Genomic DNA, 72,089 nt, shown 5'->3' on the forward strand with positions numbered 1-72,089 from the left:
AGTGTCAGAGAGTGTCAGAGAGTTTCAGAGAGTGTCAGAGAGTGTCAGAGAGTTTCAGAGAGTGTCAGAGAGTTTCAGAGAGTCTCAGATAGTGTCAGAGAGTGTCAGAGAGTTTCAGAGCGTGTCAGAGAGTGTCAGAGAGTTTCAGAGAGTGTCAGAGAGTTTCAGAGAGTCTCAGATAGTGTCAGAGAGTGTCAGAGAGTGTCTGAGAGTGTCTGTGTGTTTCAGAGAGTGTCAGAGAGTTACAAAGAGTTTCAGAGAGTTTCAGAGAGTGTCAGAAAGTTTCAGATAGTTTCTGAGTGCGTTGAAGTGTGTCTGCGGGAGTCAGAGATTATCTGAGTGTGTCACAGAGTGTCAGAGAGTGTCAGAAATTTTCAGAAAGTTTCAGAGATGTTCAGAGAGTGTCGGAGAGTGTCAGAAAGTTTCAGAGAGTTTCAGAGAGTGTCAGGGAGTTTCAGAGAGTTACAGAGTGTCACATAGTGTCAGAGAGTTTCAGAGAGATTCAGAGAGTGTCAGAGAGTGTCACAGAGTGACACAGAGTTGCAGAGTGTGTCAGAGAGTGTCCGAGAGTTTCAGAAAGTGTCAGATACTGTCAGAGAGTTTCAGAAAGTGTCAGAGAGTGTCAGAGAGTGTCTGAGAATGTCAGAGAGTGTCAGAGTGTTTCAGAGAGTTTCACAGAGTTTCAGAGAGTGTCAGAGATTTTCAGAGAGTTTCAGAGATCTTCAGAGATTGTCAGAGAGTGCGAGAAAGTATCAGAGAGTGTGACAGAGTGTCGGAGAGTTTCAGAGAGATTCAGAGAGTGTCCGAGAGATTCAGAAAGTGTCAGATAGTGTCAGAGAGTTTCAGAGATCTTCAGAGAGTGTCTGAGAGTGTCTGAGAGTGCCAGAGATTGTCAGAGAGTTTCAGAGAGTGTCAGAGAGTGTCAGAGAGTTTCAGAGAGTTTCAGAGAGTGTCAGAGAGTGTCAGAGAGTTTCAGAGAGTTTCAGAGAGCTTCAGAGAGTTTCAGAGTGTGTCAGAAAGTTTCAGAGAGTGTCAGAGAGTTTCAGAGAGTGTCACAGAGTGTCAGAGAGATTCAGAGAGATTCAGAGAGTGTCAGAGATTGTCAGAGAGTTTCAGACAGTTTCAGAGAGTTTCAGAGAGTGTCAGAGAGTTTCAGAGAGAGTCAGTGAGTGTCAGAGAGTTTCAGAGAGTTTCTGAGAGTGTCAGAGAGTGCCAGAGAGTTTCTGAGAGTTTCTGAGTGTGTCGAAGTGTGTCTGCGGGAGTCAGAGAGTATCTGAGAGTGTCACAGAGTGTCAGAGAGTGTCAGAGATTTTCAGAAGGTTTCAGAGATGTTCAGAGATTGTCAGAGAGTGTCAGGGACTTTCAGAGAGTTACAGAGTGTCACAAAGTGTCAGAGAGTTTCAGAGAGATTCAGAGAATGTCAGAGAGTGTCAGAGAGTGTCACAGAGTGTCATAGAGTTGCAGAGCGTGTCAGAGAGTGTCCGAGAGTTTCAGAAAGTGACAGATACTGTCAGAGTGTTTCAGAGAGTCTCAGAGAGTGTCAGAGAGTGTCAGAGAGTGTCAGAGAGTTTCACAGCGTTTCTGAGTGTTTCTGAGAGATTCAGAGAGTGTCAGAATGTTTCAGAGAGTGTCACAGAGTTTCAGAGAGTGTCACAGAGTGTCAGAGTGATTCAGAGAGATTCAGAGAGAGTCAGAGATTGTCAGAGAGTGTCAGACAGTTTCAGAGAGTTTCAGAGAGTCAGTGAGTGTCAGAGAGTGTCAAAGAGTGTCACAGATTTTCAGAGAGTGTCAGAGAGCGTCAGAGAGTGTCAGAGAGTTTCAGAGAGTGTCAGAGTGTTTCAGAGACTTCATGAGAGTGGCAGAGAGTTCCAGAGAGTTTCTGAGAGTTTCTGAGTGTGTCGGAGTGTGTCTGAGAGAGTCAGAGAGTATCTGAGAGTGTCACAGAGTGTCAGAGATTGTCAGAGATTTTCAGAGAGTTTCAGAAATGTTCAAAGAGTGTCAGAGAGTTTCAGAAAGTTTCAGAGAGAGTCAGAGAGTGTCAGTGAGTTTCAGAGAGTTTCAGAGATTGTCACAGAGTGTCAGATCTTTTCAGAAAGATTCAGAGAGTGTCATAGAGTTGCAGAGTGTGTCAGAGAGTGTCCGAGAGTTTCAGGAAGAATCAGATAGTGTCAGAGAGTTTCAGAAAGTGTCAGAGATCTTCAGAGAGTGTCAGAGAGTGCCAGAAAGTTTCAGAGAGTGTCACAGAGTGTCGGAGATTTTCAGAGAGATTCAGTGAGTGTCCGAGAGATTCAGAAAGTGTCAGATAGTGTCAGAGAGTTTCAGAAAGTGTCACAGAGTGTCAGAGAGTGTCTGAGAGTGTCAGAGAGTGTCAGAGAGTTTCAGAGAGTGTCAGAGAATGTCAGAGACTTTCAGAGAGTGTCAGAGAGTTTCAGACAGTTTCAGAGAGTGTCAGAAAGTGTCAGAGAGTTTCAGCGAGTCTCAGATAGTGTCAGAGAGTGTCAGAAAGTTTCAGAGATTGTCAGAGAGTTTCAGAGAGTGTCACAGAGTTTCAGAGAGTATCAGAGAGCGTCAGAGAGTGTCAGAGAGTTTCAGAGAGTGTCAGAGTGTTTCAGAGACTTCATGAGAGTGGCAGAGAGTTCCAGAGAGTTTCTGAGAGTTTCTGAGTGTGTCGGAGTGTGTCTGAGAGAGTCAGAGAGTATCTGAGAGTGTCACAGAGTGTCAGAGATTGTCAGAGATTTTCAGAGAGTTTCAGAAATGTTCAAAGAGTGTCAGAGAGTTTCAGAAAGTTTCAGAGAGAGTCAGAGAGTGTCAGTGAGTTTCAGAGAGTTTCAGAGATTGTCACAGAGTGTCAGATCTTTTCAGAAAGATTCAGAGAGTGTCAGAGAGTGTCACAGAGTGTCATAGAGTTGCAGAGTGTGTCAGAGAGTGTCCGAGAGTTTCAGGAAGAATCAGATAGTGTCAGAGAGTTTCAGAAAGTGTCAGAGATCTTCAGAGAGTGTCAGAGAGTGCCAGAAAGTTTCAGAGAGTGTCACAGAGTGTCGGAGAGTTTCAGAGAGATTCAGTGAGTGTCCGAGAGATTCAGAAAGTGTCAGATAGTGTCAGAGAGTTTCAGAAAGTGTCACAGAGTGTCAGAGAGTGTCTGAGAGTGTCAGAGAGTGTCAGAGAGTGTCAGAGAGTGTCAGAGACTTTCAGAGAGTGTCAGAGAGTTTCAGACAGTATCAGAGAGTGTCAGAAAGTGTCAGAGAGTTTCAGCGAGTCTCAGATAGTGTCAGAGAGTGTCAGAAAGTTTCAGAGATTGTCAGAGAGTTTCAGAGAGTGTCACAGAGTGTCAGATTGATTCAGAGAGATACAGAGAGTGTCAGAGATAGTCAGAGAGTGTCAGACAGTTTCAGAGAGTGTCAGAGAGTGCCAGAGAGTTTCAGAGAACTTCTGAGAGTTTCTGAGAGTGTCAGAGAGTTACAAAGAGTTTCAGAGAGTTTCAGATAATGTCAGAGAGTTTCAGAGTGTTTCATGGAGTTTCACAGAGTTTCAGAGAGTGTCAGAGATTTTCAGAGAGTTTCAGAGATCTTCAGAGAGTGTCAGAGAGTGCGAGAAAGTTTCAGAGAGTGTCACAGAGTGTCGGAGAGTTTCAGAGAGATTCAGAGAGTGTCCGAGAGATTCAGAAAGTGTCAGAGATTGTCAGAGAGTTTCAGAGAGTTTCAGAGAGTGTCAGAATTTTTCAGAGAGTTTCAGAGAGTGTCAGAGAGTTTCAGAGAATCTCCGAGAGTGACAGAGAGTCTCAGAGAGTGTCAGGGAGTTTCTGAGTGTTTCTGAGAGAGTCAGAGAGTTTCAGAGAGTTTCAGAGAGCTTCAGAGAGTTTCAGAGAGTGTCAGAAAGTTTCAGAGATTGTCAGAGAGTTTCAGAGAGTGTCAGAGAGTGTCAGAGTGATTCAGAGAGATACAGAGAGTGTCAGAGATTGTCAGAGAGTGTCAGAAAGTTTCAGAGAGTTTCAGAGAGTGTCAGAGAGTTTCAGAGAGATTCAGTGAGTGTCAGAGAGTGTCAAAGAGTTTCACAGAGTTTCAGAGAGTGTCAGAGAGTTTCAGAGAGTTTCAGAGAGTTTCAGAGACTTTCTGAGAGAGTCAGAGAGTTTCTGAGAGATTCTGAGTGTGTCGGAGTGTGTCGGAGTGTGTCTGAGAGAGTCAGAGAGTATCTGAGAGTGTCAGAGAATGTCAGAGATTTTCAGAGAGTTTCAGAGATGTTCAGAGAGTGTCAGAGAGTGTCAGAAAGTTTCAGAGAGTGTCAGAGAGTGTCAGGGAGTTTCAGAGAGTTTCTGAGATTGTCACAGAGTGTCAGAGCTTTTCAGAGAGATTCAGAGAGTGTCAGAGAGTGTCACAGAGTGTCATTAGAATTAGAATTAGAATATTACAGCGCAGTACAGGCCCTTCGGCCCTCGATGTTGCGCCGATCATCTGACCTACACTATTCCATTTACATCCATATGTCTATCCAATGACCACTTAAATGCCCTTAAAGTTGGCGAGTTTCAGAGAGAGTTTCAGGGAGTTTCTGAGTGTTTCTGAGAGAGTCAGAGAGTTTCAGAGAGTTTCAGAGAGCTTCAGAGAGTTTCAGAGAGTGTCAGAGTGATTCAGAGAGATACAGAGAGTGTCAGAGATTGTCAGAGAGTGTCAGAAAGTTTCAGAGAGTTTCAGAGAGTGTCAGAGAGTTTCAGAGAGATTCAGTGAGTGTCAGAGAGTGTCAAAGAATTTCACAGAGTTTCAGAGAGTGTCAGAGAGCGTCAGAGAGTGTCAGAGAGTTTCAGAGAGTTTCAGAGACTTTCAGAGACTTTCTGAGAGAGTCAGAGAGTTCCAGAGATTTTCTGAGAGATTCTGAGTGTGTCGGAGTGTGTCTGAGAGAGTCAGAGAGTATCTGAGAGTGTCACAGAGTGTCAGAGAGTGTCAGAGATTTTCAGAGAGTTTCAGAGATGTTCAGAGAGTGTCAGAGAGTGTCAGAAAGTTTCAGAGTGTGTCAGAGAGTGTCAGGGAGTTTCAGAGAGTTTCTGAGATTGTCACAGAGTGTCAGAGAGTTTCAGAGAGATTCAGAGAGTGTCAGAGAGTGTCACAGAGTGTCATAGAGTTGCAGAGTGTGTCAGAGAGTGTCCGAGAGTTTCAGAAAGAGTCAGATAGTGTCAGAGAGTTTCAGAAAGTGTCAGAGAGTGTCAGAGAGTGTCAGAGTCTTTCAGAGAGTGTCACAGAGTTTCAGAGAGTGTCAGAGATTTTCAGAGAGCGCCAGAGATCTTCAGAGAGTGTCAGAGAGTGCCAGAAAGTTTCAGAGAGTGTCACAGAGTGTCGGAGAGTTTCAGAGAGATTCAGAGAGTGTCCGAGAGATTCAGAAAGTGTCAGATTGTGTCAGAGAATTTCAGAAAATGTCACAGAGTGTCAGAGAGTGTCAGAGAGTGTCAGAGAGTGTCAGAGAATTTCAGAGAGTGTCAGAGAGTGTCAGAGAGCGTCAGAGAGTTTCAGAGAGTCTCAGATAGTGTCAGAGAGTGGCAGAGAGTTTCTGACAGTGTCAGAGAGTTTCAGAGAGCTTCTGAGAGTTTTTGAGAGTGTCAGAGAGTTACAAGGAGTTTCAGAGGGTTTCAGAGAGTGTCAGAAAGTTTCAGAGAGTGTCCGAGAGTTTCAGAGAGTTTCAGAGGGTGTCACAGAGTGTCAGAGAGTTTCAGAAAGCTTCAGAGAGTGTCAGGGAGTGTCAGAGAGTGTCAGAGAGTTTCAGAGAGTTTCAGAGAGAGTCAGACAGTGTCTGAGAGTGTCAAAGAGTGTCAAAGAGTTTCAGAGAGTGTCAGACGGTTTCAGAGTGTGTCAGAGAGTTTCAGAGACTTTCTGAGAGTTTCAGAGAGTGCCTGAGAGTTTCTGACAGTTTCTGAGTGTGCCGGAGAGTGTCAGAGAGTTTCAGAGAGTGTCACAGAGTTTCAGAGAGTGTCAGAGATTTTCAGAGAGTTTCAGAGATCTTCAGAGAGTGTCCGTGAGTGCCACAGAGTGTCAGTGAGTGTCAGAGTGTTTCAGAGATTGTCAGACAGTGTCAGATAGTGTCAGTGTTTGTCAGAGAGTATCAGAGAGTGTCTGCGAGATTCAGAGAGAGTCATCGAGTGTCCGAGAGTGTCAGAGAGTTTCAGAGATTGTCACAGAGTGTCAGAGAGTTTCAGAGAGTTTCATAGAGTTTCAGAGAGTTTCTGAGATTTTCTGAGATTGTCAGAGAGTTTCAGAGAGTTTCTGAGAGCTTCAGAGTGTTTCAGAGTGTTTCAGAGAGTGTCGGAAAGTTTCAAGAGAGTGTCAGAGAGTGTCATAGACTTTTAGAGAATTTCAGAGAGTGTCACAGAATGTCAGAGAGTATCAGAGAGCTTCAGAGTGTGTCAGAGAGTGTCAGAGATAGTAGAGAGTTTCAGAGAGAGTCAGAAAGTGTCTGAGAGTATCAGAGAGTTTCAGAGAGTGTCAGAGAGTTTCAGAGACATTCTGATAGTGTCAGAGAGTTTCAGAGACATTCTGATAGTGTCAGAGAGTGCCTGAGAGTTTCTGACAGTTTCGGAGTGTGTCGGAGAGACTCAGAGAGTGTCAGAGAGCTTCAGACAGTGTCAGGGAGTGTCAGAGAGTGTCAGAGAGTTTCAGATAGAGTCAGACAGTGCCTGAGATTGTCAAAGAGTGTCAAAGAGTTTCAGAGAGTGTCAGAGAGTGTCAGAGAGCTTCAGAGAGTGTCACAGAGTTTCAGAGAGAGTCACAGAGTTTCAGAGAGAGTCAGACAGTGTCTGAGAGTGTCAAAGAGTGTCAACGTGTTTCAGAGGGTGTCAGGGAGTGTCAGAGAGTGTCAGAGAGTTTCAGATAGAGTCAGACAGTGCCTGAGATTGTCAAAGAGTGTCAAAGAGTTTCAGAGAGTGTCAGAGAGTGTCAGAGAGCTTCAGAGAGTGTCACAGAGTTTCAGAGAGAGTCACAGAGTTTCAGAGAGAGTCAGACAGTGTCTGAGAGTGTCAAAGAGTGTCAACGTGTTTCAGAGGGTGTCAGAGAGTGTCAGAGAGTGTCAGAGAGTTTCAGAGAGTGTCAAAGAGTTTCAGAGAGGTTCTGAGAGTCTCAGAGAGTGCCAGGAGTTTCTGAGAGTTTCTGAGTGTGTTGAAGTGTGTGTGTGGGAGTCAGAGAGTATCTGAGAGTGTCACAGAGTGTCAGAGAGTGTCAGAGATTTTCAGAGAGTTTCAGAGATGTTCAGAGAGTGTCAGAGAGTGTCAGGGAGTTTCAGAGAGTTACAGAGTGTCACAGAGTGTCAGAGAGTTTCAGAGAGATTCAGAGAGTGTCAGAGAGTGTCAGAGAGTGTCACAGAGTGACACAGAGTTGCAGAGTGTGTCAGAGAGTGTCCGAGAGTTTCCGAAAGTGTCAGATACTGTCAGAGAGTTTCAGTAAGTGTCAGAGAGTGTCAGAGAGTGTCTGAGAATGTCAGAGAGTGTCAGAGTGTTTCAGAGAGTTTCACAGAGTTTCAGAGAGTGTCAGAGATTTTCAGAGAGTTTCAGAGATCTTCAGAGAATGTCAGAGAGTGCGAGAAAGTTTCAGAGAGTGTCACAGAGTGTCGGAGAGTTTCAGAGAGATTCAGAGAGTGTCCGAGAGATTCAGAAAGTGTCAGATAGTGTCAGAGAGTTTCAGAGATCTTCAGAGAGTGTCTGAGAGTGTCTGAGAGTGCCAGAGATTGTCAGAGAGTTTCAGAGAGTGTAAGAGAGTTTCAGAGAGTTTCAGAGAGTGTCAGAGAGTGTCAGAGAGTTTCAGAGAGTTTCAGAGAGCTTCAGAGAGTTTCAGAGAGTGTCAGAAAGTTTCAGAGAGTGTCAGAGAGTTTCAGAGAGTTTCACAGAGTGTCAGAGTGATTCAGAGAGATTCAGAGAGTGTCAGAGATTGTCAGAGAGTGTCAGACAGTTTCAGAGAGTTTCAGAGAGTGTCAGAGAGTTTCAGAGAGAGTCAGTGAGTGTCAGAGAGTGTCACAGAGTTTCAGAGAGAGTCAGACAGTGTCTGAGAGTGTCAAAGAGTGTCAACGTGTTTCAGAGGGTGTCAGAGAGTGTCAGAGAGTGTCAGAGAGTTTCAGAGAGTGTCAAAGAGTTTCAGAGAGGTTCTGAGAGTCTCAGAGAGTGCCAGGAGTTTCTGAGAGTTTCTGAGTGTGTTGAAGTGTGTGTGTGGGAGTCAGAGAGTATCTGAGAGTGTCACAGAGTGTCAGAGAGTGTCAGAGATTTTCAGAGAGCGCCAGAGATCTTCAGAGAGTGTCAGAGAGTGCCAGAAAGTTTCAGAGAGTGTCACAGAGTGTCGGAGAGTTTCAGAGAGATTCAGAGAGTGTCCGAGAGATTCAGAAAGTGTCAGATTGTGTCAGAGAATTTCAGAAAATGTCACAGAGTGTCAGAGAGTGTCTGAGAGTGTCAGAGAGTGTCAGAGAATTTCAGAGAGTGTCAGAGAGTGTCAGAGAGCGTCAGAGAGTTTCAGAGAGTCTCAGATAGTGTCAGAGAGTGGCAGAGAGTTTCTGACAGTGTCAGAGAGTTTCAGAGAGCTTCTGAGAGTTTTTGAGAGTGTCAGAGAGTTACAAGGAGTTTCAGAGGGTTTCAGAGAGTGTCAGAAAGTTTCAGAGAGTGTCCGAGAGTTTCAGAGAGTTTCAGAGGGTGTCACAGAGTGTCAGAGAGTTTCAGAAAGCTTCAGAGAGTGTCAGGGAGTGTCAGAGAGTGTCAGAGAGTTTCAGAGAGTTTCAGAGAGAGTCAGACAGTGTCTGAGAGTGTCAAAGAGTGTCAAAGAGTTTCAGAGAGTGTCAGACGGTTTCAGAGTGTGTCAGAGAGTTTCAGAGACTTTCTGAGAGTTTCAGAGAGTGTCAGAGAGTTTCAGAGAGAGTCAGTGAGTGTCAGAGAGTGTCACAGAGTTTCAGAGAGAGTCAGACAGTGTCTGAGAGTGTCAAAGAGTGTCAACGTGTTTCAGAGGGTGTCAGAGAGTGCCAGGAGTTTCTGAGAGTTTCTGAGTGTGTTGAAGTGTGTGTGTGGGAGTCAGAGAGTATCTGAGAGTGTCACAGAGTGTCAGAGAGTGTCAGAGATTTTCAGAGAGTTTCAGAGATGTTCAGAGAGTGTCAGAGAGTGTCAGGGAGTTTCAGAGAGTTACAGAGTGTCACAGAGTGTCAGAGAGTTTCAGAGAGATTCAGAGAGTGTCAGAGAGTGTCAGAGAGTGTCACAGAGTGACACAGAGTTGCAGAGTGTGTCAGAGAGTGTCCGAGAGTGTCACAGAGTGACACAGAGTTGCAGAGTGTGTCAGAGAGTGTCCGAGAGTTTCCGAAAGTGTCAGATACTGTCAGAGAGTTTCAGTAAGTGTCAGAGAGTGTCAGAGAGTGTCTGAGAATGTCAGAGAGTGTCAGAGTGTTTCAGAGAGTTTCACAGAGTTTCAGAGAGTGTCAGAGATTTTCAGAGAGTTTCAGAGATCTTCAGAGAATGTCAGAGAGTGCGAGAAAGTTTCAGAGAGTGTCACAGAGTGACGGAGAGTTTCAGAGAGATTCAGAGAGTGTCCGAGAGATTCGGAAAGTGTCAGATAGTGTCAGAGAGTTTCAGAGATCTTCAGAGAGTGTCTGAGAGTGTCTGAGAGTGCCAGAGATTGTCAGAGAGTTTCAGAGAGTGTCAGAGAGTTTCAGAGAGTTTCAGAGAGTGTCAGAGAGTGTCAGAGAGTTTCAGAGAGTTTCAGAGAGCTTCAGAGAGTTTCAGAGAGTGTCAGAAAGTTTCAGAGAGTGTCAGAGAGTTTCAGAGAGTTTCACAGAGTGTCAGAGTGATTCAGAGAGATTCAGAGAGTGTCAGAGATTGTCAGAGAGTGTCAGACAGTTTCAGAGAGTTTCAGAGAGTGTCAGAGAGTTTCAGAGAGAGTCAGTGAGTGTCAGAGAGTGTCACAGAGTTTCAGAGAGAGTCAGACAGTGTCTGAGAGTGTCAAAGAGTGTCAACGTGTTTCAGAGGGTGTCAGAGAGTGTCAGAGAGTGTCAGAGAGTTTCAGAGAGTGTCAAAGAGTTTCAGAGAGGTTCTGAGAGTCTCAGAGAGTGCCAGGAGTTTCTGAGAGTTTCTGAGTGTGTTGAAGTGTGTGTGTGGGAGTCAGAGAGTATCTGAGAGTGTCACAGAGTGTCAGAGAGTGTCAGAGATTTTCAGAGAGCGCCAGAGATCTTCAGAGAGTGTCAGAGAGTGCCAGAAAGTTTCAGAGAGTGTCACAGAGTGTCGGAGAGTTTCAGAGAGATTCAGAGAGTGTCCGAGAGATTCAGAAAGTGTCAGATTGTGTCAGAGAATTTCAGAAAATGTCACAGAGTGTCAGAGAGTGTCTGAGAGTGTCAGAGAGTGTCAGAGAATTTCAGAGAGTGTCAGAGAGTGTCAGAGAGCGTCAGAGAGTTTCAGAGAGTCTCAGATAGTGTCAGAGAGTGGCAGAGAGTTTCTGACAGTGTCAGAGAGTTTCAGAGAGCTTCTGAGAGTTTTTGAGAGTGTCAGAGAGTTACAAGGAGTTTCAGAGGGTTTCAGAGAGTGTCAGAAAGTTTCAGAGAGTGTCCGAGAGTTTCAGAGAGTTTCAGAGGGTGTCACAGAGTGTCAGAGAGTTTCAGAAAGCTTCAGAGAGTGTCAGGGAGTGTCAGAGAGTGTCAGAGAGTTTCAGAGAGTTTCAGAGAGAGTCAGACAGTGTCTGAGAGTGTCAAAGAGTGTCAAAGAGTTTCAGAGAGTGTCAGACGGTTTCAGAGTGTGTCAGAGAGTTTCAGAGACTTTCTGAGAGTTTCAGAGAGTGCCTGAGAGTTTCTGACAGTTTCTGAGTGTGCCGGAGAGTGTCAGAGAGTTTCAGAGAGTGTCACAGAGTTTCAGAGAGTGTCAGAGATTTTCAGAGAGTTTCAGAGATCTTCAGAGAGTGTCCGTGAGTGCCACAGAGTGTCAGTGAGTGTCAGAGTGTTTCAGAGATTGTCAGACAGTGTCAGATAGTGTCAGTGTTTGTCAGAGAGTATCAGAGAGTGTCTGCGAGATTCAGAGAGAGTCATCGAGTGTCCGAGAGTGTCAGAGAGTTTCAGAGATTGTCACAGAGTGTCAGAGAGTTTCAGAGAGTTTCATAGAGTTTCAGAGAGTTTCTGAGATTTTCTGAGATTGTCAGAGAGTTTCAGAGAGTTTCTGAGAGCTTCAGAGTGTTTCAGAGTGTTTCAGAGAGTGTCGGAAAGTTTCAAGAGAGTGTCAGAGAGTGTCATAGACTTTTAGAGAATTTCAGAGAGTGTCACAGAATGTCAGAGAGTATCAGAGAGCTTCAGAGTGTGTCAGAGAGTGTCAGAGATAGTAGAGAGTTTCAGAGAGAGTCAGAAAGTGTCTGAGAGTATCAGAGAGTTTCAGAGAGTGTCAGAGAGTTTCAGAGACATTCTGATAGTGTCAGAGAGTTTCAGAGACATTCTGATAGTGTCAGAGAGTGCCTGAGAGTTTCTGACAGTTTCGGAGTGTGTCGGAGAGACTCAGAGAGTGTCAGAGAGCTTCAGACAGTGTCAGGGAGTGTCAGAGAGTGTCAGAGAGTTTCAGATAGAGTCAGACAGTGCCTGAGATTGTCAAAGAGTGTCAAAGAGTTTCAGAGAGTGTCAGAGAGTGTCAGAGAGCTTCAGAGAGTGTCACAGAGTTTCAGAGAGAGTCACAGAGTTTCAGAGAGAGTCAGACAGTGTCTGAGAGTGTCAAAGAGTGTCAACGTGTTTCAGAGGGTGTCAGAGAGTGTCAGAGAGTGTCAGAGAGTTTCAGAGAGTGTCAAAGAGTTTCAGAGAGGTTCTGAGAGTCTCAGAGAGTGCCAGGAGTTTCTGAGAGTTTCTGAGTGTGTTGAAGTGTGTGTGTGGGAGTCAGAGAGTATCTGAGAGTGTCACAGAGTGTCAGAGAGTGTCAGAGATTTTCAGAGAGTTTCAGAGATGTTCAGAGAGTGTCAGAGAGTGTCAGGGAGTTTCAGAGAGTTACAGAGTGTCACAGAGTGTCAGAGAGTTTCAGAGAGATTCAGAGAGTGTCAGAGAGTGTCAGAGAGTGTCACAGAGTGACACAGAGTTGCAGAGTGTGTCAGAGAGTGTCCGAGAGTTTCCGAAAGTGTCAGATACTGTCAGAGAGTTTCAGTAAGTGTCAGAGAGTGTCAGAGAGTGTCTGAGAATGTCAGAGAGTGTCAGAGTGTTTCAGAGAGTTTCACAGAGTTTCAGAGAGTGTCAGAGATTTTCAGAGAGTTTCAGAGATCTTCAGAGAATGTCAGAGAGTGCGAGAAAGTTTCAGAGAGTGTCACAGAGTGTCGGAGAGTTTCAGAGAGATTCAGAGAGTGTCCGAGAGATTCGGAAAGTGTCAGATAGTGTCAGAGAGTTTCAGAGATCTTCAGAGAGTGTCTGAGAGTGTCTGAGAGTGCCAGAGATTGTCAGAGAGTTTCAGAGAGTGTCAGAGAGTTTCAGAGAGTTTCAGAGAGTGTCAGAGAGTGTCAGAGAGTTTCAGAGAGTTTCAGAGAGCTTCAGAGAGTTTCAGAGAGTGTCAGAAAGTTTCAGAGAGTGTCAGAGAGTTTCAGAGAGTTTCACAGAGTGTCAGAGTGATTCAGAGAGATTCAGAGAGTGTCAGAGATTGTCAGAGAGTGTCAGACAGTTTCAGAGAGTTTCAGAGAGTGTCAGAGAGTTTCAGAGAGAGTCAGTGAGTGTCAGAGAGTGTCACAGAGTTTCAGAGAGAGTCAGACAGTGTCTGAGAGTGTCAAAGAGTGTCAACGTGTTTCAGAGGGTGTCAGAGAGTGTCAGAGAGTGTCAGAGAGTTTCAGAGAGTGTCAAAGAGTTTCAGAGAGGTTCTGAGAGTCTCAGAGAGTGCCAGGAGTTTCTGAGAGTTTCTGAGTGTGTTGAAGTGTGTGTGTGGGAGTCAGAGAGTATCTGAGAGTGTCACAGAGTGTCAGAGAGTGTCAGAGATTTTCAGAGAGTTTCAGAGATGTTCAGAGAGTGTCAGGGAGTTTCAGAGAGTTACAGAGTGTCACAGAGTGTCAGAGAGTTTCAGAGAGATTCAGAGAGTGTCACAGAGTGACACAGAGTTGCAGAGTGTGTCAGAGAGTGTCCGAGAGTTTCCGAAAGTGTCAGATACTGTCAGAGAGTTTCAGTAAGTGTCAGAGAGTGTCAGAGAGTGTCTGAGAATGGCAGAGAGTGTCAGAGTGTTACAGAGAGTTTCACAGAGTTTCAGAGAGTGTCAGAGATTTTCAGAGAGTTTCAGAGATCTTCAGAGAATGTCAGAGAGTGCGAGAAAGTTTCAGAGAGTGTCACAGAGTGTCGGAGAGTTTCAGAGAGATTCAGAGAGTGTCCGAGAGATTCAGAAAGTGTCAGATAGTGTCAGAGAGTTTCAGAGATCTTCAGAGAGTGTCTGAGCGTGTCTGAGAGTGCCAGAGATTGTCAGAGAGTTTCAGAGAGTGTCAGAGAGTTTCAGAGAGTTTCAGAGAGTGTCAGAGAGTGTCAGAGAGTTTCAAAGAGTTTCAGAGAGCTTCAGAGAGTTTCAGAGAGTGTCAGAAAGTTTCAGAGAGTGTCAGAGAGTTTCAGAGAGTTTCACAGAGTGTCAGAGTGATTCAGAGAGATTCAGAGAGTGTCAGAGATTGTCAGAGAGTGTCAGACAGTTTCAGAGAGTTTCAGAGAGTGTCAGAGAGTTTCAGAGAGAGTCAGTGAGTGTCAGAGATTGTCAAAGAGTGTTACAGAGTTTCAGAGAGTGTCAGAGAGCGTCAGAGAGTGTCAGAGAGTTTCAGAGAGTGTCAGAGAGTTTCAGAGACTTTCTGAGAGTGTCAGAGAGTTCCAGAGAGTTTCTGAGAGTTTCTGTGTGTGTCGGAGTGTGTCTGAGAGAGTCAGAGAGTATCTGAGAGTGTCACAGAGTGTCAGAGAGTTTCAGAGATTTTCAGAGAGTTTCAGAGATGATCAGAGAGTGTCAGAGAGTGTCAGAAAGTTTCAGAGAGAGTCAGAGAGTGTCAGGGAGTTTCAGAGAGTTTCAGAGCGTGTCACAGAGTGTCAGAGCTTTTCAGAGAGATTCAGAGAGATTCAGAGAGTGTCACAGAGTGTCATAGAGTTGCAGAGTGTGTCAGAGAGTGTCCGAGAGTTTCAGAAAGAGTCAGATAGTGTCAGAGAGTTTCAGAAAGAGTCAGAGAGTGTCAGAGAGTGTCTGAGAGTGTCAGAGAGTGTCGGAGAGTTTCAGAGAGTGTCAAAGAGTTTCAGAGAGGTTCTGAGAGTCTCAGAGAGTGCCAGGAGTTTCTGAGAGTTTCTGAGTGTGTTGAAGTGTGTGTGTGGGAGTCAGAGAGTATCTGAGAGTGTCACAGAGTGTCAGAGAGTGTCAGGGAGTTTCAGAGAGTTACAGAGTGTCACAGAGTGTCAGAGAGTTTCAGAGAGATTCAGAGAGTGTCAGAGAGTGTCAGAGAGTGTCACAGAGTGACACAGAGTTGCAGAGTGTGTCAGAGAGTGTCCGAGAGTTTCCGAAAGTGTCAGATACTGTCAGAGAGTTTCAGTAAGTGTCAGAGAGTGTCAGAGAGTGTCTGAGAATGTCAGAGAGTGTCAGAGTGTTTCAGAGAGTTTCACAGAGTTTCAGAGAGTGTCAGAGATTTTCAGAGAGTTTCAGAGATCTTCAGAGAATGTCAGAGAGTGCGAGAAAGTTTCAGAGAGTGTCACAGAGTGTCGGAGAGTTTCAGAGAGATTCAGAGAGTGTCCGAGAGATTCAGAAAGTGTCAGATAGTGTCAGAGAGTTTCAGAGATCTTCAGAGAGTGGCTGAGAGTGTCTGAGAGTGCCAGAGATTGTCAGAGAGTTTCAGAGAGTGTCAGAGAGTTTCAGAGAGTTTCAGAGAGTGTCAGAGAGTGTCAGAGAGTTTCAGAGACTTTCAGAGAGCTTCAGAGAGTTTCAGAGAGTGTCAGAAAGTTTCAGAGAGTGTCAGAGACTTTCAGAGAGTTTCACAGAGTGTCAGAGTGATTCAGAGAGATTCAGAGAGTGTCAGAGATTGTCAGAGAGTGTCAGACAGTTTCAGAGAGTTTCAGAGAGTGTCAGAGAGTTTCAGAGAGAGTCAGTGAGTGTCAGAGAGTGTCACAGAGTTTCAGAGAGAGTCAGACAGTGTCTGAGAGTGTCAAAGAGTGTCAACGTGTTTCAGAGGGTGTCAGAGAGTGTCAGAGAGTGTCAGAGAGTTTCAGAGAGTGTCAAAGAGTTTCAGAGAGAGTCAGAGAGTGTCAGGGAGTTTCAGAGAGTTTCAGAGCGTGTCACAGAGTGTCAGAGCTTTTCAGAGAGATTCAGAGAGATTCAGAGAGTGTCACAGAGTGTCATAGAGTTGCAGAGTGTGTCAGAGAGTGTCCGAGAGTTTCAGAAAGAGTCAGATAGTGTCAGAGAGTTTCAGAAAGAGTCAGAGATTGTCAGAGAGTGTCTGAGAGTGTCAGAGAGTGTCGGAGTCTTTCAGAGAGTGTCTGAGAGTTTCAGAGAGTGTCAGAGATTTTCAGAGAGTGCCAGAGATCTTCAGAGAGTGTCAGAGAGTGCCAAAATGTTTCAGAGAGTGTCACAGAGTGTCGGAGAGTTTCAGAGAGATTCAGAGATTGTCCGAGAGATTCAGAAAGTGTCAGATAGTGTCAGAGAGTTTCAGAAAGTGTCACAGAGTGTCAGAGAGTGTCTGAGAGTGTCTGAGAGTGTCAGAGAGTTTCAGAGAGTGTCAGAGAGTTTCAGAGAGTGCCAGAGATTGTCAGAGAGTTTCAGAGAGTGTCAGAGAGTTTCAGAGAGTTTCAGAGAGTGTCAGAGAGCTTCAGAGAGTTTCAGAGAGCTTCAGAGAGTTTCAGAGAGTGTCAGAAAGTTTCAGAGAGTGTCAGAGAGTTTCAGAGAGTTTCACAGAGTGTCAGAGTGATTCAGAGAGATTCAGAGAGTGTCAGAGATTGTCAGAGAGTGTCAGACAGTTTCAGAGAGTTTCAGAGAGTGTCAGAGAGTTTCAGAGAGAGTCAGTGAGTGTCAGAGAGTGTCACAGAGTTTCAGAGAGAGTCAGACAGTGTCTGAGAGTGTCAAAGAGTGTCAACGTGTTTCAGAGGGTGTCAGAGAGTGTCAGAGAGTGTCAGAGAGTTTCAGAGAGTGTCAAAGAGTTTCAGAGAGAGTCAGAGAGTGTCAGGGAGTTTCAGAGAGTTTCAGAGCGTGTCACAGAGTGTCAGAGCTTTTCAGAGAGATTCAGAGAGATTCAGAGAGTGTCACAGAGTGTCATAGAGTTGCAGAGTGTGTCAGAGAGTGTCCGAGAGTTTCAGAAAGAGTCAGATAGTGTCAGAGAGTTTCAGAAAGAGTCAGAGATTGTCAGAGAGTGTCTGAGAGTGTCAGAGAGAGTCGGAGTCTTTCAGAGAGTGTCTGAGAGTTTGAGAGAGTGTCAGAGATTTTCAGAGAGTGCCAGAGATCTTCAGAGAGTGTCAGAGAGTGCCAAAATGTTTCAGAGAGTGTCACAGAGTGTCGGAGAGTTTCAGAGAGATTCAGAGATTGTCCGAGAGATTCAGAAAGTGTCAGATAGTGTCAGAGAGTTTCAGAAAGTGTCACAGAGTGTCAGAGAGTGTCTGAGAGTGTCTGAGAGTGTCAGAGAGTTTCAGAGAGTGTCAGAGAGTTTCAGAGAATTTCAGATAGTGTCAGAGAGATTCAGAAAGTGTCACAGAATGTCAGAGAGTGTCTGAGAGTGTCAGAGAGTGTCAGAGAGTTTCAGAGAGTGTCAGAGAGTTTCAGAGAATTTCAGAGAGTGTCAGAGAGTTTCAGAGAGTCTCAGATAGTGTCAGAGAGTGTCAGAGAGTGTCTGAGAGTGTTTGAGACTTTCAGAGAGTGTCAGAGAGTGTCAGAGAGTTTCAGTGAGCTTCTGAGAGTGTCTGAGAGTGTCAGAGAGTTACAAAGTGTTTCAGAGAGTTTCAGAGGGTGTCACAGAGTGTCAGAGAGTTTCAGAAAGCTTCAGGGAGTGTCAGAGAGTGTCAGAGAGTTTCAGAGAGTTTCAGAGAGTGTCAGAGAGTGTCAGAGGGTTTCAGAGAGTGTCACAGAGTTTCAGAGAGTGTCAGAGAGTGTCAGAGAGTGTCAGAGGGTTTCAGAGAGTGTCAGAGAGTTTCAGAGAATTTCTGAGAGTTTCAGAGAGTGCCTGAGAGTTTCTTACAGTTTCTGAGTGTGCCGGAGATTGTTAGAGAGTGTCAGAGAGTTTCAGAGAGTGTCACAGAGTTTCAGAGAGTGTCAGAGATTTTCAGAGAGTTTCAGAGATCTTCAGAGAGTGTCAGTGAGTGCCACAGAGTGTCCGTGAGTGTCAGAGAGTTTCAGAGAGTGTCAGAGATTTTCAGAGAGTTTCAGAGATCTTCAGAGAGTGTCAGAGAGTGCCAGAAAGTTTCAGAGAGTGTCACAGAGTGTCGGAGAGTTTCAGAGAGATTCAGAGAGTGTCCGAGAGATTCAGAAAGTGTCAGATAGTGTCAGAGAGTTTCAGAAAGTGTCAGAGAGTGTCAGAGAGTGTCTGAGAGTTTCAGAGATTGTCAGAGAGTTTCAGAGAGTGTCAAGGAGTGTCAGTGAGTTTCAGAGATTTTCAGAGAGTGTCAGAGAGTTTCAGAAAGTGTCAGAGAGTGTCAGAGAGTGTCTGAGAGTGTCAGAGAGTGTCAGAATCTTTCAGAGAGTATCACAGAGTTTCAGAGAGTGTCAGATAGTGTCAGAGAGTTTCAGAGATCTTCAGAGAGTGACTGAGAGTGTCTGAGAGTGCCAGAGATTGTCAGAGAGTTTCAGAGATTGTCAGAGAGTTTCAGAGAGTTCCAGAGAGTGTCAGAGAGTGTCAGAGAGTTTCAGAGAGTTTCAGAGAGCTTCAAAGAGTTTCAGAGAGTGTCAGAAAGTTTCAGAGAGTGTCAGAGAGTTTCAGAGAGTTTCACAGAGTGTCAGGGTGATTCAGAGAGATTCAGAGAGTGTCAGAGATTGTCAGAGAGTGTCAGACAGTTTCAGAGAGTTTCAGAGAGTGTCAGAGAGTTTCAGAGAGAGTCAGTGAGTGTCAGAGAGTGTCACAGAGTTTCAGAGAGAGTCAGACAGTGTCTGAGAGTGTCAAAGAGTGTCAACGTGTTTCAGAGGGTGTCAGAGAGTGTCAGAGAGTGTCAGAGAGTTTCAGAGAGTGTCAAAGAGTTTCAGAGAGAGTCAGAGAGTGTCAGGGAGTTTCAGAGAATTTCAGAGCGTGTCACAGAGTGTCAGAGCTTTTCAGAGAGATTCAGAGAGATTCAGAGAGTGTCACAGAGTGTCATAGAGTTGCAGAGTGTGTCAGAGAGTGTCCGAGAGTTTCAGAAAGAGTCAGATAGTGTCAGAGAGTTTCAGAAAGAGTCAGAGATTGTCAGAGAGTGTCTGAGAGTGTCAGAGAGTGTCGGAGTCTTTCAGAGAGTGTCTGAGAGTTTCAGAGAGTGTCAGAGATTTTCAGAGAGTGCCAGAGATCTTCAGAGAGTGTCAGAGAGTGCCAAAATGTTTCAGAGAGTGTCACAGATTGTCGGAGAGTTTCAGAGAGATTCAGAGATTGTCCGAGAGATTCAGAAAGTGTCAGATAGTGTCAGAGAGTTTCAGAAAGTGTCACAGAGTGTCAGAGAGTGTCTGAGAGTGTCTGAGAGTGTCAGAGAGTTTCAGAGAGTGTCAGAGAGTTTCAGAGAATTTCAGATAGTGTCAGAGAGATTCAGAAAGTGTCACAGAATGTCAGAGAGTGTCTGAGAGTGTCAGAGAGTGTCAGAGAGTTTCAGAGAGTGTCAGAGAGTTTCAGAGAATTTCAGAGAGTGTCAGAGAGTTTCAGAGAGTCTCAGATAGTGTCAGAGAGTGTCAGAGAGTGTCTGAGAGTGTTTGAGACTTTCAGAGAGTGTCAGAGAGTGTCAGAGAGTTTCAGTGAGCTTCTGAGAGTGTCTGAGAGTGTCAGAGAGTTACAAAGTGTTTCAGAGAGTTTCAGAGAGTGTCAGAAAGTTTCAGAGAGTGTCCGAGAGTTTCAGAGAGTTTCAGAGGGTGTCACAGAGTGTCAGAGAGTTTCAGAAAGCTTCAGGGAGTGTCAGAGAGTGTCAGAGAGTTTCAGAGAGTTTCAGAGAGTGTCAGAGAGTGTCAGAGGGTTTCAGAGAGTGTCACAGAGTTTCAGAGAGTGTCAGAGAGTGTCAGAGAGTGTCAGAGGGTTTCAGAGAGTGTCAGAGAGTTTCAGAGAATTTCTGAGAGTTTCAGAGAGTGCCTGAGAGTTTCTGACTGTTTCCGAGTGTGCCGGAGAGTGTTAGAGAGTGTCAGAGAGTTTCAGAGAGTGTCACAGAGTTTCAGAGAGTGTCAGAGATTTTCAGAGAGTTTCAGAGATCTTCAGAGAGTGTCAGTGAGTGCCACAGAGTGTCAGTGAGTGCCAGAAAGTTTCAGAGAGTGTCACAGAGTGTCGGAGAGTTTCAGAGAGATTCAGAGAGTGTCCGAGAGATTCAGAAAGTGTCAGATAGTGTCAGAGAGTTTCAGAAAGTGTCAGAGAGTGTCAGAGAGTGTCTGAGAGTTTCAGAGATTGTCAGAGAGTTTCAGAGAGTGTCAAGGAGTGTCAGTGAGTTTCAGAGATTTTCAGAGAGTGTCAGAGAGTTTCAGAAAGTGTCAGAGAGTGTCAGAGAGTGTCTGAGAGTGTCAGAGAGTGTCAGAATCTTTCAGAGAGTATCACAGAGTTTCAGAGAGTGTCAGAGATTTTCAGAGAGTTTCAGAAATGATCAGAGAGTGTCAGAGAGTGTCAGAAAGTTTCAGAGAGAGTCAGAGAGTGTCAGGGAGTTTCAGAGAGTTTCAGAGCGTGTCACAGAGTGTCAGAGCTTTTCAGAGAGATTCAGAGAGATTCAGAGAGTGTCACAGAGTGTCATAGAGTTGCAGAGTGTGTCAGAGAGTGTCCGAGAGTTTCAGAAAGAGTCAGATAGTGTCAGAGAGTTTCAGAAAGAGTCAGAGATTGTCAGAGAGTGTCTGAGAGTGTCAGAGAGTGTCGGAGTCTTTCAGAGAGTGTCTGAGAGTTTCAGAGAGTGTCAGAGATTTTCAGAGAGTGCCAGAGATCTTCAGAGAGTGTCAGAGAGTGCCAAAATGTTTCAGAGAGTGTCACAGAGTGTCGGAGAGTTTCAGAGAGATTCAGAGATTGTCCGAGAGATTCAGAAAGTGTCACAGAGTGTCAGAGAGTGTCTGAGAGTGTCTGAGAGTGTCAGAGAGTTTCAGAGAGTGTCAGAGAGTTTCAGAGAATTTCAGATAGTGTCAGAGAGATTCAGAAAGTGTCACAGAATGTCAGAGAGTGTCTGAGAGTGTCAGAGAGTGTCAGAGAGTTTCAGAGAGTGTCAGAGAGTTTCAGAGAATTTCAGAGAGTGTCAGAGAGTTTCAGAGAGTCTCAGATAGTGTCAGAGAGTGTCAGAGAGTGTCTGAGAGTGTTTGAGACTTTCAGAGAGTGTCAGAGAGTGTCAGAGAGTTTCAGTGAGCTTCTGAGAGTGTCTGAGAGTGTCAGAGAGTTACAAAGTGTTTCAGAGAGTTTCAGAGAGTGTCAGAAAGTTTCAGAGAGTGTCCGAGAGTTTCAGAGAGTTTCAGAGGGTGTCACAGAGTGTCAGAGAGTTTCAGAAAGCTTCAGGGAGTGTCAGAGAGTGTCAGAGAGTTTCAGAGAGTTTCAGAGAGTGTCAGAGAGTGTCAGAGGGTTTCAGAGAGTGTCACAGAGTTTCAGAGAGTGTCAGAGAGTGTCAGAGAGTGTCAGAGGGTTTCAGAGAGTGTCAGAGAGTTTCAGAGAATTTCTGAGAGTTTCAGAGAGTGCCTGAGAGTTTCTGACAGTTTCTGAGTGTGCCGGAGAGTGTTAGAGAGTGTCAGAGAGTTTCAGAGAGTGTCACAGAGTTTCAGAGAGTGTCAGAGATTTTCAGAGAGTTTCAGAGATCTTCAGAGAGTGTCAGTGAGTGCCACAGAGTGTCAGTGAGTGTCAGAGAGTTTCAGAGAGTGTCAGAGATTTTCAGAGAGTTTCAGAGATCTTCAGAGAGTGTCAGAGAGTGCCAGAAAGTTTCAGAGAGTGTCACAGAGTGTCGGAGAGTTTCAGAGAGATTCAGAGAGTGTCCGAGAGATTCAGAAAGTGTCAGATAGTGTCAGAGAGTTTCAGAAAGTGTCAGAGAGTGTCAGAGAGTGTCTGAGAGTTTCAGAGATTGTCAGAGAGTTTCAGAGAGTGTCAAGGAGTGTCAGTGAGTTTCAGAGATTTTCAGAGAGTGTCAGAGAGTTTCAGAAAGTGTCAGAGAGTGTCAGAGAGTGTCTGAGAGTGTCAGAGAGTGTCAGAATCTTTCAGAGAGTATCACAGAGTTTCAGAGAGTGTCAGAGATTTTCAGAGAGTTTCAGAAATGATCAGATAGTGTCAGAGAGATTCAGAAAGTGTCACAGAATGTCAGAGAGTGTCTGAGAGTGTCAGAGAGTGTCAGAGATTTTCAGAGAGTGTCAGAGAGTTTCAGAGAATTTCAGAGAGTGTCAGAGAGTTTCAGAGAGTCTCAGATAGTGTCAGAGAGTGTCAGAGAGTGTCTGAGAGTGTTTGAGACTTTGAGAGTGTCAGAGAGTTTCAGTGAGCTTCTGAGAGTGTCTGAGAGTGTCAGAGAGTTACAAAGTGTTTCAGAGAGTTTCAGAGAGTGTCAGAAATTTTCAGAGAGTGTCCGAGAGTTTCAGAGAGTTTCAGAGGGTGTCACAGAGTGTCAGAGAGTTTCAGAAAGCTTCAGGGAGTGTCTGAGAGTGTCAGAGAGTTTCAGAGAGTTTCAGAGAGAGTCAGACAGTGTCTGAGAGTGTCAAAGAGTGTCACAGAGTTTCAGAGAGTGTCAGAGAGTGTCAGAGAGTGTCAGAGGGTTTCAGAGAGTGTCAGAGAGTTTCAGAGAATTTCTGAGAGTTTCAGAGAGTGCCTGAGAGTTTCTGACAGTTTCTGAGTGTGCCGGAGAGTGTTAGAGAGTGTCAGAGAGTTTCAGAGAGTGTCACAGAGTTTCAGAGAGTGTCAGAGATTTTCAGAGAGTTTCAGAGATCTTCAGAGAGTGTCAGTGAGTGCCACAGAGTGTCAGTGAGTGTCAGAGAGTTTCAGAGAGATTCAGAGAGTGTCCGAGAGATTCAGAAAGTGTCAGATAGTGTCAGAGAGTTTCAGAAAGTTTCAGAGAGTGTCAGAGAGTGTCTGAGAGTGTCAGAGATTGTCAGAGAGTTTCAGAGAGTGTCAAGGAGTGTCAGTGAGTTTCAGAGATTTTCAGAGAGTGTCAGAGAGTGTCAGAGAGTTTCAGAAAGTGTCAGAGAGTGTCAGAGAGTGTCTGAGAGTGTCAGAGAGTGTCAGAATCTTTCAGAGAGTATCACAGAGTTTCAGAGAGTGTCAGAGATTTTCTGAGAGTGCCAGAGATCTTCAGAGAGTGTCAGAGAGTGCCAGAAAGTTTCAGAGAGTGTCACAGAGTGTCGGAGAGTTTCAGAGAGATTCAGAGAGTGTCCGAGAGATTCAGAAAGTGTCAGATAGTGTCAGAGAGATTCAGAAAGTGTCACAGAGTGTCAGAGAGTGTCTGAGAGTGTTAGAGAGTGTCAGAGAGTTTCAGAGTTTGTCAGAGAGTTTCAGAGAATTTCAGAGAGTGTCAGAGAGTTTCAGAGAGTCTCAGATAGTGTCAGAGAGCGTCAGAGAGTGTCTGAGAGTGTCTGAGAGTTTCAGAGAGTGTCAGAGAGTGTCAGAGAGTTTCAGTGAGCTTCTGAGAGTTTCTGAGAGTGTCAGAGAGTTACAAAGAGTTTCAGAGAGTTTCAGAAAGTGTCAGAAAGTTTCAGAGAGTGTCCGAGAGTTTCAGAGAGTTTCAGAGGGAGTCACAGAGTATCGGAGAGTTTCAGAAAGCTTCAGAGAGTGTCAGGGAGTGTCAGAGAGTGTCAGAGAGTTTCAGAGAGTTTCAGAGAGAGTCAGACAGTGTCTGAGAGTGTCAAAGAGTGTCAAAGAGTTTCAGAGAGTGTCAGAGAGTGTCAGAGAGTGTCAGAGGGTTTCAGAGAGTGTCAGAGAGTTTCAGAGAATTTCTGAGAGTGTCAGAGAGTGCCTGAGAGTTTCTGACAGTTTCTGAGTGTGCCGGAGAGTGTCAGAGAGTGTCAGAGTGTTTCAGAGAGTGTCACAGAGTTTCAGAGAGTGTCAGAGATTGTCAGAGAGTGTCAGACAGTTTCAGAGAGTTTCAGAGTGTGAGAGAGTTTCAGAGAGAGTCAGTGAGTGTCAGAGAGTGTCAAAGAGTGTCACAGAGTTTCAGAGAGTGTCAGAGAGCGTCAGAGAGTGTCAGAGATTTTCAGAGAGTGCCAGAGATCTTCAGAGAGTGTCAGAGAGTGCCAGAAAGTTTCAGAGAGTGTCACAGAGTGTCGGAGAGTTTCAGAGAGATTCAGAGAGTGTCCGAGAGATTCAGAAAGTGTCAGATAATGTCATAGAGTTTCAGAAAGTGTCAGAGAGTTTCAGAGAGTGTCTGAGAGTGTCAGAGAGTTTCAGAGAATTTCAGAGAGTGTCAGAGAGTTTCAGAGAGTCTCAGATAGTGTCAGAGAGTGTCAGAGAGTGTCTGAGAGTTTCTGAGAGTTTCAGAGAGTGTCAGAGAGTGTCAGAGAGCTTCTGAGAGTTTCTGAGAGTGTCAGAGAGTTACAAAGAGTTTCAGAGAGTTTCAGAGAGTGTCAGAAAGTTTCAGAGAGTGTCCGAGAGTTTCAGAGAGTTTCAGAGGGTGTCACAGAGTGTCAGAGAGTTTCAGAAAGCTTCAGAGAGTGTCAGGGAGTGTCAGAGAGTGTCAGAGATTTTCAGAGAGTTTCAGAGAGAGTCAGACAGTGTCTGAGAGTGTCAAAGAGTGACAAAGAGTTTCAGAGAGTGTCAGAGAGTGTCAGAGAGTGTCAGAGAGTGTCAGAGGGTTTCAGAGAGTGTCAGAGAGTTTCAGAGAATTTCTGAGAGTGTCAGAGAGTTTCTGACAGTTTCTGAGTGTGCCGAAGAGTGTCAGAGAGTGTCAGAGTGTTTCAGAGAGTGTCACAGAGTTTCAGAGAGTGTCAGAGATTTTCAGAGAGTTTCAGAGATCTTCAGAGAGTGTCAGTGAGTGCCATAGAGTGTCAGTGAGTGTCAGAGAGTTTCAGAGAGTGTCAGAGATTTTCAGAGAGTTTCAGAGATCTTCAGAGATTGTCAGGGAGAGCCAGAAAGTTTCAGAGAGTGTCACAGAGTGTCGGAGAGTTTCAGAGAGATTCAGAGAGTGTCCGAGAGATTCAGAAAGTGTCAGATAGTATCAGAGAGTTTCAGAGATCTTCAGAGAGTTTCAGAGAGTGTCAGAGAGTGTCAGAGAGCTTCAGACAGTGTCAGGGAGTGTCAGAGAGTGTCAGAGAGTTTCAGATAGAGTCAGACAGTGTCTGAGATTGTCAAAGAGTGTCAAAGAGTTTCAGAGAGTGTCAGAGAGTTTCAGAGAGTATCTGAGAGTGTCACAGAGTGTCAGAGAGTGTCAGAGATTTTCAGAGAGTTTCAGAGATGTTCAGAGAGTGTCAGAGAGTGTCAGAAAGTTTCAGAGAGTGTCAGAGAGGGTCAGGGAATTTCAGAGAGTTACAGAGTGTCACAGAGTGACACAGAGTTGCACAGTGTGTCAGAGAGTGTCCGAGAGTTTCCGGAAGAGTCAGATAGTGTCAGACAGTTTCAGAGATCTTCAGAGAGTGTCTGAGAGTGTCTGAGAGTGCCAGAGATTGTCAGAGAGTTTCAGAGAGTGTCAGAGAGTTTCAGAGAGTTTCAGAGAGTGTCAGAGAGTGTCAGAGAGTTTCAGAGAGTTTCAGAGAGTGTCCGAGAGATTCAGAAAGTGTCAGATAGTGTCAGAGAGTTTCAGAGATCTTCAGAGAGTGTCTGAGAGTGTCTGAGAGTGCCAGAGATTGTCAGAGAGTTTCAGAGAGTGTCAGAGAGTTTCAGAGAGTTTCAGAGAGTGTCAGAGAGTGTCAGAGAGTTTCAGAGAGTTTCAGAGAGCTTCAGAGAGATTCAGAGAGTGTCAGAAAGTTTCAGAGAGTGTCAGAGAGTTTCAGAGAGTTTAACAGAGTGTCAGAGTGATTCAGAGAGATTCAGAGAGTGTCAGAGATTGTCAGAGAGTGTCAGACAGTTTCAGAGAGTTTCAGAGAGTGTCAGAGAGTTTCAGAGAGAGTCAGTGAGTGTCAGAGAGTGTCATAGAGTGTCACAGAGTTTCAGAGAGTGTCAGAGAGCGTCAGAGAGTGTCAAAGAGTGTCAAAGAGTTTCAGAGAGTGTCAGAGAGTGTCAGAGAGTGTCAGAGAGTGTCAGAGGGCTTCAGAGAGTGTCAGAGAGTTTCAGAGAGTCTCAGATAGTGTCAGAGAGTGTCAGAGAGTGTCTGAGAGTGTCTGAGAGTGTCTGAGAGTTTCAGAGAGTGTCAGAGAGTGTCAGAGAGCTTCTGAGAGTTTCTGAGAGTGTCAGAGAGTTACAAAGAGTTTCAGAGAATTTCAGAGAGTGTCAGAAAGTTTCAGAGCGTGTCCGAGAGTTTCAGAGAGTTTCAGAGGGTGTCACAGAGTGTCAGAGAGTTTCAGAAAGCTTCAGAGAGTGTCAGGGAGTGTCAGAGAGTGTCAGAGAGTTTCAGAGAGTTTCAGAGAGAGTCAGACAGTGTCTGAGAGTGTCAAAGAGTGTCAAAGAGTTTCAGAGAGTGTCAGAGAGTGTCAGAGAGTGTCAGAGAGTGTCAGAGGGCTTCAGAGAGTGTCAGAGAGTTTCAGAGAATTTCTGAGAGTGTCATAGAGTTTCTGACAGTTTCTGAGTGTGCCGGAGAGTGTCAGGGAGTGTCAGAGTGTTTCAGAGAGTGTCACAGAGTTTCAGAGAGTGTCAGAGATTTTCAGATAGTGTCAGAGATTTTCAGAGAGTTTCAGAGATCTTCAGAGATTGTCAGGGAGTGCCAGAAATTTTCAGAGAGTGTCACAGAGTGTCGGAGAGTTTCAGAGAGATTCAGAGAGTGTCCGAGAGATTCAAAACGTGTCAGATAGTATCAGAGAGTTTCAGAAAGTGTCAGAGTGTGTCAGAAAGTGGCAGAGAGTTTCAGAGAGTGTCAGAGAGTGTCAGAGAGTTTCAGAGAGTTGCAGAGAGTGTCAGAGAGTGTCAGAGAGCTTCAGACAGTATCAGAGAGTGTCAGAGAGTTTCAGATAGAGTCAGAGAGTGTCAGAGAGTTTCAGAGAGTGTCAGAGAGTGTCAGAGAGTTTCTCAGAGTGTCAGAGAGTGCCAGAGAGTTTCTGAGAGTTTCTGAGTGTGTCGAAGTGTGTCTGCGGGAGTCAGAGAGTATCTGAGAGTGTCACAGAGTTTCAGAGAGTGTCAGAGATTTTCAGAGAGTTTCAGAGATCTTCAGAGAGTGTCAGAGAGTGCGAGAAAGTTTCAGAGAGTGTCACAGAGTGTCGGACAGTTTCAGAGAGATTCAGAGAGTGTCCGAGAGATTCAGAAAGTGTCAGATAGTGTCAGAGAGTTTCAGAGATCTTCAGAGAGTGTCTGAGAGTGCCAGAGATAGTCAGAGAGTTTCAGAGAGTGTCAGAGAGTGTCAGAGAGTTTCAGAGAATTTCAGAGAGTGACAGAGAGTGACAGAGAGTGTCAGAGAGTTTCAGAGAGTTTCAGAGAGCTTCATAGAGTTCCAGAGAGTTTCTGAGAGTTTCTGAGTGTGTCGGAGTGTGTCTGAGAGTGCCAGAGAGTATCTGAGAGTGTCACAGAGTGTCAGAGAGTGTCAGAGATTTTCAGAGAGTTTCAGAGATGTTCAGAGAGTGTCAGAGAGTGTCAGAGATTTTCAGAGAGTTTCAGAGATGTTCAGAGAGTGTCAGAGAGTGTCAGAAAGTTTCAGAGAGATTCAGAGAGTGTCAGGAAGTTTCAGAGAGTTTCAGAGAGTGTCACAGAGTGTCAGAGCTTTTCGGAGAGATTCAGAGAGTGTCAGAGAGTGTCACAGAGTGTCATAGAGTTGCAGAGTGTGTCAGAGAGTGTCCGAGAGTTTCAGAAAGAGTCAGATAGTGTCAGAGAGTTTCAGAAAGTGTCAGAGAGTGTCAGTGAGTGTCTGAGGGTGTGAGGGAGTGTCAGAGTCTTTCAGAGAGTGTCACAGAGTTTCAGAGAGTGTCACAGATCTTCAGAGAGTGTCAGAGAGTGCGAGAACGTTTCAGAGATTGTCACAGAGTGTCGGAGAGTTTCAGAGAGATTCAGAGAGTGTCCGAGAGATTCACAAAGTGTCAGATAGTGTCAGAGAGTTTCAGAGAATTTCCGAGAGTGTCAGAGAGTTTCAGAGTGTCTCAGATAATGTAAGAGAGTGTCAGAGAGTGTCTGAGAGTGTCTGAGAGTTTCAGAGAGTGTCAGAGAGTTTCAGTGAGCTTCTGAGAGTTTCTGAGAGTGTCAGAGAGTTACAAAGAGTTTTAGAGAGTGTCAGAAAATTTCAGAGATTGTCCGAGAGTTTCAGAGAGTTTCAGAGGTTGTCAGAGAGTGTCAGAGAGTGTCAGAGAGTGTCAGAGTGTTTCAGAGAGTGTCAGAGAGTTTCAGAGAATTTCAGAGAGTTTCAGAGAGTGCCTGAAAGTTTCTGACAGTTTCTGAGTGTGCCGGTGAGTGTCAGAGAGTGTCAGAGTGTTTCAGAGAGTGTCACAGAGTTTCAGAGAGTGTCAGAGATTTTCAGAGAGTTTCAGAGATCTTCAGAGAGTGTCAGTGAGTGCTACAGAGTGTCAGTGAGTGTCAGAGAGTTTCAGAGAGTGTCAGAGATTTTCAGAGAGTTTCAGAGATCTTCAGAGAGTGTCAGAGTGTGCCAGAAAGTTTCAGAGAGTGTCACAGAGTGTCGGAGAGTTTCAGAGAGATTCAGAGATCTTCAGAGAGTGTCAGAGTGTGCCAGAAAGTTTCAGAGAGTGTCACAGAGTGTCCGAGAGTTTCAGAAAGAGTCAGATAGTGTCAGAGAGTCTCAGAAAGTGTCAGAGAGTGTCAGAGAGTGTCTGAGAGTGTCAGAGATTGTCAGAGAGTTTCAGAGAGTGTCAGAGAGTGTCAGAGATTTTCAGAGAGTTTCAGAGATCTTCAGAGAGTGTCAGAGTGTGCCAGAAAGTTTCAGAGAGTGTCACAGAGTGTCCGAGAGTTTCAGAAAGAGTCAGATAGTGTCAGAGAGTTTCAGAAAGTGTCAGAGAGTGTCAGAGAGTGTCTGAGAGTGTCAGAGATTGTCAGAGAGTTTCAGAGAGTGTCAGAGAGTGTCAGAGATTTTCAGAGAGTGTCAGAGAGTGTCAGAGAGTTTCAGACAGTGTCAGGGAGTGTCAGAGAGTGTCAGAGAGTTTCAGATAGAGTCAGACAGTGTCTGAGATTGTCAAAGAGTGTCAAAGAGTTTCAGAGAGTGTCAGAGAGTTTCAGAGAGTGCCAGGGAGTGTCAGAGAGTGTCAGAGAGTTTCAGAGAGAGTCAGACAGTGTCACAGAGTGTCAAAGAGTGTCAAAGAGTTTAAGAGAGTGTCAGAGAGTGTCAGAGAGTTTCAGAGAGTGTCAAAGAGTTTCAGAGAGTTTCTGAGAATGTCAGAGAGTGCCAGAGAGTTTCTGAGAGTTTCTGAGTGTGTCGAAGTGTGTCTGCGGGAGTCAGAGAGTATCTGAGAGTGTCACAGAGTGTCAGAGAGTGTCAGAGATTTTCAGAGAGTTTCAGAGATGTTCAGAGAGTTACAGATTGTCACAGAGTGTCAGAGAGTTTCAGAGAGATTCAGAGAGTGTCAGAGAGAGTCACAGAGTGACACAGAGTTGCAGAGTGTGTCAGAGAGTGTCCGAGAGTTTCAGAAAGTGTCAGATACTGTCAGAGAGTTTCAGAAAGTGTCAGAGACTCTCAGGCACTCTCTGACACTCTCAGAAATTCTCTGAAACTCTCTGAAACTCTCTGAAACCCTCTGACACTCTCTGACACTTTCTGAAACTCTTTGACACTCTTTGACACTCTCAGACACTGTCTGACTCTCTCTGAAAATCTCGGAAACTCTCTGACACTCTCTGACTCTCCCTGACACTCTCTGAAGCTTTCTGAAACTCTCTGACACTCTGTGACAACCTCTGAAACTCTGTGAAACTCTCAGACACTCTCTGAAACTTTCTGACACTTTATGAAACTCTCTGAAACTCTTTGTAACTCTCTGACACTCTCAGAAACTCTCAGAAGCTCACTGAAACTCTCTGACACTCTCTGACACTCTCTGAAACTCTCAGACACTCTCAAACACTCTCAGACACTCTCTGACACTATCTGAGACTCTCTGAAACTCTCTGACACTCTCTGAAATTCTCTGAAACTCTCTGACACTCTCTGACACTCTCTGAAACTCTCTGACACTCTCTGACACTCTCAGACACTTTCTGACACTCTCTGACACTTTCTGAAACTCTCTGACACCATCTGACTCTTTCTGAAACTCTCGGACACTCTCTGACACACTCTGCAACTCTATGACATTCTGCGACACTCTCTGACACTCTCTGAATCTCTCTGAAATGCTCTGACACTCTGTGACACTCTGTGAAACTCTCTGAAACTCCCTGACACTCTCTGACTCTCTCTGACACTCTCTGACACACTCAGACACTCTCTGACACTCTCTGACACTTTCTGAAACTATCTGACACTATCTGACTCTTTCTGAAACTCTCAGACACTCTCTGACACACACTGCAACTCTATGACACTCTGTGACACTCTCTGACACTCTCTGAATCTCTCTGAAAAGCTCCGACACTCTGTGACACTCTCTGAAACTCTCTGAAACTCCCTGACACTGTCTGACTCTCTCTGAAACTTTCTGACTCTCTCTGACACTCTCTGAACATCTCTGAAACTCTCTGAAAATCTCTGACACTCTCTGACACTCTGTGACACTCTCAGATACTCTCTGACTCTCTCAGACACACTCCGACACACTCAGAAACTCTCAGAAACACTCTGGAACTCTCTGACACTCTCAGAAAGTCTCTGAAACACTCTGACACTCTCTGAAACTCTCTGACACTCTCTGACGCTCTCTGACACTCTCTGAAACTCTATGACACTCTTTGACACTCTCTGACACTCACTGACTCTCTCTGAAACTCTCTGACACTCTCTGAAACTCTCTGAAACTGTCTGAAACTCTCTGACAATCTCTGACACTCTCTGAATCTCTCTGAATCACTCTGACACTCTGTGACACTCTCTTAAACTCTCTGACACTCTCTGAAACATTCTGACACTCTCTGAAACTCTCTGAAGCTCTCTGAAACTCTCTGAAACTCTCTGACACTCTCTGACACTCTCTGGAACTCTCTGACACTCTGTGACACTCTGTAACTCTCTGAAACTCCCTGACACTCTCTGACACTCTCTGAACATCTCAGAAACTCTCAGAAACTCTCTGGCACTCTCTGACACTCTCAGAACCTCTCTGAAACTCTTTGACACTCTCTGATACTCTCTGACACTCTCTGACACTCTCTGACACTCTCTGAAACTCCTTGACACTCTTTGACACTCTGTGACACTGTCTGACTCTCTCTGAAACTCTCTGACACTCTCTGACACTCCCTGACACTGTCTGAAGCTCTCTGACACTCTCCGACACTCTCTAAAACTCTCTGAATCTCTCTGACACTCTCTGACACACTCTGAAACTCTCTGACAATCTCTGACACTCTCTGAATCTCTCTGAATCACTCTGACACTCTGTGACACTTTCTGAAACTCTCTGACACTCTCTGAAACTTTCTGACACTCTCTGAAACTCTCTGACACTCTCTGAAACTCTCTGAAACTCTCTGACACTCTGTGACACTCTGTAACTCTCTGAAACTCCCTGACACTCTCTGACACTCTCTGAACATCTCTGAAACTCTTTGTAACTCTCTGACACTCTCAGAAACTCTCAGAAGCTCACTGAAACTCTCTGACACTCTCTGACACTCTCTGAAACTCTCAGACACTCTCAAACACTCTCAGACACTCTCTGACACTATCTGAGACTCTCTGAAACTCTCTGACACTCTCTGAAATTCTCTGAAACTCTCTGACACTCTCTGACACTCTCTGAAACTCTCTGACACTCTCTGACACTCTCAGACACTTTCTGACACTCTCTGACACTTTCTGAAACTCTCTGACACCATCTGACTCTTTCTGAAACTCTCGGACACTCTCTGACACACTCTGCAACTCTATGACATTCTGCGACACTCTCTGACACTCTCTGAATCTCTCTGAAATGCTCTGACACTCTGTGACACTCTGTGAAACTCTCTGAAACTCCCTGACACTCTCTGACTCTCTCTGACACTCTCTGACACACTCAGACACTCTCTGACACTCTCTGACACTTTCTGAAACTATCTGACACTATCTGACTCTTTCTGAAACTCTCAGACACTCTCTGACACACACTGCAACTCTATGACACTCTGTGACACTCTCTGACACTCTCTGAATCTCTCTGAAAAGCTCCGACACTCTGTGACACTCTCTGAAACTCTCTGAAACTCCCTGACACTGTCTGACTCTCTCTGAAACTTTCTGACTCTCTCTGACACTCTCTGAACATCTCTGAAACTCTCTGAAAATCTCTGACACTCTCTGACACTCTGTGACACTCTCAGATACTCTCTGACTCTCTCAGACACACTCCGACACACTCAGAAACTCTCAGAAACACTCTGGAACTCTCTGACACTCTCAGAAAGTCTCTGAAACACTCTGACACTCTCTGAAACTCTCTGACACTCTCTGACGCTCTCTGACACTCTCTGAAACTCTATGACACTCTTTGACACTCTCTGACACTCACTGACTCTCTCTGAAACTCTCTGACACTCTCTGAAACTCTCTGAAACTGTCTGAAACTCTCTGACAATCTCTGACACTCTCTGAATCTCTCTGAATCACTCTGACACTCTGTGACACTCTCTTAAACTCTCTGACACTCTCTGAAACATTCTGACACTCTCTGAAACTCTCTGAAGCTCTCTGAAACTCTCTGAAACTCTCTGACACTCTCTGACACTCTCTGGAACTCTCTGACACTCTGTGACACTCTGTAACTCTCTGAAACTCCCTGACACTCTCTGACACTCTCTGAACATCTCAGAAACTCTCAGAAACTCTCTGGCACTCTCTGACACTCTCAGAACCTCTCTGAAACTCTTTGACACTCTCTGATACTCTCTGACACTCTCTGACACTCTCTGACACTCTCTGAAACTCCTTGACACTCTTTGACACTCTGTGACACTGTCTGACTCTCTCTGAAACTCTCTGACACTCTCTGACACTGTCTGAAGCTCTCTGACACTCTCCGACACTCTCTAAAACTCTCTGAATCTCTCTGACACTCTCTGACACACTCTGAAACTCTCTGACAATCTCTGACACTCTCTGAATCTCTCTGAATCACTCTGACACTCTGTGACACTTTCTGAAACTCTCTGACACTCTCTGAAACTTTCTGACACTCTCTGAAACTCTCTGACACTCTCTGAAACTCTCTGAAACTCTCTGACACTCTGTGACACTCTGTAACTCTCTGAAACTCCCTGACACTCTCTGACACTCTCTGAACATCTCTGAAACTCTTTGTAACTCTCTGACACTCTCAGAAACTCTCAGAAGCTCACTGAAACTCTCTGACACTCTCTGACACTCTCTGAAACTCTCAGACACTCTCAAACACTCTCAGACACTCTCTGACACTATCTGAGACTCTCTGAAACTCTCTGACACTCTCTGAAATTCTCTGAAACTCTCTGACACTCTCTGACACTCTCTGAAACTCTCTGACACTCTCTGACACTCTCAGACACTTTCTGACACTCTCTGACACTTTCTGAAACTCTCTGACACCATCTGACTCTTTCTGAAACTCTCGGACACTCTCTGACACACTCTGCAACTCTATGACATTCTGCGACACTCTCTGACACTCTCTGAATCTCTCTGAAATGCTCTGACACTCTGTGACACTCTGTGAAACTCTCTGAAACTCCCTGACACTCTCTGACTCTCTCTGACACTCTCTGACACACTCAGACACTCTCTGACACTCTCTGACACTTTCTGAAACTATCTGACACTATCTGACTCTTTCTGAAACTCTCAGACACTCTCTGACACACACTGCAACTCTATGACACTCTGTGACACTCTCTGACACTCTCTGAATCTCTCTGAAAAGCTCCGACACTCTGTGACACTCTCTGAAACTCTCTGAAACTCCCTGACACTGTCTGACTCTCTCTGAAACTTTCTGACTCTCTCTGACACTCTCTGAACATCTCTGAAACTCTCTGAAAATCTCTGACACTCTCTGACACTCTGTGACACTCTCAGATACTCTCTGACTCTCTCAGACACACTCCGACACACTCAGAAACTCTCAGAAACACTCTGGAACTCTCTGACACTCTCAGAAAGTCTCTGAAACACTCTGACACTCTCTGAAACTCTCTGACACTCTCTGACGCTCTCTGACACTCTCTGAAACTCTATGACACTCTTTGACACTCTCTGACACTCACTGACTCTCTCTGAAACTCTCTGACACTCTCTGAAACTCTCTGAAACTGTCTGAAACTCTCTGACAATCTCTGACACTCTCTGAATCTCTCTGAATCACTCTGACACTCTGTGACACTCTCTTAAACTCTCTGACACTCTCTGAAACATTCTGACACTCTCTGAAACTCTCTGAAGCTCTCTGAAACTCTCTGAAACTCTCTGACACTCTCTGACACTCTCTGGAACTCTCTGACACTCTGTGACACTCTGTAACTCTCTGAAACTCCCTGACACTCTCTGACACTCTCTGAACATCTCAGAAACTCTCAGAAACTCTCTGGCACTCTCTGACACTCTCAGAACCTCTCTGAAACTCTTTGACACTCTCTGATACTCTCTGACACTCTCTGACACTCTCTGACACTCTCTGAAACTCCTTGACACTCTTTGACACTCTGTGACACTGTCTGACTCTCTCTGAAACTCTCTGACACTCTCTGACACTCCCTGACACTGTCTGAAGCTCTCTGACACTCTCCGACACTCTCTAAAACTCTCTGAATCTCTCTGACACTCTCTGACACACTCTGAAACTCTCTGACAATCTCTGACACTCTCTGAATCTCTCTGAATCACTCTGACACTCTGTGACACTTTCTGAAACTCTCTGACACTCTCTGAAACTTTCTGACACTCTCTGAAACTCTCTGACACTCTCTGAAACTCTCTGAAACTCTCTGACACTCTGTGACACTCTGTAACTCTCTGAAACTCCCTGACACTCTCTGACACTCTCTGAACATCTCTGAAACTCTTTGTAACTCTCTGACACTCTCAGAAACTCTCAGAAGCTCACTGAAACTCTCTGACACTCTCTGACACTCTCTGAAACTCTCAGACACTCTCAAACACTCTCAGACACTCTCTGACACTATCTGAGACTCTCTGAAACTCTCTGACACTCTCTGAAATTCTCTGAAACTCTCTGACACTCTCTGACACTCTCTGAAACTCTCTGACACTCTCTGACACTCTCAGACACTTTCTGACACTCTCTGACACTTTCTGAAACTCTCTGACACCATCTGACTCTTTCTGAAACTCTCGGACACTCTCTGACACACTCTGCAACTCTATGACATTCTGCGACACTCTCTGACACTCTCTGAATCTCTCTGAAATGCTCTGACACTCTGTGACACTCTGTGAAACTCTCTGAAACTCCCTGACACTCTCTGACTCTCTCTGACACTCTCTGACACACTCAGACACTCTCTGACACTCTCTGACACTTTCTGAAACTATCTGACACTATCTGACTCTTTCTGAAACTCTCAGACACTCTCTGACACACACTGCAACTCTATGACACTCTGTGACACTCTCTGACACTCTCTGAATCTCTCTGAAAAGCTCCGACACTCTGTGACACTCTCTGAAACTCTCTGAAACTCCCTGACACTGTCTGACTCTCTCTGAAACTTTCTGACACTCTCTGACACTCTCTGAACATCTCTGAAACTCTCTGAAAATCTCTGACACTCTCTGACACTCTGTGACACTCTCAGATACTCTCTGACTCTCTCAGACACACTCCGACACACTCAGAAACTCTCAGAAACACTCTGGAACTCTCTGACACTCTCAGAAAGTCTCTGAAACACTCTGACACTCTCTGAAACTCTCTGACACTCTCTGACGCTCTCTGACACTCTCTGAAACTCTGTGACACTCTTTGACACTCTCTGACACTCACTGACTCTCTCTGAAACTCTCTGACACTCTCTGAAACTCTCTGAAACTGTCTGAAACTCTCTGACAATCTCTGACACTCTCTGAATCTCTCTGAATCACTCTGACACTCTGTGACACTCTCTTAAACTCTCTGACACTCTCTGAAACATTCTGACACTCTCTGAAACTCTCTGAAGCTCTCTGAAACTCTCTGAAACTCTCTGACACTCTCTGACACTCTCTGGAACTCTCTGACACTCTGTGACACTCTGTAACTCTCTGAAACTCCCTGACACTCTCTGACACTCTCTGAACATCTCAGAAACTCTCAGAAACTCTCTGGCACTCTCTGACACTCTCAGAACCTCTCTGAAACTCTTTGACACTCTCTGATACTCTCTGACACTCTCTGACACTCTCTGACACTCTCTGGAACTCCTTGACACTCTTTGACACTCTGTGACACTGTCTGACTCTCTCTGAAACGCTCTGACACTCTCTGACACTCCCTGACACTGTCTGAAGCTCTCTGACACTCTCCGAGACTCTCTAAAACTCTCTGAATCTCTCTGACACTCTCTGACACACTCTGAAACTCTCTGACAATCTCTGACACTCTCTGAATCTCTCTGAATCACTCTGACACTCTGTGACACTTTCTGAAACTCTCTGACACTCTCTGAAACTTTCTGACACTCTCTGAAACTCTCTGACACTCTCTGAAACTCTCTGAAACTCTCTGACACTCTGTGACACTCTGTAACTCTCTGAAACTCCCTGACACTCTCTGACACTCTCTGAACATCTCTGAAACTCTCCGAAAATCTCTGACACTCTCTGACACTCTGTGACACGTTCAGATACTGTCCGACTCCCGCAGACAGACTTCGACACACTCAGAAACTCTCAGAAACTCTCTGGCACTCTCTGACACTCTCAGAAACTCTTTGACACTCTCTGAAACTCTCTGACACTCTCTGACACTCTCTGACACCCTCTGAAACTCTTTGACACTCTTTGACACTCTCAGACACTGTCTGACTCTCTCTGAAACTCTCTGACACTCTCTGACACTCACTGACACTCTCTGAAACTCTCTGACACTCTCTGACACTCTCTGAAACTCTTTGACACTCTTTGACAATCTCAGACACTGTCTGACTCTATATGAAACTCTCTGACACTTTCTGAAGCTCACTGACACTCTCTGACACACTCTGAAACTCTCTGAAACTCTCTGACACTCTCTGACACTCTCTGAAACTCTCTGACAATCTCTGACACTCTCAGACACTCTCTGACACTCTCTGACACATTCTGAAACTCTCTGACACTATCTGACACTTTCTGAATCTCTCAGACACTCTCTGACACACTCTGAAACTCTCTGAAACTCTCTGACACTCTCTGACACTCTCTGAAACTCTCTGACAATCTCTGACACTCTCAGACACTCTCTGACACTCTCTGACACATTCTGAAACTCTCTGACACTATCTGACACTTTCTGAATCTCTCGGACACTCTCCGAATCTCTCTGAAACTCGCCGACACTCTGTGACTCTCTTTGAAACTTTCTGGCACTCTCTGACACTCTCTGAAGATCTCTGAAACTCTCTGAAAATCTCTGACACTCTCTGGAACTCTCTGACACTCACTGACACTCTGTGGCACTCACTGACACTCTCTGAAGATCTCTGAAACTCTCTGAAAATCTCTGACACTCTCTGAAACTCTGTGACACTCTCTGAAACACTCTGACACACTCTGACACTCTCCGGCACACTCAGAAACTGTCAGAAACTCTCAGGCACTCTCTGACACTCTCAGAAATTCTCTGACACTCTCCGACACACTCAGAAACTGTCTGAAACCCTCTGACACTCTCTGACACTCTCTGAAAATCTTTGACACTCTTTGACACTCTCAGACACTGTCTGACTCTCTCTGAAACTCTCTGAAACTCTCTGACACTCTCTGACACTCCCTGACACTCTCTGAAGCTTTCTGAAACTCTCTGACACTCTGTGACACCCTCTGAAACTCTCTGACACTCTCGGACACTCTCTGAAATTTTCTGACACTCTCTGAAACTCTCTGAAACTCTTTGTAACTCTCTGACACTCTCAGAAACTCTCAGAAGCTCTCTGAAACTATCTGACACTCTCTGACACTCTCTGAAACTCTCAGACACTCTCTGACACTCTCTGACACTCTCTGACACTATCTGAGACTCTCTGAAACTCTCTGACACTCTCTGAAACTCTCTGAAACTCTCTGACACTCTCTGACACTCTCTGAAACGCTCTGACACTCTCCGACACTCTCAGACACTCTCTGACACTCTGTGACACTTTCTGAAACTCTCTGACACTATCTGACACTTTCTGAATCTCTCGGACACTCTCTGAATCTCTCTGAAACTCTCCGACACTCTGTGACACTCTCTGAAACTTTCTGGCACTCTCTGACACTCTCTGAAGATCTCTGGCACTCTCTGAAAATCTCTGACACTCTCTGAAACTCTGTGACACTCTCTGAAAGACTCTGACACTCTCTCACACTCTCAGACACTCTCTGACACTATCTGAGACTCTCTGAAACTCTCTGACACTCTCTGAAACTCTATGAAACTCTCGGACACTCTCTGACACACTCTGCAACTCTATGACACTCTGTGACACTCTCTGACACTCTCTGACACTCTCTGAATCTCTCTGAAAAGCTCTGACACTCTGTGACACTCTCTGAAACTCTCTGAAACACCCTGACACTCTCTGACTCTCTCTGAAACTTTCTGACACTCTCTGACACTCTCTGAAACTCCATGACACTCTCTGACACTCTCTGACACTCTCTGAAACTCTTTGACACTCTTTGACAATCTCAGACACTGTCTGACTCTATCTGAAACTCTCTGACAATCTCTGACACTCCCTGACACTGTCTGAAGCTCTCTGACACTCTCTGACACTCTCTGAAACTCTCTGACACTCTCTGAAACTCTCTGACAATCTCTGACACTCTCAGACAATCTCTGACACTCTCTGACACATTCTGAAACTCTCTGACAATATCTGACACTTTCTGAATCTCTCGGACACTCTCTGAATCTCTCTGAAAATCGCCGACACTCTGTGACATCCTCTGAAACTTTCTGGCACTCTCTGACACTCTCTGAAGATCTCTGAAACTCTCTGAAAATCTCTGACACTCTCTGAAACTCTCTGACACTCACTGACACTCTGTGGCACTCACTGACATTCTCTGAAGATCTCTGAAACTCTCTGAAAACCTCTGACACTCTCTGAAACTGTGACACTCTCTGAAACACTCTGAGACTCTCTGACACTCTCCGGCACACTCAGAAACTGTCAGAAACTCTCAGGCACTCTCTGACACTCTCAGAAATTCTCTGAAACTCTCTGACACTCTCTGAAACCCTCTGACACTCTCTGACACTCTCTGAAACTCTTTGACACTCTCTGAAAGACTCTGACACTCTCTCACACTCTCAGACACTCTCTGACACTATCTGAGACTCTCTGAAACTCTCTGACACTCTCTGAAACTCTCTGAAACTCTCGGACACTCTCTGACACACTCTGCAACTCGATGACACTCTGTGACACTCTCTGACACTCTCTGAATCTCTCTGAAAAGCTCTGACACTCTGTGACACTCTCTGAAACTCTCTGAAACACCCTGACACTCTCTGACTCTCTCTGAAACTTTCTGACACTCTCTGACACTCTCTGAAACTCCATGACACTCTCTGACACTCTCTGACACTCTCTGAAACTCTTTGACACTCTTTGACAATCTCAGACACTGTCTGACTCTATCTGAAACTCTCTGACAATCTCTGACACTCCCTGACACTGTCTGAAGCTCTCTGAAACTCTCTGACACTCTCTGACACATTCTGAAACTCTCTGACAATATCTGACACTTTCTGAATCTCTCGGACACTCTCTGAATCTCTCTGAAAATCGCCGACACTCTGTGACATCCTCTGAAACTTTCTGGCACTCTCTGACACTCTCTGAAGATCTCTGAAACTCTCTGAAAATCTCTGACACTCTCTGAAACTCTCTGACACTCACTGACACTCTGTGGCACTCACTGACATTCTCTGAAGATCTCTGAAACTCTCTGAAAATCTCTGACACTCTCTGAAACTGTGACACTCTCTGAAACACTCTGAGACTCTCTGACACTCTCCGGCACACTCAGAAACTGTCAGAAACTCTCAGGCACTCTCTGACACTCTCAGAAATTCTCTGAAACTCTCTGGCACTCTCTGAAACCCTCTGACACTCTCTGACACTTTCTGAAACTCTCTGACACTATCTGACTCTTTCTGAAACTCTCGGACACTCTCTGACACACTCTGCAACTCTATGACACTCTGTGACACTCTCTGACACTCTCTGAATCTCTCTGAAAAGCTCTGACACTCTGTGACACTCTCTGAAACTCTCTGAAACACCCTGACACTCTCTGACTCTCTCTGAAACTTTCTGACACTCTCTGACACTCTCTGAAACTCCATGACACTCTCTGACACTCTCTGACACTCTCTGAAACTCTTTGACACTCTTTGACAATCTCAGACACTGTCTGACTCTATCTGAAACTCTCTGACAATCTCTGACACTCTCTGAAACTCTCTGAAACTCTCTGACACTCTCTGACACTCTCTGAAACTCTCTGACAATCTCTGACACTCTCAGACAATCTCTGACACTCACTGACACATTCTGAAACTCTCTGACAATATCTGACACTTTCTGAATCTCTCGGACACTCTCTGAATCTCTCTGAAAATCGCCGACACTCTGTGACATCCTCTGAAACTTTCTGGCACTCTCTGACACTCTCTGAAGATCTCTGAAACTCTCTGAAAATCTCTGACACTCTCTGAAACTCTCTGACACTCACTGACACTCTGTGGCACTCACTGACATTCTCTGAAGATCTCTGAAACTCTCTGAAAATCTCTGACACTCTCTGAAACTGTGACACTCTCTGAAACACTCTGAGACTCTCTGACACTCTCCGGCACACTCAGAAACTGTCAGAAACTCTCAGGCACTCTCTGACACTCTCAGAAATTCTCTGAAACTCTCTGGCACTCTCTGAAACCCTCTGACACTCTCTGACACTCTCTGAAACTCTTTGACACTCTCTGAAAGACTCTGACACTCTCTCACACTCTCAGACACTCTCTGACACTATCTGAGACTCTCTGAAACTCTCTGACACTCTCTGAAACTCTCTGAAACTCTCGGACACTCTCTGACACACTCTGCAACTCTATGACACTCTGTGACACTCTCTGACACTCTCTGAATCTCTCTGAAAAGCTCTGACACTCTGTGACACTCTCTGAAACTCTCTGAAACACCCTGACACTCTCTGACTCTCTCTGAAACTTTCTGACACTCTCTGACACTCTCTGAAACTCCATGACACTCTCTGACACTCTCTGACACTCTCTGAAACTCTTTGACACTCTTTGACAATCTCAGACACTGTCTGACTCTATCTGAAACTCTCTGACAATCTCTGACACTCCCTGACACTGTCTGAAGCTCTCTGACACTCTCTGACACTCTCTGAAACTCTCTGAAACTCTCTGACACTCTCTGACACTCTCTGAAACTCTCTGACAATCTCTGACACTCTCAGACAATCTCTGACACTCTCTGACACATTCTGAAACTCTCTGACAATATCTGACACTTTCTGAATCTCTCGGACACTCTCTGAATCTCTCTGAATATCGCCGACACTCTGTGACATCCTCTGAAACTTTCTGGCACTCTCTGACACTCTCTGAAGATCTCTGAAACTCTCTGAAAATCTCTGACACTCTCTGAAAATCTCTGACACTCTCTGAAACTGTGACACTCTCTGAAACACTCTGAGACTCTCTGACACTCTCCGGCACACTCAGAAACTGTCAGAAACTCTCAGGCACTCTCTGACACTCTCAGAAATTCTCTGAAACTCTCTGACACTCTCTGAAACCCTCTGACACTCTCTGACACTCTCTGAAACTCTTTGACACTCTTTGACACTCTCAGACACTGTCTGACTCTCTCTGAAACACTCTGAAACTCTCTGACACTCCCTGACACTCTCTGAAGCTTTCTGAAACTCTCTGACACTCTGTGACACCCTCTGAAACTCTCTGAAACTCTCGGACACTCTCTGAAACTTTCTGACACTCTCTGAAACTATCTGAAACTCTTTGTAACTCTCTGACACTCTCAGAAACTCTCAGAAGCTCTCTGAAACCCTCTGACACTCTCTGACACTCTCTGAAAATCTTTGACACTCTTTGACACTCTCAGACACTGTCTGACTCTCTCTGAAACTCTCTGAAACTCTCTGACACTCTCTGACACTCCCTGACACTCTCTGAAGCTTTCTGAAACTCTCTGACACTCTGTGACACCCTCTGAAACTCTCTGACACTCTCGGACACTCTCTGAAACTTTCTGACACTCTCTGAAACTCTCTGAAACACTTTGTAACTCTCTGACACTCTCAGAAACTCTCAGAAGCTCTCTGAAACTCTCTGACACTCTCTGACACTCTCTGAAACTCTCAGACACTCTCTGACACTCTGACACTCTCTGACACTATCTGAGACTCTCTGAAACTCTCTGACACTCTCTGAAACTCTCTGAAACTCTCTGACACTCTCTGACACTCTCTGAAACGCTCTGACACTCTCCGACACTCTCAGACACTCTCTGACACTCTGTGACACTTTCTGAAACTCTCTGACACTATCTGACACTTTCTGAATCTCTCGGACACTCTCTGAATCTCTCTGAAACTCTCCGACACTCTGTGACACTCTCTGAAACTTTCTGGCACTCTCTGACACTCTCTGAAGATCTCTGGCACTCTCTGAAAATCTCTGACACTCTTTGAAACTCTGTGACACTCTCTGAAAGACTCTGACACTCTCTCACACTCTCAGACACTCTCTGACACTATCTGAGACTCTCTGAAACTCTCTGACACTCTCTGAAACTCTCTGAAACTCTCGGACACTCTCTGACACACTCTGCAACTCTATGACACTCTGTGACACTCTCTGACACTCTCTAAATCTCTCTGAAAAGCTCTGACACTCTGTGACACTCTCTGAAACTCTCTGACAATCTCTGACACTCTCAGACACTCTCTGACACTCTCTGACACATTCTGAAACTCTCTGACACTATCTGACACTTTCTGAATCTCTCGGACACTCTCCGAATCTCTCTGAAACTCGCCGACACTCTGTGACTCTCTTTGAAACTTTCTGGCACTCTCTGACACTCTCTGAAGATCTCTGAAACTCTCTGAAAATCTCTGACACTCTCTGGAACTCTCTGACACTCACTGACACTCTGTGGCACTCACTGACACTCTCTGAAGATCTCTGAAACTCTCTGAAAATCTCTGACACTCTCTGAAACTCTGTGACACTCTCTGAAACACTCTGACACACTCTGACACTCTCCGGCACACTCAGAAACTGTCAGAAACTCTCAGGCACTCTCTGACACTCTCAGAAATTCTCTGACACTCTCCGACACACTCAGAAACTGTCTGAAACCCTCTGACACTCTCTGACACTCTCTGAAAATCTTTGACACTCTTTGACACTCTCAGACACTGTCTGACTCTCTCTGAAACTCTCTGAAACTCTCTGACACTCTCTGACACTCCCTGACACTCTCTGAAGCTTTCTGAAACTCTCTGACACTCTGTGACACCCTCTGAAACTCTCTGACACTCTCGGACACTCTCTGAAATTTTCTGACACTCTCTGAAACTCTCTGAAACTCTTTGTAACTCTCTGACACTCTCAGAAACTCTCAGAAGCTCTCTGAAACTATCTGACACTCTCTGACACTCTCTGAAACTCTCAGACACTCTCTGACACTCTCTGACACTCTCTGACACTATCTGAGACTCTCTGAAACTCTCTGACACTCTCTGAAACTCTCTGAAACTCTCTGACACTCTCTGACACTCTCTGAAACGCTCTGACACTCTCCGACACTCTCAGACACTCTCTGACACTCTGTGACACTTTCTGAAACTCTCTGACACTATCTGACACTTTCTGAATCTCTCGGACACTCTCTGAATCTCTCTGAAACTCTCCGACACTCTGTGACACTCTCTGAAACTTTCTGGCACTCTCTGACACTCTCTGAAGATCTCTGGCACTCTCTGAAAATCTCTGACACTCTCTGAAACTCTGTGACACTCTCTGAAAGACTCTGACACTCTCTCACACTCTCAGACACTCTCTGACACTATCTGAGACTCTCTGAAACTCTCTGACACTCTCTGAAACTCTATGAAACTCTCGGACACTCTCTGACACACTCTGCAACTCTATGACACTCTGTGACACTCTCTGACACTCTCTGACACTCTCTGAATCTCTCTGAAAAGCTCTGACACTCTGTGACACTCTCTGAAACTCTCTGAAACACCCTGACACTCTCTGACTCTCTCTGAAACTTTCTGACACTCTCTGACACTCTCTGAAACTCCATGACACTCTCTGACACTCTCTGACACTCTCTGAAACTCTTTGACACTCTTTGACAATCTCAGACACTGTCTGACTCTATCTGAAACTCTCTGACAATCTCTGACACTCCCTGACACTGTCTGAAGCTCTCTGACACTCTCTGACACTCTCTGAAACTCTCTGACACTCTCTGAAACTCTCTGACAATCTCTGACACTCTCAGACAATCTCTGACACTCTCTGACACATTCTGAAACTCTCTGACAATATCTGACACTTTCTGAATCTCTCGGACACTCTCTGAATCTCTCTGAAAATCGCCGACACTCTGTGACATCCTCTGAAACTTTCTGGCACTCTCTGACACTCTCTGAAGATCTCTGAAACTCTCTGAAAATCTCTGACACTCTCTGAAACTCTCTGACACTCACTGACACTCTGTGGCACTCACTGACATTCTCTGAAGATCTCTGAAACTCTCTGAAAACCTCTGACACTCTCTGAAACTGTGACACTCTCTGAAACACTCTGAGACTCTCTGACACTCTCCGGCACACTCAGAAACTGTCAGAAACTCTCAGGCACTCTCTGACACTCTCAGAAATTCTCTGAAACTCTCTGACACTCTCTGAAACCCTCTGACACTCTCTGACACTCTCTGAAACTCTTTGACACTCTCTGAAAGACTCTGACACTCTCTCACACTCTCAGACACTCTCTGACACTATCTGAGACTCTCTGAAACTCTCTGACACTCTCTGAAACTCTCTGAAACTCTCGGACACTCTCTGACACACTCTGCAACTCGATGACACTCTGTGACACTCTCTGACACTCTCTGAATCTCTCTGAAAAGCTCTGACACTCTGTGACACTCTCTGAAACTCTCTGAAACACCCTGACACTCTCTGACTCTCTCTGAAACTTTCTGACACTCTCTGACACTCTCTGAAACTCCATGACACTCTCTGACACTCTCTGACACTCTCTGAAACTCTTTGACACTCTTTGACAATCTCAGACACTGTCTGACTCTATCTGAAACTCTCTGACAATCTCTGACACTCCCTGACACTGTCTGAAGCTCTCTGAAACTCTCTGACACTCTCTGACACATTCTGAAACTCTCTGACAATATCTGACACTTTCTGAATCTCTCGGACACTCTCTGAATCTCTCTGAAAATCGCCGACACTCTGTGACATCCTCTGAAACTTTCTGGCACTCTCTGACACTCTCTGAAGATCTCTGAAACTCTCTGAAAATCTCTGACACTCTCTGAAACTCTCTGACACTCACTGACACTCTGTGGCACTCACTGACATTCTCTGAAGATCTCTGAAACTCTCTGAAAATCTCTGACACTCTCTGAAACTGTGACACTCTCTGAAACACTCTGAGACTCTCTGACACTCTCCGGCACACTCAGAAACTGTCAGAAACTCTCAGGCACTCTCTGACACTCTCAGAAATTCTCTGAAACTCTCTGGCACTCTCTGAAACCCTCTGACACTCTCTGACACTTTCTGAAACTCTCTGACACTATCTGACTCTTTCTGAAACTCTCGGACACTCTCTGACACACTCTGCAACTCTATGACACTCTGTGACACTCTCTGACACTCTCTGAATCTCTCTGAAAAGCTCTGACACTCTGTGACACTCTCTGAAAGTCTCTGAAACACCCTGACACTCTCTGACTCTCTCTGAAACTTTCTGACACTCTCTGACACTCTCTGAAACTCCATGACACTCTCTGACACTCTCTGACACTCTCTGAAACTCTTTGACACTCTTTGACAATCTCAGACACTGTCTGACTCTGTCTGAAACTCTCTGACAATCTCTGACACTCCCTGACACTGTCTGAAGCTCTCTGACACTCGCTGACACTCTCTGAAACTCTCTGAAACTCTCTGACACTCTCTGACACTCTCTGAAACTCTCTGACAATCTCTGACACTCTCAGACAATCTCTGACACTCACTGACACATTCTGAAACTCTCTGACAATATCTGACACTTTCTGAATCTCTCGGACACTCTCTGAATCTCTCTGAAAATCGCCGACACTCTGTGACATCCTCTGAAACTTTCTGGCACTCTCTGACACTCTCTGAAGATCTCTGAAACTCTCTGAAAATCTCTGACACTCTCTGAAACTCTCTGACACTCACTGACACTCTGTGGCACTCACTGACATTCTCTGAAGATCTCTGAAACTCTCTGAAAATCTCTGACACTCTCTGAAACTGTGACACTCTCTGAAACACTCTGAGACTCTCTGACACTCTCCGGCACACTCAGAAACTGTCAGAAACTCTCAGGCACTCTCTGACACTCTCAGAAATTCTCTGAAACTCTCTGGCACTCTCTGAAACCCTCTGACACTCTCTGACACTCTCTGAAACTCTTGGACACTCTCTGAAAGACTCTGACACTCTCTCACACTCTCAGACACTCTCTGACACTATCTGAGACTCTCTGAAACTCTCTGACACTCTCTGAAACTCTCTGAAACTCTCGGACACTCTCTGACACACTCTGCAACTCTATGACACTCTGTGACACTCTCTGACACTCTCTGAATCTCTCTGAAAAGCTCTGACACTCTGTGACACTCTCTGAAACTCTCTGAAACACCCTGACACTCTCTGACTCTCTCTGAAACTTTCTGACACTCTCTGACACTCTCTGAAACTCCATGACACTCTCTGACACTCTCTGACACTCTCTGAAACTCTTTGACACTCTTTGACAATCTCAGACACTGTCTGACTCTATCTGAAACTCTCTGACAATCTCTGACACTCCCTGACACTGTCTGAAGCTCTCTGACACTCTCTGACACTCTCTGAAACTCTCTGAAACTCTCTGACACTCTCTGACACTCTCTGAAACTCTCTGACAATCTCTGACACTCTCAGACAATCTCTGACACTCTCTGACACATTCTGAAACTCTCTGACAATATCTGACACTTTCTGAATCTCTCGGACACTCTCTGAATCTCTCTGAATATCGCCGACACTCTGTGACATCCTCTGAAACTTTCTGGCACTCTCTGACACTCTCTGAAGATCTCTGAAACTCTCTGAAAATCTCTGACACTCTCTGAAAATCTCTGACACTCTCTGAAACTGTGACACTCTCTGAAACACTCTGAGACTCTCTGACACTCTCCGGCACACTCAGAAACTGTCAGAAACTCTCAGGCACTCTCTGACACTCTCAGAAATTCTCTGAAACTCTCTGACACTCTCTGAAACCCTCTGACACTCTCTGACACTCTCTGAAACTCTTTGACACTCTTTGACACTCTCAGACACTGTCTGACTCTCTCTGAAACACTCTGAAACTCTCTGACACTCCCTGACACTCTCTGAAGCTTTCTGAAACTCTCTGACACTCTGTGACACCCTCTGAAACTCTCTGAAACTCTCGGACACTCTCTGAAACTTTCTGACACTCTCTGAAACTATCTGAAACTCTTTGTAACTCTCTGACACTCTCAGAAACTCTCAGAAGCTCTCTGAAACCCTCTGACACTCTCTGACACTCTCTGAAAATCTTTGACACTCTTTGACACTCTCAGACACTGTCTGACTCTCTCTGAAACTCTCTGAAACTCTCTGACACTCTCTGACACTCCCTGACACTCTCTGAAGCTTTCTGAAACTCTCTGACACTCTGTGACACCCTCTGAAACTCTCTGACACTCTCGGACACTCTCTGAAACTTTCTGACACTCTCTGAAACTCTCTGAAACACTTTGTAACTCTCTGACACTCTCAGAAACTCTCAGAAGCTCTCTGAAACTCTCTGACACTCTCTGACACTCTCTGAAACTCTCAGACACTCTCTGACACTCTCTGACACTCTCTGACACTATCTGAGACTCTCTGAAACTCTCTGACACTCTCTGAAACTCTCTGAAACTCTCTGACACTCTCTGACACTCTCTGAAACGCTCTGACACTCTCCGACACTCTCAGACACTCTCTGACACTCTGTGACACTTTCTGAAACTCTCTGACACTATCTGACACTTTCTGAATCTCTCGGACACTCTCTGAATCTCTCTGAAACTCTCCGACACTCTGTGACACTCTCTGAAACTTTCTGGCACTCTCTGACACTCTCTGAAGATCTCTGGCACTCTCTGAAAATCTCTGACACTCTTTGAAACTCTGTGACACTCTCTGAAAGACTCTGACACTCTCTCACACTCTCAGACACTCTCTGACACTATCTGAGACTCTCTGAAACTCTCTGACACTCTCTGAAACTCTCTGAAACTCTCGGACACTCTCTGACACACTCTGCAACTCTATGACACTCTGTGACACTCTCTGACACTCTCTAAATCTCTCTGAAAAGCTCTGACACTCTGTGACACTCTCTGAAACTCTCTGAAACACCCTGACACTCTCTGACTCTCTCTGAAACTTTCTGACACTCTCTGACACTCTCTGAAACTCCATGACACTCTCTGAAACTCTCTGACACTCTCTGACACTCTCTGAAACTCTTTGACACTCTTTGACAATCTCAGACACTGTCTGACTCTATCTGAAACTCTCTGACAATCTCTGACACTCCCTGACACTGTCTGAAGCTCTCTGACACTCTCTGACACTCTCTGACACTTTCTGAAACTCTCTGACACTATCTGACTCTTTCTGAAACTCTCGGACACTCTCTGACACACTCTGCAACTACATGACATTCTGTGACACTCTCTGACACTCTCTGAATCTCTCTGAAAAGCTCTGACACTCTGTGACACTCTGTGACACTCTCTGAAACTCCCTGACACTCTCTGACTCTCTCTTAAACTTTCTGACACTCTCTGACACTCTCTGAACATCTCTGAAACTCTCTGAAAATCTCTGACCCTCTCCGACACTCTGTGACACTCTCAGATACTCTCTGACTCTCAGACACACTCTGACACTCTCTGAAACTCTCTGACACTCTCTGACGCTCTCTGACACTCTCTGAAACTCTGTGACACTCTTTGACACTCTCTGACACTCACTGACTCTCTCTGAAACTCTCTGACACTCTCTGAAACTCTCTGAAACTGTCTGATACTCTCTGACAATCTCTGACACTCTCTGAATCTCTCTGAATCACTCTGACACTCTGTGACATTCTCTGAAACTCTCTGACACTCTCTGAAACTTTCTGACACTCTCTGAAACTCTCTGAAGCTCTCTGAAACTCTCTGAAACTCTCTGACACTCTCTGATACTCTCTGAAACTCTCTGAAACTCTCTGACACTCTCTGACACTCTCTGAAACTCTCTGACAATCTCTGGCACTCTCAGACACTCTCAGACACTCTCTGAAGATCTCTGAAACTCTCTGACACTATCTGAAACTTTCTGAATCTCTCGGACACTCTCTGAATCTCTCTGAAAATCGCCGACACTCAGTGACACTCTCTGAAACTTTCTGGCACACTCTGACACTCTCTGAAGATCTCTGAAACTCTTTGAAAATCTCTGACACTCTCTGAAACTCTCTGACACTCACTGACACTCTGTGGCACTCACTGACATTCTCTGAAGATCTCTGAAACTCTCTGAAAATCTCTGACACTCTCTGAAACTCTGACACTCTCTGAAACACTCTGAGACTCTCTGACACTCTCCGGCACACTCAGAAACTGTCAGAAACTCTCAGGCACTCTCTGACACTCTCAGACATTCTCTGAAACTCTCTGATACTCTCTGAACCCCTCTGACATCTCTGACTCTCTCTGAAACTGTTTCACACTCTTTGACACTCTCAGACACTGTCTGACTCTCTCTGAAACACTCTGAAACTCTCTGACACTCCCTGACACTCCCTGTCACTATCTGAAGCTTTCTGAAACTCTCTGACACTCTGTGACACCCTCTGAAACTCTGTGAAACTCTCGGACACTCTCTGAAACTCTCTGAAACTCTTTGTAACTCTCCGACACTCTCAGAAACTCTCAGAAGCTCTCAGAAACTCTCTGACACTCTCTGACACTCTCTGAAACTCTCAGACACTCTCAGACACTCTATGACACTCTCTGACACCATCTGAGACTCTCTGAAACTCTATGACACTCTCTGAAACTCTCTGAAACTCTCTGAAACTCTCGGACACTCTCTGACACACTCTGCAACTCTATGACACTCTGTGACACTCTCTGACACTCTCTGCATCTCTCTGAAAAGCTCTGACACTCTGTGACACTCTCTGAAACTCTCTGAAACACCCTGACACTCTCTGACTCTCTCTGAAACTTTCTGACACTCTCTGACACTCTCTGAAACTCCATGACACTCTCTGAAACTCTCTGACACTCTGTGACACTCTCTGAAACTCTTTGACACTCTTTGACAATCTCAGACACCGTCTGACTCTATCTGAAACTCTCTGACAATCTCTGACACTCCCTGACACTGTCTGAAGCTCTCTGACACTCTCTGACACTCTCTGAAACTCTCTGAAACTCTCTGACACTCTCTGACACTCTCTGAAACTCTCTGACAATCTCTGACACTCTCAGACACTCTCTGACACCCTCTGACACTTTCTGAAACTCTCTGACACGATCTGACACTTTCTGAATCTCTCGGACACTCTCTGAATCTCTCTGAAACTCTCCGATACTCTGTGACACTCTCTGAAACATTCTGGCACTCTCTGACACTCTCTGAAGATCTCTAAACCTCTCTGAAAATCTCTGACACTCTCTGAAACTCTCTGACACTCACTGACACTCTCTGACTCTCTCTGAAACTTTCTGACACTCTCTGACACTCTCTGAACATCTCTGAAACTCTCTGAAAATCTCTGACAATCTGTGACACTCTCAGATACTCTCTGACTCTCTCAGACACACTCCGACACACTCAGAAACTCTCAGAAACTCTCTGGAACTCTCTGACACTCTCAGAAAGTCTCTGAAACACTCTGACCCTCTCTGAAACTCTCTGACACTATCTGACGCTCTCTGACACTCTCTGAAACTCTGTGACACACTTTGACACTCTCTGACACTCACTGACTCTCTCTGAAACTCTCTGACACTCTCTGAAACTCTCTGAAACTGTCTGAAACTCTCTGACAATCTCTGACACTCTCTGAATCTCTCTGAATCACTCTGACACTCTGTGACACTCTCTGAAACTCTCTGAAACTCTCTGAAACTCTCTGACACTCTCTGACACTCTCTGAAACTCTCTGAAACTCTCTGACACTCTCTGACACTCTCTGACACTCTCTGAAACTCTCTGACATTCTCTGACACTCTCAGACACTCTCTGATACTCTGTGACACTTTCTGAAACTCTCTGACACTATCTGACACTTTCTGAATCTCTCGGACACTCTCTGAAACTCTTTGACACTCTTTGACACTCTCTGACGCTCTGTGACACTCTCTGAAACTCTGTGACACTCTTTGACACTCTGTGACACTCTCTGAAACTCTCTGACACTCTCTGAAACTCTCTGAAACTCTCTGACACTCTCTGACACTCTCTGAAACTCCCTGAAACTCTTTGACACTCTCTGACACTCTCTGAAACTCTCTGACAATCTCTGGCACTCTCAGTCACTCTCAGACACTCTCTGAAGATCTCTGAAACTCTCTGACACTATCTGACTCTTTCTGAAACTCTCGGACACTCTCTGACACACTCTGCAACTCTATGACACTATGTGACACTCTCTGACACTCTCTGAATCTCTCTGAAACTGTCTGAAACTCTCTGACAATCTCTGACACTCTCTGAATCTCTCTGAATCACTCTGACACTCTGTGACACTCTCTGAAACTCTCTGAAACTCTCTGAAACTCTCTGACACTCTCTGACACTCTCTGAAACTCCCTGAAACTCTTTGACACTTTCTGACACTCTCTGAAACTCTCTGACAATCTCTGGCACTCTCAGTCACTCTCAGACACTCTCTGAAGATCTCTGAAACTCTCTGACACTATCTGACACTTTCTGAAACTCTCGGACACTCTCTGACACACTCTGCAACTCTATGACACTATGTGACACTCTCTGACACTCTCTGAATCTCTCTGAAACTGTCTGAAACTCTCTGACAATCTCTGACACTCTCTGAATCTCTCTGAATCACTCTGACACTCTGTGACACTCTCTGAAACTCTCTGAAACTCTCTGAAACTCTCTGACACTCTCTGACACTCTCTGAAACTCTCTGAAACTCTCTGACACTCTGTGACACTCTCTGACACTCTCTGAAACTCTCTGACACTCTCTGACACTCTCAGACACTCTCTGATACTCTGTGACACTTTCTGAAACTCTCTGACACTATCTGACACTTTCTGAATCTCTCGGACACTCTCTGAATCTCTCTGAAACTCTCCGACACTCTGTGACACTCTCTGAAGCTTTCTGGCACTCTCTGACACTCTCTGAAGATCTCTGGCACTCTGTGAAAATCTCTGACACTCTCTGAAACTCTGTGACACTCTCTGAAAAACTCTGTCACTCTCTGACACTCTCAGACACTCTCTGACACTCTCTGACACTTTCTGAAACTCTCTGACACTATCTGACTCTTTCTGAAACTCTCGCACACTCTCTGACACACTCTGCAACTCTATGACACTCTGTGACACTCTGTGACACTCTCTGAAAATCTCTGACACTCTCTGAAACTCTGTGACACTCTCTGCAAGACTCTGACACTCTGTAACACTCTCAGACATCCTCTGACACTCTCTGAACATCTCTGAAACTCTCTGAAAATCTCTGACACTCTCAGGCACTCTCTGACACTCTCAGAAACTCTCTGAAACTGTCTGACACTCTCTGAAACTCTCTGACACTCTCTGACGCTCTCTGACACTCTCTGAAACTCTGTGACACTCTTTGACACTCTCTGATAATCACTGACTCTCTCTGAAACTCTCTGACACTCTCTGAAACTCTCTGAAACTGTCTGGCACTCTCTGAAATTCTCTGAAACTCTCTGACACTCTCTGACACTCTCTGAAACTCTCTGACACTCTCTGACACTCTCAGACACTCTCTGATACTCTGTGACACTTTCTGAAACTCTCTGACACAATCTGACATTTTCTGAATCTCTCGGACACTCTCTGAATCTCTCTGAAACTCTCCGACACTCTGTGACACTCTCTGAAGCTTTCTGGCACTCTCTGACACTCTCTGAAGATCTCTGGCACTCTGTGAAAATCTCTGACACTCTCTGAAACTCTGTGACACTCTCTGAAAAACTCTGACACTCTCTGACACTCTCAGACACTCTCTGACACTCTCTGACACTTTCTGAAACTCCCTGACACTCTCTGAATCTCTCTGAAACTTTCTGACACTCTCTGACACTGTCTGAACATCTCTGAAACTCTCTGAAAATCTCTGACAATCTGTGACACTCTCAGGTACGCTCTGACCCACTCAGCCACACTCCGACACACTCAGAAACTCTCAGAAACTCTCTGGAACTCTCTGACACTTTCAGAAAGTCTCTGAAACTCTCTGACACTCTCTGAAACTCTTTGACACTCTTTGACACTCTCTGACGCTCTGTGACACTCTCTGAAACTCTGTGACACTCTTTGACACTCTGTGACACTCTCTGAAACTCTCTGACACTCTCTGAAACTTTCTGACACTCTCTGAAACTCTCTGAAGCTCTCTGAAACTCTCTGAAACTCTCTGACACTCTCTGACACTCTCTGAAACTCCCTGAAACTCTTTGACACTCTCTGACACTCTCTGAAACTCTCTGACAATCTCTGGCACTCTCAGTCACTCTCAGACACTCTCTGAAGATCTCTGAAACTCTCTGACACTATCTGACTCTTTCTGAAACTCTCGGACACTCTCTGACACACTCTGCAACTCTATGACACTATGTGACACTCTCTGACACTCTCTGAATCTCTCTGAAATGCTCTGACACTCTGTGACACTCTCTGAAACTCTCTGAAAGTCCCTGACACTCTCTGACTCTCTCTGAAACTTTCTGACACTCTCTGACACTCTCTGAACATCTCTGAAACTCTCTGAAAATCTCTGACAATCTGTGACACTCTCAGATACTCTCTGACTCTCTCAGACACACTCCGACACACTCAGAAACTCTCAGAAACTCTCTGGAACTCTCTGACACTCTCAGAAAGTCTCTGAAACACTCTGACCCTCTCTGAAACTCTCTGACACTATCTGACGCTCTCTGACACTCTCTGAAACTCTGTGACACACTTTGACACTCTCTGACACTCACTGACTCTCTCTGAAACTCTCTGACACTCTCTGAAACTCTCTGAAACTGTCTGAAACTCTCTGACAATCTCTGACACTCTCTGAATCTCTCTGAATCACTCTGACACTCTGTGACACTCTCTGAAACTCTCTGAAACTCTCTGAAACTCTCTGACACTCTCTGACACTCTCTGAAACTCTCTGAAACTCTCTGACACTCTCTGACACTCTCTGACACTCTCTGAAACTCTCTGACACTCTCTGACACTCTCAGACACTCTCTGATACTCTGTGACACTTTCTGAAACTCTCTGACACTATCTGACACTTTCTGAATCTCTCGGACACTCTCTGAAACTCTTTGACACTCTTTGACACTCTCTGACGCTCTGTGACACTCTCTGAAACTCTGTGACACTCTTTGACACTCTGTGACACTCTCTGAAACTCTCTGACACTCTCTGAAACTTTCTGACACTCTCTGAAACTCTCTGAAGCTCTCTGAAACTCTCTGAAACTCTCTGACACTCTCTGACACACTCTGAAACTCCCTGAAACTCTTTGACACTCTCTGACACTCTCTGAAACTCTCTGACAATCTCTGGCACTCTCAGTCACTCTCAGACACTCTCTGAAGATCTCTGAAACTCTCTGACACTATCTGACTCTTTCTGAAACTCTCGGACACTCTCTGACACACTCTGCAACTCTATGACACTATGTGACACTCTCTGACACTCTCTGAATCTCTCTGAAACTGTCAGAAACTCTCTGACAATCTCTGACACTCTCTGAATCTCTCTGAATCACTCTGACACTCTGTGACACTCTCTGAAACTCTCTGAAACTCTCTGAAACTCTCTGACACTCTCTGACACTCTCTGAAACTCCCTGAAACTCTTTGACACTCTCTGACACTCTCTGAAACTCTCTGACAATCTCTGGCACTGTCAGTCACTCTCAGACACTCTCTGAAGATCTCTGAAACTCTCTGACACTATCTGACTCTTTCTGAAACTCTCGGACACTCTCTGACACACTCTGCAACTCTATGACACTATGTGACACTCTCTGACACTCTCTGAATCTCTCTGAAACTGTCTGAAACTCTCTGACAATCTCTGACACTCTCTGAATCTCTCTGAATCACTCTGACACTCTGTGACACTCTCTGAACCTCTCTGAAACTCTCTGAAACTCTCTGACACTCTCTGACACTCTCTGAAACTCTCTGAAACTCTCTGACACTCTCTGACACTCTCTGACACTCTCTGAAACTCTCTGACACTCTCTGACACTCTCAGACACTCTCTGATACTCTGTGACACTTTCTGAAACTCTCTGACACTATCTGACACTTTCTGAATCTCTCGGACACTCTCTGAATCTCTCTGAAACTCTCCGACACTCTGTGACACTCTCTGAAGCTTTCTGGCACTCTCTGACACTCTCTGAAGATCTCTGGCACTCTGTGAAAATCTCTGACACTCTCTGAAACTCTGTGACACTCTCTGAAAAACTCTGACACTCTCTGACACTCTCAGACACTCTCTGACACTCTCTGACACTTTCTGAAACTCTCTGACACTATCTGACTCTTTCTGAAACTCTCGCACACTCTCTGACACACTCTGCAACTCTATGACACTCTGTGACACTCTGTGACACTCTCTGAAAATCTCTGACACTCTCTGAAACTCTGTGACACTCTCTGCAAGACTCTGACACTCTGTAACACTCTCAGACATCCTCTGACACTCTCTGAACATCTCTGAAACTCTCTGAAAATCTCTGACACTCTCAGGCACTCTCTGACACTCTCAGAAACTCTCTGAAACTGTCTGACACTCTCTGAAACTCTCTGACACTCTCTGACGCTCTCTGACACTCTCTGAAACTCTGTGACACTCTTTGACACTCTCTGATAATCACTGACTCTCTCTGAAACTCTCTGACACTCTCTGAAACTCTCTGAAACTGTCTGGCACTCTCTGAAATTCTCTGAAACTCTCTGACACTCTCTGACACTCTCTGAAACTCTCTGACACTCTCTGACACTCTCAGACACTCTCTGATACTCTGTGACACTTTCTGAAACTCTCTGACACAATCTGACATTTTCTGAATCTCTCGGACACTCTCTGAATCTCTCTGAAACTCTCCGACACTCTGTGACACTCTCTGAAGCTTTCTGGCACTCTCTGACACTCTCTGAAGATCTCTGGCACTCTGTGAAAATCTCTGACACTCTCTGAAACTCTGTGACACTCTCTGAAAAACTCTGACACTCTCTGACACTCTCAGACACTCTCTGACACTCTCTGACACTTTCTGAAACTCCCTGACACTCTCTGAATCTCTCTGAAACTTTCTGACACTCTCTGACACTCTCTGAACATCTCTGAAACTCTCTGAAAATCTCTGACAATCTGTGACACTCTCAGGTACGCTCTGACCCACTCAGCCACACTCCGACACACTCAGAAACTCTCAGAAACTCTCTGGAACTCTCTGACACTTTCAGAAAGTCTCTGAAACTCTCTGACACTCTCTGAAACTCTTTGACACTCTTTGACACTCTCTGACGCTCTGTGACACTCTCTGAAACTCTGTGACACTCTTTGACACTCTGTGACACTCTCTGAAACTCTCTGACACTCTCTGAAACTTTCTGACACTCTCTGAAACTCTCTGAAGCTCTCTGAAACTCTCTGAAACTCTCTGACACTCTCTGACACTCTCTGAAACTCCCTGAAACTCTTTGACACTCTCTGACACTCTCTGAAACTCTCTGACAATCTCTGGCACTCTCAGTCACTCTCAGACACTCTCTGAAGATCTCTGAAACTCTCTGACACTATCTGACTCTTTCTGAAACTCTCGGACACTCTCTGACACACTCTGCAACTCTATGACACTATGTGACACTCTCTGACACTCTCTGAATCTCTCTGAAATGCTCTGACACTCTGTGACACTCTCTGAAACTCTCTGAAAGTCCCTGACACTCTCTGACTCTCTCTGAAACTTTCTGACACTCTCTGACACTCTCTGAACATCTCTGAAACTCTCTGAAAATCTCTGACAATCTGTGACACTCTCAGATACTCTCTGACTCTCTCAGACACACTCCGACACACTCAGAAACTCTCAGAAACTCTCTGGAACTCTCTGACACTCTCAGAAAGTCTCTGAAACACTCTGACCCTCTCTGAAACTCTCTGACACTATCTGACGCTCTCTGACACTCTCTGAAACTCTGTGACACACTTTGACACTCTCTGACACTCACTGACTCTCTCTGAAACTCTCTGACACTCTCTGAAACTCTCTGAAACTGTCTGAAACTCTCTGACAATCTCTGACACTCTCTGAATCTCTCTGAATCACTCTGACACTCTGTGACACTCTCTGAAACTCTCTGAAACTCTCTGAAACTCTCTGACACTCTCTGACACTCTCTGAAACTCTCTGAAACTCTCTGACACTCTCTGACACTCTCTGACACTCTCTGAAACTCTCTGACACTCTCTGACACTCTCAGACACTCTCTGATACTCTGTGACACTTTCTGAAACTCTCTGACACTATCTGACACTTTCTGAATCTCTCGGACACTCTCTGAAACTCTTTGACACTCTTTGACACTCTCTGACGCTCTGTGACACTCTCTGAAACTCTGTGACACTCTTTGACACTCTGTGACACTCTCTGAAACTCTCTGACACTCTCTGAAACTTTCTGACACTCTCTGAAACTCTCTGAAGCTCTCTGAAACTCTCTGAAACTCTCTGACACTCTCTGACACACTCTGAAACTCCCTGAAACTCTTTGACACTCTCTGACACTCTCTGAAACTCTCTGACAATCTCTGGCACTCTCAGTCACTCTCAGACACTCTCTGAAGATCTCTGAAACTCTCTGACACTATCTGACTCTTTCTGAAACTCTCGGACACTCTCTGACACACTCTGCAACTCTATGACACTATGTGACACTCTCTGACACTCTCTGAATCTCTCTGAAACTGTCAGAAACTCTCTGACAATCTCTGACACTCTCTGAATCTCTCTGAATCACTCTGACACTCTGTGACACTCTCTGAAACTCTCTGAAACTCTCTGAAACTCTCTGACACTCTCTGACACTCTCTGAAACTCCCTGAAACTCTTTGACACTCTCTGACACTCTCTGAAACTCTCTGACAATCTCTGGCACTGTCAGTCACTCTCAGACACTCTCTGAAGATCTCTGAAACTCTCTGACACTATCTGACTCTTTCTGAAACTCTCGGACACTCTCTGACACACTCTGCAACTCTATGACACTATGTGACACTCTCTGACACTCTCTGAATCTCTCTGAAACTGTCTGAAACTCTCTGACAATCTCTGACACTCTCTGAATCTCTCTGAATCACTCTGACACTCTGTGACACTCTCTGAACCTCTCTGAAACTCTCTGAAACTCTCTGACACTCTCTGACACTCTCTGAAACTCTCTGAAACTCTCTGACACTCTCTGACACTCTCTGACACTCTCTGAAACTCTCTGACACTCTCTGACACTCTCAGACACTCTCTGATACTCTGTGACACTTTCTGAAACTCTCTGACACTATCTGACACTTTCTGAATCTCTCGGACACTCTCTGAATCTCTCTGAAACTCTCCGACACTCTGTGACACTCTCTGAAGCTTTCTGGCACTCTCTGACACTCTCTGAAGATCTCTGGCACTCTGTGAAAATCTCTGACACTCTCTGAAACTCTGTGACACTCTCTGAAAAACTCTGACACTCTCTGACACTCTCAGACACTCTCTGACACTCTCTGACACTTTCTGAAACTCTCTGACACTATCTGACTCTTTCTGAAACTCTCGCACACTCTCTGACACACTCTGCAACTCTATGACACTCTGTGACACTCTGTGACACTCTCTGAAAATCTCTGACACTCTCTGAAACTCTGTGACACTCTCTGCAAGACTCTGACACTCTGTAACACTCTCAGACATCCTCTGACACTCTCTGAACATCTCTGAAACTCTCTGAAAATCTCTGACACTCTCAGGCACTCTCTGACACTCTCAGAAACTCTCTGAAACTGTCTGACACTCTCTGAAACTCTCTGACACTCTCTGACGCTCTCTGACACTCTCTGAAACTCTGTGACACTCTTTGACACTCTCTGATAATCACTGACTCTCTCTGAAACTCTCTGACACTCTCTGAAACTCTCTGAAACTGTCTGGCACTCTCTGAAATTCTCTGAAACTCTCTGACACTCTCTGACACTCTCTGAAACTCTCTGACACTCTCTGACACTCTCAGACACTCTCTGATACTCTGTGACACTTTCTGAAACTCTCTGACACAATCTGACATTTTCTGAATCTCTCGGACACTCTCTGAATCTCTCTGAAACTCTCCGACACTCTGTGACACTCTCTGAAGCTTTCTGGCACTCTCTGACACTCTCTGAAGATCTCTGGCACTCTGTGAAAATCTCTGACACTCTCTGAAACTCTGTGACACTCTCTGAAAAACTCTGACACTCTCTGACACTCTCAGACACTCTCTGACACTCTCTGACACTTTCTGAAACTCCCTGACACTCTCTGAATCTCTCTGAAACTTTCTGACACTCTCTGACACTCTCTGAACATCTCTGAAACTCTCTGAAAATCTCTGACAATCTGTGACACTCTCAGGTACGCTCTGACCCACTCAGCCACACTCCGACACACTCAGAAACTCTCAGAAACTCTCTGGAACTCTCTGACACTTTCAGAAAGTCTCTGAAACTCTCTGACACTCTCTGAAACTCTTTGACACTCTTTGACACTCTCTGACGCTCTGTGACACTCTCTGAAACTCTGTGACACTCTTTGACACTCTGTGACACTCTCTGAAACTCTCTGACACTCTCTGAAACTTTCTGACACTCTCTGAAACTCTCTGAAGCTCTCTGAAACTCTCTGAAACTCTCTGACACTCTCTGACACTCTCTGAAACTCCCTGAAACTCTTTGACACTCTCTGACACTCTCTGAAACTCTCTGACAATCTCTGGCACTCTCAGTCACTCTCAGACACTCTCTGAAGATCTCTGAAACTCTCTGACACTATCTGACTCTTTCTGAAACTCTCGGACACTCTCTGACACACTCTGCAACTCTATGACACTATGTGACACTCTCTGACACTCTCTGAATCTCTCTGAAATGCTCTGACACTCTGTGACACTCTCTGAAACTCTCTGAAAGTCCCTGACACTCTCTGACTCTCTCTGAAACTTTCTGACACTCTCTGACACTCTCTGAACATCTCTGAAACTCTCTGAAAATCTCTGACAATCTGTGACACTCTCAGATACTCTCTGACTCTCTCAGACACACTCCGACACACTCAGAAACTCTCTGGAACTCTCTGACACTCTCAGAAAGTCTCTGAAACACTCTGACCCTCTCTGAAACTCTCTGACACTATCTGACGCTCTCTGACACTCTCTGAAACTCTGTGACACACTTTGACACTCTCTGACACTCACTGACTCTCTCTGAAACTCTCCGACACTCTCTGAAACTCTCTGAAACTGACTGAAACTCTCTGACAATCTCTGACACTCTCTGAATCTCTCTGAATCACTCTGACACTCTGTGACACTCTCTGAAACTCTCTGAAACTCTCTGAAACTCTCTGACACTCTCTGACACTCTCTGAAACTCTCTGAAACTCTCTGACACTCTCTGACACTCTCTGAAACTCTCTGACACTCTCTGGCACTCTCAGACACTCTCAAACACTCTCTGAAGATCTCTGAAACTCTCTGACACTATCTGACACTTTCTGAATCTCTCGGACACTCTCTGAATCTCTCTCAAACTCTCTGAAAATCTCTGACACTCTCTGAAACTCTGTGAAACTCTCTGAAACACTCTGACACTCTCTGTCATTCTCAGACACTCTCGGACACTCTCTGACACACTCTGCAACTCTGTGTCACTCTGTGACACTCTCTGACACTCTCTGAATCTCTCTGAAACTCTCTGACACTCTGTGACACTCTGTAACTCTCTGAAACTCCCTGACACTCTCTGACACTCTCTGAAACTTTCTGACAATCTCTGACACTCTCTGAACATGTCTGAAACTCTCTGAAAATCTCTGACACTCTCTGACACTCTGTGACACTCTCAGATACTCTCTGACTCCCGCAAACACACTTCGACACACTCAGAAACTCTCAGAAACCCTCTGGCATCTCTGACATTCTCAGAAACTCTCTGAAACTCTTTGACACTCTCTGAAACTCTCTGAAACTCTCCGACACTCTCTGACACTCTCTGAAACTCTTTGACACTCTTTGACACTCTCTGACACTCCCTGAAACTCTCTGAAACTCTCTGACACTCTCTGAAACTCTTTGAATCTCTTTGACAATCTCAGACACTGTCTGACTCTATCTGAAACTCTCTGACACTCTCTGACACTCCCTGACACTGTCTGAAGCTCTCTGACACTCTCTGACACTCTCTGAAACTTTCTGAAAATCTCTGACACTCTCTGACACGCTCTGAAACTCTCTGACAATCTCTGACACTCTCAGACACTCTCTGACACTTTCTGAAACTCTCTGACACTATCTGACACTTTCTGAATCTCTCGGACACTCTCTGAATCTCTCTGAAACTCTCCGACACTCTGAGACACACTCTGAAACTTTCTGGCACACTCTGACACTCTCTGAAGATCTCTGAAACTCTCTGAAAACCTCTGACACTCTCTGACACTTTCTGAAACTCTCTGACACTATCTGACACTTTCTGAATCTCTCGGACACTCTCTGAATCTCTCTGAAACTCTCCGACACTCTGAGACACACTCTGAAACTTTCTGGCACACTCTGACACTCTCTGAAGATCTCTGAAACTCTCTGAAAACCTCTGACACACTCTGAAACTTTCTGGCACACTCTGACACTCTCTGAAGATCTCTGAAACTCTCTGAAAATCTCTGACACTCTCTGAAACTCTGTGACACTCTCTGAAACACTCTGACACTCTATGACACTCTCAGACACTCTCTGACACTCTCTGACACTTTCTGAAACTCTCTGAAACTCTCTGACACTCTCTGACACTCCCTGATACTCTCTGAAGCTTTCTGAAACTCTCTGACACTCTGTGACACCCTCTGAAACTCTCTGAAACTCTCGGACAATCTCTGAAACTTTCTGACACTCTCTGAAACTCTCTGAAACTCTTTGTAACTCTCTGACACTCTCAGAAACTCTCAGAAGCTCACTGAAACTCTCTGACAATCTCTGAAACTCTCAGACACTCTCAGACACTCTCTGACACTCTCTGACACTATCTGAGAGTCTCTGAAACTCTCTGACACTCTCTGAAATTCTCTGAAACTCTCTGACACTATCTGACACTTTCTGAATCTCTCGGACACTCTCTGAATATCTCTGAAACTCTCCGACACTCTGTGACACTATCTGAAACTTTCTGGCACTCTCTGACACTCTCTGAAGATCTCTGAAACTCTCCGACACTCTGTGACACTCTCTGAAAGACTCTGACACTCTCTTACACTCTCAGACACTCTCTGACACTCTCTGACACTTTCTGAAAATCTCTGACACTATCTGACTCTTTCTGAAACTCTCGGACACTCTCTGACAAACTCTGCAACTCTATGACACTCTGTGACACTCTCTGACACTCTCTGAATCTCTCTGAAAAGCTCTGACACTCTGTGACACTCTCTGAAACTCTCTGAAACGCCCTGACACTCTCTGACTCTCTCTGAAACTTTCTGACACTCTCTGACACTCTCTGAACATCTCTGAAACTCTCTGAAAATCTCTGACAATCTGTGACACTCTCAGATACTCTCTGACTCTTTCAGACACACTCCGACACACTCAGAAACTCTCAGAAACTCTCTGGAACTCTCTGACACTCTCAGAAAGTCTCTGAAACACTCTGACCCTCTCTGAAACTCTCTGACACTATCTGACACTCTCTGACCCTCTCTGACACTCTGTGACACTCTCAGATACTGTTTGACTCTCAGACACACTCTGACACTCTCTGAAACTCTCTGACACTCTCTGACGCTCTCTGACACTCTCTGAAACTCTGTGACACTCTTTGACACTCTCTGACACTCACTGACTCTCTCTGAAACTCTCTGACACTCTCTGAAACTCTCTGAAACTGTCTGACACTCTCTGACAATCTCTGACACTCTCTGAATCTCTCTGAATCACTCTGACACTCTGTGACACTCTCTGAAACTCTCTGACACTCTCTGAAACTTTCTGACACTCTCTGAAACTCTCTGAAGCTCTCTGAAACTCTCTGAAACTCCCTGAAACTCTCTGACACTCTCTGAAACTCTCTGAAACTCTCTGACACTCTCTGACACTCTCTGAAACTCTCTGACAATCTCTGGCACTCTCAGACACTCTCACACACTCTCTGAAGATCTCTGAAACTCTCTGACACTCTCTGACACTTTCTGAATCTCTCGGACACTCTCTGAATCTCTCTGAAACTCTCCGTCAACTCTGTCACACTCTCTGAAACTTTCTCGCACTCTCTGACACTCTCTGAAGATCTCTGAAACTCTCTGAAAATCTCTGACACTCTCTGAAACTCTGTGAAACTCTGTGAAACACTCTGACACTCGCTGACATTCTCAGACACTCTCTGACACTCTCTGACACTTTCTGAAACTCTCTGACAGTATCTGACACTTTCTGAAACTCTCGGACACTCTCTGACACACTCTGCAACTCTGTGTCACTCTGTGACACTCTCTGACACTCTCTGAATCTCTCTGAAACTCTGTGACACTCTGTGACACTCTGTAACTCTCTGAAACTCCCTGACACTCTCTGACACTCTCTGAAAATTTCTGACACTCTCTGACACTCTCTGGACATCTCTGAAACTCTCTGAAAATCTCTGACACTCTCTGACACTCTGTGACACTCTCAGATACTCTCTGACTCCCGCAGACACACTTCGACACACTCAGAAACTCTCAGAAACCCTCTGGCATCTCTGACATTCTCAGAAACTCTCTGAAACTCTTTGACATTCTCTGAAACTCTCTGAAACTCTCTGACACTCTCTGACACTCTCTGAAACTCTTTGACACTCTTTGACACTCTCTGACACTCCCTGACACTCTCTGAAACTCTCTGACACTCTCTGAAACTCTTTGAATCTCTTTGACAATCGCAGACACTGTCTGACTCTATCTGAAACTCTCTGACACTCTCTGACACTCCCTGACACTGTCTGAAGCTCTCTGACACTCTCTGAAACTTTCTGAAACTCTCTGACACTCTCTGACACTCTCTGAAACTCTCTGACAATCTCTGACACTCTCAGACACTCTCTGACACTCTCTGACACTTTCTGAAACTCTCTGACACTATCTGACACTTTCTGAATCTCTCGGACACTCTCTGAATCTCTCTGAAACTCTCCGAAACTCTGAGACACACTCTGAAACTTTCTGGCGCACTCTGACACTCTCTGAAGATCTCTGAAACTCTCTGAAAACCTCTGACACTCTCTGAAACTCTCTGACACTCACTGACATTCAGTGGCACTCACTGACACTCTCTGAAGATCTCTGAAACTCTCTGAAAATCTCTGACACTCTCTGAAACTCTGTGACACGCTCTGAAACACTCTGACACTCTCTGACACTCTCTGAAACTCTCTGAAATTCTCTGACACGCTCTGACACTCTCTGAAACTCTCTGACAAGCTCTGACACTCTCAGACACTCTCTGACACTCTCTGACACTTTCTGAAACTCCCTGACACTATCGGACACTTTCTGAATCTCTCGGACACTCTCTGAATCTCTGTGAAACTCTCCAACACTCTGTGACACTCTCTGAAACTTTCTGGCACTCTCTGACACTCTCTGAAGATCTCTGAAACTCTCTGAAAATCTCTGACACTCTCTGAAACGCCGTGACACTCTCTGAAACACTCTGACACTCTCTGACACTCTCCGGCACATTCAGAAACTGTCCGAAACTCTCAGGAACTCTCAGAAACTCTCAGAAGCTCTCTGAAACTCTCTGACACTCTCTGACACTCTCTGAACCTCTCAGACACTCTCTGAAACTCTCTGACACCCTCTGAAACACTTTGACACTCTTTGACACTCTCAGACACTGTCTGACTATCTCTGAATCTCTCTGACACTCTCTGACACTCCCTGACACTCTCTGAAGCTCTCTGACACTCTCTGACACTCTCTGAAACTCTTTGACACTCTTTGACAATCTCAGACACTGTCTGACTCTATCTGAAACTCTCTGACACTCACTGACACTCTGTGGCACTCACTGACACTCTCTGAAGATCTCTGAAACTCTCTGAAAATCTCTGACACTCTCTGAAACTCTGTGACACTCTCTGAAACACTCTGACACTCTCTGACACTCTCCGGCACACTCAGAAACTGTCAGAAACTCTCAGGCACTCTCTGACACTCAAAGAAATTCTCTGAAACTCTCTGACACTCTCTGAAACCCTCTGACAATCTCTGACACTCTCTGACACTCTCTGAAACTCTTTGACACGCTTTGACACTCTCAGACACTGTCTGACTCTCTCTGAAACTCTCTGAAACTCTCTGACACTCTCAGAAACTCTCAGAAGCTCACTGAAACTCTCTGACACTCTCTGACACTCTCTGAAACTCTCAGACACTCTCTGACACTCTCTGACACTATCTGAGACTCTCTGAAACTCTCTGACACTCTCTGAAACTCTCTGACACTCTCTGACACTCTCAGACACTCTCTGACACTCTGTGACACTTTCTGAAACTCTCTGACACTATCTGACACTTTCTGAATCTCTCGGACACTCTCTGAATCTCTCTGAAACTCTCCGACACTCTGTGACACTCTCTGAAACTTTCTGGCACTCTCTGACACTCTCTGAAGATCTCTGGCACTCTCTGAAAATCTCTGACACTCTCTGAAATTCTGTGACACTCTCTGAAAGACTCTAACACTCTCAGACAGTCTCAGACACTCTCTGACACTCTCTGACTCTTTCTGAAACTCTCTGAAACTATCTGACTCTTTCTGAAACTCTCGGACACTCTCTGACACACTCTGCAACTCTATGACACTCTGTGACACTCTTTGACACTCTCTGACACTCACTGACTCTCTATGAAACACTCTGACACTCTCTGAAACTCTCTGAAACTGTCTGACACTCTCTGACAATCTCTGAAACTCTCTGAATCTCTCTGAATCACTCTGACACTCTGTGACACTCTCTGAAACTCTCTGACACTCTCTGAAACTTTCTGACACTCTCTGAAACTCTCTGAAGCTCTCTGAAACTCTCTGAAACTCTCTGACACTCTCTGACACTCTCTGAAACTCTCTGAAGCTCTCTGACACTCTCTGGCACTCTCAGACACTCTCAGACACTCTCTGAAAATCTCTGAAACTCTCTGACACTATCTGACACTTTCTGAATCTCTCGGACACTCTCTGAATCTCTCTGAAACTCTCCGACACACTGTGACACTCTCTGAAAATCTCACACTCTCTGACACTCTCTGAAGATCTCTGAAACTCTCTGAAAATCTCTGACACTCTCTGACACTCTCTGACACTTTCTGAAACTCTCTGACAGTATCTGACACTTTCGGAAACTCTCGGACACTCTCTGACACACTCTGCAACTCTGTGTCACTCTGTGACACTCTCTGACACTCTCTGAATCTCTCTGACACTCTGTGAAAATCTGTAACTCTCTGAAACTCCCTGACACTCTCTGACTCTCTCTGAACATCTCTGAAACTCTCTGAAAATCTCTGACACGCTCTGACACTCTGTGACACTCTCAGATACGCTCTGACTCCCGCAGACACACTTCGACACGCTCAGAAACTCTCAGAAACTCTCTGGCACTCTCTGACACTCTCAGAAACTCTCTGAAACTCTTTGACACTCTCAGACACTCTCTGACACTCTCTGACACCCTCTGAAACACTTTGACACTCTTTGACACTCTCAGACACTGTCTGACTCTCTCTGAAACTCTCTGACACTCTCTGACACTCCCTGACACTCTCTGAAACTCTTTGACACTCTTTGACAATCTCAGACACTGTCTGACTCTATCTGAAACTCTCTGACGCTCTCTGACACTCCCTGACACTCTCAGACACTGTCTGACTCTCTCTGAAACTCTCTGACACTCTCTGACACTCCCTGGCACTCTCTGAAGCTTTCTGAAACTCTCTGACACTCTGTGACACCCTCTGAAACTCTCTGAATCTCTCGGACACTCTCTGAAACATTCTGAAACTCTCTGAAACTCTCTGAAACTCTTTGTAAATCTCTGGCACTCTCAGAAACTCTCAGAAGCTCTCTGAAACTCTTTGACACTCTCTGAGACTCTCTGAAACTCTCAGACACTCTCAGACACTCTCTGACACTCTCTGACACTATCTGAGACTCTCTGAAACTCTGTGACACTCTCTGAAACTCTCTGAAACTCTTTGATATTCTCTGACACTCTCTGACACTCTCTGACACTCTCTGACACTCTCAGACACTCTCTGACACTCTCTGACACTTTCTGAAACTCTCTGACACTCTCTGAAACTTTCTGGCACTCTCTGAAACTCTGTGACACTCTCTGAATGACTCTGACACTCTCTCACACTCTCAGACACTCTCTGACACTCTCTGACACTTTCTGAAACTCTCTGACACTCCCTGACACTCTCTGAAGCTTTCTGAAACTCTTTGTAACTCTCTGACACTCTCAGAAACTCTCAGACACTCTCTGACACTCTCTGACACTATCTGAGACTCTCTGAAACTCTCTGACACTCTCTGACACTATCTGAGACTCTCTGAAACTCTCTGACACTCTCTGAAACTCTCTGACACTCTCTGACACTCTCAGACACTCTCTGACACTCTGTGACACTTTCTGAAACTCTCTGACACTATCTGACACTTTCTGAATCTCTCGGGCACTCTCTGAATCTCTCCGCCACTCTGTGACACTCTCTGAAACTTTCTGGCACTCTCTGACACTCTCTGAAGATCTCTGGCACTCTCTGAAATTCTGTGACACTCTCTGAAAGACTCTGACACTCTCAGACAGTCTCAGACACTCTCTGACACTCTCTGACTCTTTCTGAAACTCTCTGACACTATCTGACTCTTTCTGAAACTCTCGGACACTCTCTGACACACTCTGCAACTCTATGACACTCTGTGACACTCTCTGACACTCTTTGAATCTCTCTGAAAAGCTCTGACACTCTGTGACACTCTCTGAAACTCTCTGAAACTCCCTGACACTCTCTGACTCTCTCTGAAACTTTCTGACACTCTCTGACACTCTCTGAACATCTCTGAAACTCTCTGAAAATCTCTGACACTCTCTGACACACTGTGACACTCTCAGATACTCTCTGACTCTCTCAGACACACTCCGAGACACTCAGAAACTCTCAGAAACTCTTTGGAACTCTCTGACACTCTCAGAAAGTCTCTGAAACACTCTGACACTCTCTGAAACTCTCTGACTCTCTCTGACGCTCTCTGAAACTCTGTGACACTCTTTGACACTCTCTGACACTCACTGACTCTCTATGAAACACTCTGACACTCACTGACTCTCTCTGAAACTCCCTGACACTCTCTGACACTCTCTGAACATCTCTGAAACTCTCTGAAAATCTCTGACACGCTCTGACACTCTGTGACACTCTCAGATACGCTCTGACTCCCGCAGACACACTTCGACACGCTCAGAAACTCTCAGAAACTCTCTGGCACTCTCTGACACTCTCAGAACATAGAACATAGAACATAGAACATAGAAAATACAGCACAGAACAGGCCCTTCGGCCCACGATGTTGTGCCGATCCTTTGTCCTCTGTCAAGGACAATTTAATCTATACCCCATCATTCTCCTTTATCCATATACCTATCTAAAAGCCGTTTGAAAGTCCCTAAAGTTTCTGACTCAACAACTTCCCCAGGCAAGGCATTCCATGCCCCGACCACTCTCTGGGTAAAGAACCTTCCCCTGACATCCCCCTTATATCTCCCACCCTTCACCTTAAATTTATGACCCCTTGTAACGCTTTGCTCCACCCGGGGAAAAAGTTTCTGACTGTCTACCCTATCTATTCCCCTGATCATCTTATAAACCTCTATCATGTCACCCCTCATCCTTCTCCGTTCTAATGAGAAGAGGCCTAGAATGTTCAGCCTTTCCTCGTAAGACTTATTCTCCATTCCAGGCAACATCCTGGTAAATCTCCTCTGCACCCTCTCCAAGGCTTCCACATCCTTCCTAAAATGAGGCGACCAGAACTGCACACAGTACTCCAAATGAGGCCTTACCAAGGTCCTGTACAGCTGCATCATCACCTCACGGCTCTTAAATTCAATCCCTCTGCTAATGAACGCTAACACCCCATATGCCTTCTTCACAGCCCTATCCACTTGAGTTGCAACTTTCAACGATCTATGCACATAGACCCCAAGGTCTCTCTGCTCCTCCACATGCCCAAGAACCCTACCGTTAACCCAGTATTTTGCATTCGTGTTTGTCCTTCCAAAATGGACGACCTCACACTTTTCAGGGTTAAACTCCATCTGCCACTTTTCAGCCCAGCACTGCAACCTATCCAAGTCCCTTTGCAGACGACAATAGCCCTCCTCGGTATCCACAACTCCACCAACCTTTGTATCATCTGCAAATTTACTGACCCACCCTTCGACTTCCTCATCCAAGTCGTTAATAAAAATCACAAACAGGAGAGGACCCAGAACTGATCCCTGTGGCACGCCACTGGTAACTGGGCTCCAGGCTGAGTATTTACCATCTAAGACCACTCTCTGCCTTCTATCAGTTAGCCAATTCTTAATCCAACTGGCCACATTCCCCACTATCCCATGCCTCCTGACTTTCTCCATAAGTCTACCATGGGGGACCTTATCAAATGCCTTACTAAAATCCATGTACACCACATCCACTGGTTTACCCTCATCCACTTGCTTGGTCACCTGCTCAAAGAATTCAATCAGGCTTGTGAGGCAAGACCTACCCCTCACAAAACCGTGCTGACTGTCCCGAATCAAGCAGTGTCTTTCCAGATGCTCAGAAATCCTATCCCTCAGCACCTTTTCCATCAACTTGCCTACCACCGAAGTAAGACTAACTGGCCTGTAATTCCCAGGGTTGTTCCTATTCCCTTTCTTGAACAGGGGCACAACATTTGCCACCCTCCAATCACCTGGTACCACCCCCGTCAACAGAGAAGATGAAAAGATCATTGCCAGCGGCTCTGCAATTTCATCCCTTGCTTCCCATAACATCCTTGGATATACCCCGTCAGGCCCGGGAGACTTGTCTATCTTCAAGTTATTCAAAAACCCCAACACATCTTCCCTCCTAACGAGCACTTCCTCGAGCTTACCAGTCTGTTTCACACCGTCCTCTTCAGTAATACACCCCTTCTCATTCGTAAATACCGAAGAGAAGTACTCATTCAAAACCTCACTTATCTCTTCCGGCTCAACACACAGTCTCCCGCTATTGTCCTTGACCGGACCTACGGTCCCCCTAGTCATCCTCATATTTCTGACATACGCGTAAAAGGCCTTGGGGTTTTCTTTTATCCTACCCGCCAAGCATTTTTCATGCCCTCTCTTAGCTCTCCTAATCCCTTTCTTCAGGTCCTTCCTGGCCATCTTGTATCCCTCCAGAGCTATGCCTGTGCCCTTTTTCCTCAACCTTATATACGCATCCTTCTTCTTCCTAACAAGACTCTCAACCTCTCTTGTCAACCACGGTTCCCTCACATGACCATCCCTTCCCTGTCTGACAGGGACATGCTTATCAATGGCCCCTACTATCTGCTCCTTGAAAAAGTTCCACATTTCGACCGTGCCCTTCCCTGCCAGCATATGCTCCCAACTTATGCTCCTCAGTTCCTGCCTGACAGCATCATATCTACCCTTCCCCCAATTGTAAACCTTGCCCTGTTGCACATACCTATCCCTCTCCATTACCACAGTGAATGCTACAGAATTGTGATCACTATCTCCAAAGTGCTCGCCCACCAACAGCTCTATCACTTGCCCTGGTTCATTACCTAGTACCAAATCCAATATTGCCTAACCTCTGGTCGGGCAGTCTACATACTGAGTCAGAAAAGCTTCCTGGACATACTGCACAAACACTACCCCATCCAAACTATTCGATCTAAAGAGTTGCCAATCAATATTTGGGAAGTTGAAATCCCCCATAATTACTACCCTGTGACTTCTGCTCCTTTCCAAAATCTGTTTCCCAATCTGCTCTTCCACCTCCCTGCAGAGAAACTCTCTGAAACTCTTTGACACTCTCAGACACTCTCTGACACTCTCTGACACCCTCTGAAACACTTTGACACTCTTTGACACTCTCAGACACTGTCTGACTCTCTCTGAAACTCTCTGACACTCTCTGACACTCCCTGACACTCTCTGAAGCTCTCTGACACTCTCTGACACTCTCTGAAACTCTTTGACACTCTTTGACAATCTCAGACACTGTCTGACTCTATCTGAAACTCTCTGACGCTCTCTGACACTCCCTGACACTCTCAGACACTGTCTGACTCTCTCTGAAACTCTCTGAAACTCTCTGACACTCTCTGACACTCCCTGGCACTCTCTGAAGCTTTCTGAAACTCTCTGACACTCTGTGACACCCTCTGAAACTCTCTGAATCTCTCGGACACTCTCTGAAACATTCTGAAACTCTCTGAAACTCTCTGAAACTCTTTGTAAATCTCTGGCACTCTCAGAAACTCTCAGAAGCTCTCTGAAACTATTTGACACTCTCTGACACTCTCTGAAACTCTCAGACACTCTCAGACACTCTCTGACACTCTCTGACACTATCTGAGATTCTCTGAAACTCTGTGACACTCTCTGAAACTCTCTGAAACTCTTTGATATTCTCTGACACTCTCTGACACTCTCTGACACTCTCTGACACTCTCAGACACTCTCTGACACTCTCTGACACTTTCTGAAACTCTCTGACACTATCTGACACTTTCTGAAACTCTCGGACACT

The sequence above is a fragment of the Heterodontus francisci genome, chromosome 22, assembly GCF_036365525.1.
Source record: "Heterodontus francisci isolate sHetFra1 chromosome 22, sHetFra1.hap1, whole genome shotgun sequence".
Taxonomy (NCBI): domain Eukaryota; kingdom Metazoa; phylum Chordata; class Chondrichthyes; order Heterodontiformes; family Heterodontidae; genus Heterodontus; species Heterodontus francisci.